The sequence below is a fragment of the Megalopta genalis genome, unplaced genomic scaffold, assembly GCF_051020955.1.
Source record: "Megalopta genalis isolate 19385.01 unplaced genomic scaffold, iyMegGena1_principal scaffold0985, whole genome shotgun sequence".
NCBI classification, from domain to species: domain Eukaryota; kingdom Metazoa; phylum Arthropoda; class Insecta; order Hymenoptera; family Halictidae; genus Megalopta; species Megalopta genalis.
In genome coordinates, this window is record NW_027477054.1 from 29,125 (window position 1) to 101,213 (window position 72,089).

A 72,089-nucleotide genomic window follows, 5' to 3' on the forward strand; every position below is an offset into this window, starting at 1 on the left:
AACGAGATAGCTTCATATCCATGCGAAACACATGATGTAGCTACAAATCAACGCGATGTTGAAGGTTTAGCTTCAAATCCATGTGTAGCAAGTGATTTAACTTCAAATACTTGCGATATAAGTGGTCTAGCATCAAATGCTGGCGAAATAATCGAGATAGCTTCAAATCCGTGCGTAACACATGATGTAGCTTCAAGTCAATGCGATGTGGAAGGTATAGCTTCAGATCCATGCGAAACAAATGATTTAGCTTAAAATACTTGCGATATAAGTGATATAGCTTCAAATGCTGGCGAAATAAAAGAGTTAGCTACAAATCCATGCGAAACACATGATGTAGCTTCAAATCAATGCGATGTAGAAGGTTTAGCTTCAAATCCATGTGTAGCAAGTGATTTAACTTCAAATACTTGCGAAACAAATGATTTAGTTTCAAATACTTGCGATATAAGTGATATTGCTTCAAATGCAGGCGAACTAATCGAGATAGCTTCAAATCCATGCGAAACACATGATGTAGCTTCAAATCAATGCGATGTAGATTGTTTAGCTTCAAAACCATGCGGAACAAACGATTTAGCTTCAAATACTTGCGATATATGTGATATAGTTTCAAATGCTGGCGAAATAAACCAGTTAGCTTCAAATCCATGCGAAACACATGATGTAGCTTCAAATCAATGCGATGTAGAAGGTTTAGCTTCAAATCCATGCGATACAAATGATTTAGCTTCAAATACTTGCGATGTAAGTGATATAGTTTCACATTATGGCGAAATAATCGTGTTAGCTTCAAATCCATGCGAAACAAATGATTTAGCTTCAAACAGTTGTCAAACAAACGAGTTAGCTTCAAATCCATGCGAAACACATGATGTAGCTTCAAATCAATGCGAAACACATGATGCAGCTGCAAATCAATACGATGTATAAGGTTTAGGTTCAAATCCAAGCGAAACAAATGATTTAGATTCAAATACTTGCGATGTAAGTTGTCTAGCATCAAATGCTGGCGAAGTAATCGAGTTAGCTTCAAATTCATGCGAAACACATGATGTAGATTCAAGTCAATGCGATGTAGAAGGTTTAGCTTCAAATCCATGCGAATCAATTGATTTAGCTTCAAATACTTGCGATATAAGTGATATTGCTTCAAATGCAGACGAAACGAACGAGTTAGCTTCAAATCCATGCGAAACATATGATATAGCTTCAAATCAATGCGATTTGGAGGTTTAGCTTCAAATCCATGCGAATCAAATGATTTAGCTACAAATACTTGCGATATAAGTGATATTGCTTCAAATGCAGGCGAAACGAACGAGTTAGCTTCAAATCCATGCGAAACATATGATATAGCTTCAAATCAATGCGATGTTGAAGGTTTAGCTTCAAATCCATGCGAATCAAATGATTTAGTTTCAAATACTTGCGATATAACTGATAATGCTTCAAATGCAGCCGAAACGAACGCTTTAGCTTCAAATCCATGCGAATCATATAATTTAGCTTCAAATTCATGCGAAACACATGGCTCTGCTTCAAATTCATGCGAAACAAATGATTTAGTTCCAAATACGCGCGATATAAGTGATATAGCTTCAAATGCTGGCGAAATAATCGAGTTAGCTTCAAATCCATGCGAAACATATGATGTAGCTTCAAATCAATGCGATGTAGATTGTTTAGCTCCAAATCCATGCGAAACAAATGATTTAGCTTCAAATACTTGCGATATAAGTAATATAGCTTCAAATGCTGGCGAAATAATCGAGTTAGCTTCAAATCCATGCGAACCATATGATGTAGCTTCAAATCAATGCGATGTAGAAGGTATTGTTTCAAATCCATGCGAAACAATTGATTTAGCTTCAAATACTTGTGATATACATGATTTAGATTCAACTGCATGCGAAACTAACGAGTTAGCTTCAAATCCAAGAGAAACAAATGATTTAGCTTCAAATACTTGCGATATATGTGATATAGTTTCAAATGCTGGCGAAATAAACCAGTTAGCTTCAAATCCATGCGAAACACATGATGTAGCTTCAAATCAATGCGATGTAGAAGGTTTAGCTTCAAATCCATGCGAAACGAATGATTTAGCTTCAAATACTTGCGATGTAAGTGATATAGTTTCACATTATGGCGAAATAATCGTGTTAGCTTCAAATCCATGCGAAACAAATGATTTAGCTTCAAATTCGTGCGGAACACATGGTTTAGCTTTGAATTCATGCGAAACAAATGATTTAGTTTCAAATACTTGCGATATAAGTGATATAGCTTCAAATGCTGGCGAAGTAAACGAGTTGGCTTCAAATCCATGCGAAACACATATTGTATCATCATATCAATGCGATGTAGAAGGTTTAGCTTGAAATCCAGGCGAAACAAATGATTTAGCTTCTAACAGTTGTCAAACAAACGAGTTAGCTTCAAATCCATGCGAAACACATGATGTAGCTTCAAATCAATGCGAAACACATGATGCAGCTACAAATCAATACGATCTATAAGGTTTAGGTTCAAATCCAAGCGAAACAAATGATTTAGATTCAAATACTTGCGATGTAAGTTGTCTAGCATCAAATGCTGGCGAAGTAATCGAGTTAGCTTCAAATTCATGCGAAACACATGATGTAGATTCAAGTCAATGCGATGTAGAAGGTTTAGCTTCAAATCCATGCGAATCAATTGATTTAGCTTCAAATACTTGCGATATAAGTGATATTGCTTCAAATGCAGACGAAACGAACGAGTTAGCTTCAAATCCATGCGAAACATATGATATAGCTTCAAATCAATGCGATTTGGAGGTTTAGCTTCAAATCCATGCGAATCAAATGATTTAGCTACAAATACTTGCGATATAAGTGATATTGCTTCAAATGCAGGCGAAACGAACGAGTTAGATTCAAATCCATGCGAAACATATGATATAGCTTCAAATCAATGCGATGTTGAAGGTTTAGCTTCAAATCCATGCGAATCAAATGATTTAGTTTCAAATACTTGCGATATAACTGATAATGCTTCAAATGCAGCCGAAACGAACGCTTTAGCTTCAAATCCATGCCAATCATATAATTTAGCTTCAAATTCATGCGAAACACATGGTTCAGCTTCAAATTCATGCGAAACAAATGATTTAGTTTCAAATACTTGCGATATAAGTGGTCTAGCATCAAATGCTGGCGAAATAATCGAGATGGCTTCAAATCCATGCGAAACACATGATGTAGCTTCAAATCAATGCGATGTGGAAGGTTTAGCTTCAGATCCATGCGAAACAAATGATTTAGCTTCAAATATTTGCGATATAAGTGATATAGCTTCAAATTCTGGCGAAATAAACGAGTTAGCTTCAAATGCTGGCGAAATAATCGAGTTAGCTTCAAATCCATGCGAAACATATGATGTAGCTTCAAATCAATGCGATGTAGATTGTTTAGCTCCAAATCCATGCGAAACAAATGATTTAGCTTCAAATACTTGCGATATAAGTAATATAGCTTCAAATGCTGGCGAAATAATCGAGTTAGCTTCAAATCCATGCGAACCATATGATGTAGCTTCAAATCAATGCGATGTAGAAGGTATTGTTTCAAATCCATGCGAAACAATTGATTTAGCTTCCAATACTTGTGATATACATGATTTAGATTCAACTGCATGCGAAACTAACGAGTTAGCTTCAAATCCAAGAGAAACAAATGATTTAGCTTCAAATACTTGCGATATAAGTGATATAGCTTCAAATGCTGGCGCAATTAACGGGATAGCTTCATATCCATTCGAAACACATGATGTAGCTTCAAATCAACGCGATGTTGAAGGTTTAGCTTCAAATCCATGTGTAGCAAGTGATTTAACTTCAAATACTTGCGATATAAGTGGTCTAGCATCAAATGCTGGCGAAATAATCGAGATGGCTTCAAATCCATGCGAAACACATGATGTAGCTTCAAATCAATGCGATGTGGAAGGTTTGGCTTCAGATCCATGCGAAACAAATGATTTAGCTTCAAATATTTGCGATATAAGTGATATAGCTTCAAATTCTGGCGAAATAAACGAGTTAGCTTCAAATGCATGCGAAACACATGATGTAGCTTCAAATCAATGCGATGTAGAAGGTTTAGCTTCAAATACATGCGAATCAAATGATTTAGATTGAAATACTTGCGATATCAGTGATATTGCTTCAAATGCAGGCGAAACGAACGAGTTAGCTTCAAATCCATGCGAAACACATGATGTAGATTCAAGTCAATGCGATGTAGAAGGTTTAGCTTCAAATCCATGCGAAACAAATGATTTAGCTTCAAATATTTGCGATGTAAGTGATATAGTTTCAAATTATGACGAAATAATCGAGTTAGCTTCAAATCCATGCGAAACAAATAATTTAGCTTTAAATTCATGCGAAACAAATGATTTAGTTTCAAATACTTGCGATATAAGTGATATAGCTTCAAATGCTGGCGGAGTAAACGAGTTGGCTTCAAATCCATGCGAAACACATGATGTAGCTTCAAGTCAATGCGATGTAGAAGGTTTAGCTTCAAATCCAGGTGAATCAAATGATTTAGCTTCAAATACTTGCGATATAAGTGATATTGCTTCAAATGCAGCCGAAGCGAACGCTTTAGCTTCAGATCCATGCGAAACAAATGATTTAGCTTCAAATACTTGCGATATAAGTGATATAGCTTCAAATTCTGGCGAAATAATCGAGTTAGCTTCAACTCCATGCGAAACCAATGATGTAGCTTCAAATCAATGCGATGTAGAAGGTTAGCTTCAAATCCATGCGAAACACATGATGTAGCTTCAAATCAAAGCGATGTATAAGGTTTAGCATCAAATCCATGTGTAGCAAGCGATTTAACTTCAAATACTTGCGATATAAGTTGTCTATCATCAAATGCTGGCGAAATATTCGTGTTAGCTTCAAATCCAAGCGAAACACATGATGTAACTTCAAATCAATGCGATGTAGAAGGAATAGCTTCAAATCCAGGCGAAACAGATGATTTAGCTTCAAATACTTGTCAAACAAACTCGTTAGCTTCAAATCCATGCGAAACACATGATGTATCTTAAAATCAATGCGATGTAGATGGTTTAGAAACAAATCTATGCGAAAAAAATGATTTAGTTTCAAATACTTGCGATATAAGTGATATAGCTTCAAATGCTGTCGAAATAATCGAGTTAGCTTCAAATCCAAGCGAAACACATGATGTAGCTTCAAATCAATGCGATGTAGAAGGATTAGCTTCAAATCCAGGCGAAACAAGTGATTTAGCTTCAAATACTTGCGATATAAGTGATATAGCTTCAAATGCTGGCGAAATAAACGAGTTAGCTTCAAATCCATGCGAAACACATGATGTAGCTTCAAAACAATGCGATGTAGATTGTTTAGCTTCAAATCCATGCGAAACAAATGATTTAGCTTCAAATACTTGCGGTATAAGTAATATAGCTTCAAATGCTGGGGAAATAATCGAGGTAGCTTCAAATCCATGCGAACCATATGATGTAGCTTCAAATCAATGCGATGTAGAAGGTTTTGTTTCAAATCCATGCGAAACAATTGATTTAGCTTCAAATACTTGTGATATACATGATTTAGATTCAACTGCATGCGAAACTAACGAGTTAGCTTCAAATCCAAGAGAAACAAGTGATTTAGCTTCAAATACTTGCGATATAAGTGATATAGCTTCAAATGCTGGCGCAATTAACGAGATAGCTTCATATCCATGCGAAACACATGATGTAGCTACAAATCAACGCGATGTTGAAGGTTTAGCTTCAAATCCATGTGTAGCAAGTGATTTAACTTCAAATACTTGCGATATAAGTGGTCTAGCATCAAATGCTGGCGAAATAATCGAGATAGCTTCAAATCCGTGCGTAACACATGATGTAGCTTCAAGTCAATGCGATGTGGAAGGTATAGCTTCAGATCCATGCGAAACAAATGATTTAGCTTAAAATACTTGCGATATAAGTGATATAGCTTCAAATGCAGGCGAACTAATCGAGATAGCTTCAAATCCATGCGAAACACATGATGTAGCTTCAAATCAATGCGATGTAGATTGTTTAGCTTCAAATCCATGCGGAACAAACGATTTAGCTTCAAATACTTGCGATATATGTGATATAGTTTCAAATGCTGGCGAAATAAACCAGTTAGCTTCAAATCCATGCGAAACACATGATGTAGCTTCAAATCAATGCGATGTAGAAGGTTTAGCTTCAAATCCATGCGATACAAATGATTTAGCTTCAAATACTTGCGATGTAAGTGATATAGTTTCACATTATGGCGAAATAATCGTGTTAGCTTCAAATCCATGCGAAACAAATGATTTAGCTTCAAACAGTTGTCAAACAAACGAGTTAGCTTCAAATCCATGCGAAACACATGATGTAGCTTCAAATCAATGCGAAACACATGATGCAGCTGCAAATCAATACGATGTATAAGGTTTAGGTTCAAATCCAAGCGAAACAAATGATTTAGATTCAAATACTTGCGATGTAAGTTGTCTAGCATCAAATGCTGGCGAAGTAATCGAGTTAGCTTCAAATTCATGCGAAACACATGATGTAGATTCAAGTCAATGCGATGTAGAAGGTTTAGCTTCAAATCCATGCGAATCAATTGATTTAGCTTCAAATACTTGCGATATAAGTGATATTGCTTCAAATGCAGACGAAACGAACGAGTTAGCTTCAAATCCATGCGAAACATATGATATAGCTTCAAATCAATGCGATTTGGAGGTTTAGCTTCAAATCCATGCGAATCAAATGATTTAGCTACAAATACTTGCGATATAAGTGATATTGCTTCAAATGCAGGCGAAACGAACGAGTTAGCTTCAAATCCATGCGAAACATATGATATAGCTTCAAATCAATGCGATGTTGAAGGTTTAGCTTCAAATCCATGCGAATCAAATGATTTAGTTTCAAATACTTGCGATATAACTGATAATGCTTCAAATGCAGCCGAAACGAACGCTTTAGCTTCAAATCCATGCGAATCATATAATTTAGCTTCAAATTCATGCGAAACACATGGCTCTGCTTCAAATTCATGCGAAACAAATGATTTAGTTCCAAATACGCGCGATATAAGTGATATAGCTTCAAATGCTGGCGAAATAATCGAGTTAGCTTCAAATCCATGCGAAACATATGATGTAGCTTCAAATCAATGCGATGTAGATTGTTTAGCTCCAAATCCATGCGAAACAAATGATTTAGCTTCAAATACTTGCGATATAAGTAATATAGCTTCAAATGCTGGCGAAATAATCGAGTTAGCTTCAAATCCATGCGAACCATATGATGTAGCTTCAAATCAATGCGATGTAGAAGGTATTGTTTCAAATCCATGCGAAACAATTGATTTAGCTTCAAATACTTGTGATATACATGATTTAGATTCAACTGCATGCGAAACTAACGAGTTAGCTTCAAATCCAAGAGAAACAAATGATTTAGCTTCAAATACTTGCGATATATGTGATATAGTTTCAAATGCTGGCGAAATAAACCAGTTAGCTTCAAATCCATGCGAAACACATGATGTAGCTTCAAATCAATGCGATGTAGAAGGTTTAGCTTCAAATCCATGCGAAACAAATGATTTAGCTTCAAATACTTGCGATGTAAGTGATATAGTTTCACATTATGGCGAAATAATCGTGTTAGCTTCAAATCCATGCGAAACAAATGATTTAGCTTCAAATTCGTGCGGAACACATGGTTTAGCTTTGAATTCATGCGAAACAAATGATTTAGTTTCAAATACTTGCGATATAAGTGATATAGCTTCAAATGCTGGCGAAGTAAACGAGTTGGCTTCAAATCCATGCGAAACACATATTGTATCATCATATCAATGCGATGTAGAAGGTTTAGCTTGAAATCCAGGCGAAACAAATGATTTAGCTTCTAACAGTTGTCAAACAAACGAGTTAGCTTCAAATCCATGCGAAACACATGATGTAGCTTCAAATCAATGCGAAACACATGATGCAGCTACAAATCAATACGATCTATAAGGTTTAGGTTCAAATCCAAGCGAAACAAATGATTTAGATTCAAATACTTGCGATGTAAGTTGTCTAGCATCAAATGCTGGCGAAGTAATCGAGTTAGCTTCAAATTCATGCGAAACACATGATGTAGATTCAAGTCAATGCGATGTAGAAGGTTTAGCTTCAAATCCATGCGAATCAATTGATTTAGCTTCAAATACTTGCGATATAAGTGATATTGCTTCAAATGCAGACGAAACGAACGAGTTAGCTTCAAATCCATGCGAAACATATGATATAGCTTCAAATCAATGCGATTTGGAGGTTTAGCTTCAAATCCATGCGAATCAAATGATTTAGCTACAAATACTTGCGATATAAGTGATATTGCTTCAAATGCAGGCGAAACGAACGAGTTAGATTCAAATCCATGCGAAACATATGATATAGCTTCAAATCAATGCGATGTTGAAGGTTTAGCTTCAAATCCATGCGAATCAAATGATTTAGTTTCAAATACTTGCGATATAACTGATAATGCTTGAAATGCAGCCGAAACGAACGCTTTAGCTTCAAATCCATGCCAATCATATAATTTAGCTTCAAATTCATGCGAAACACATGGTTCAGCTTCAAATTCATGCGAAACAAATGATTTAGTTTCAAATACTTGCGATATAAGTGGTCTAGCATCAAATGCTGGCGAAATAATCGAGATGGCTTCAAATCCATGCGAAACACATGATGTAGCTTCAAATCAATGCGATGTGGAAGGTTTAGCTTCAGATCCATGCGAAACAAATGATTTAGCTTCAAATATTTGCGATATAAGTGATATAGCTTCAAATTCTGGCGAAATAAACGAGTTAGCTTCAAATGCATGCGAAACACATGATGTAGCTTCAAATCAATGCGATGTAGAAGGTTTAGCTTCAAATACATGCGAATCAAATGATTTAGCTTCAAATACTTGCGATATCAGTGATATTGCTTCAAATGCAGTGCGAAACGAACGAGTTAGCTTCAAATCCATGCGAAACACATGATGTAGCTTCAAGTCAATGCGATGTAGAAGGTTTAGCTTCAAATCCAGGCGAATCAAATGATTTAGCTTCAAATACTTGCGATATAAGTGATATTGCTTCAAATGCAGCCGAAGCGAACGCTTTAGCTTCAGATCCATGCGAAACAAATGATTTAGCTTCAAATACTTGCGATATAAGTGATATAGCTTCAAATGCTGGCGAAATAAACGAGTTAGCTCCAAATCCATGCAAAACACATGATGTAGCTTCAAATCAATGCGAAACACATGATGCAGCTACAAATCAATGCGATGTATAAGGTTTAGCTTCAAATCCAAGCGAAACAAATGCTTTAGATTCAAATACTTGCGATATAAGTTGTCTAGCAACAAATGCTGGCGAAGTAATCGAGTTAGCTTCAAATTCATGCGAAACACATGATGTAGATTCAAGTCAATGCGATGTAGAAGGTTTAGCTTCAAATCCATGCGAAACAAATGATTTCGCTTCAAATATTTGCGATGTAAGTGATATAGTTTCAAATTATGACGAAATAATCGAGTTAGCTTCAAATCCATGCGAAACAAATAATTTAGCTTTAAATTCATGCGAAACAAATGATTTAGTTTCAAATACTTGCGATATAAGTGATATAGCTTCAAATGCTGGCGGAGTAAACGAGTTGGCTTCAAATCCATGCGAAACACATGATGTAGCTTCAAGTCAATGCGATGTAGAAGGTTTAGCTTCAAATCCAGGTGAATCAAATGATTTAGCTTCAAATACTTGCGATATAAGTGATATTGCTTCAAATGCAGCCGAAGCGAACGCTTTAGCTTCAGATCCATGCGAAACAAATGATTTAGCTTCAAATACTTGCGATATAAGTGATATAGCTTCAAATGCTGGCGAAATAAACGAGTTAGCTTTAAATCCATGCGAAACACATGATGTAGCTTCAAATCAATGCGATGTAGATTGTTTAGCTTCAAATCCATGCGGAACAAACGATTTAGCTTCAAATACTTGCGATATATGTGATATAGCTTCAAATGCTGGCGAAATAGACGAGTTGGCTTCAAGTCCATGCGGAACACATGATGTAGCTTCAAATCAATGCAATGTGTAAGGTTTAGCTTCAAATCAATGCGATGTATAAGGTTTAGCTTCAAATCCATGCGATGCAAATGATTTAGCTTCAAATACTTGCGATATAAGTGTTATAGCTTCAAATGCAGGCGAAACAAACGCGTTAGTTTGAAATCCATGCGAAACACATGATGTAGCTTCAAATCGATGCGATGCAGAAGGTTTAGCTTCAAATCCATGCGAATCAAATGATTTAGTTTCAAATACTTGCGATATCAGTGATATTGCTTCAAATGCAGGCGAAACGAACGAGTTAGCTTCAAATCCATGCGAAACACATGATGTAGATTCAAGTCAATGCGATGTAGAAGGTATAGCTTAAAATCCGTGCGAATCAAATGATTTAGCTTCAAATACTTGCGATATAAGTGATATTGCTTCAAATGCAGCCGAAACGAACGCTTTAGCTTCAAATCCATGCGAATCACATAATTTAGCTTCAAATTCATGCGAAACACATGGATTAGCTTCAAATTCATGCGAAACAAATGATTTAGTTTCAAATACTTGCGATATAAGTGATATTGCTTCAAATGCAGGCGAAATAATCGATATAGCTTCAAATCCATGCGAAACACATGATGTGGCTTCAAATCAATGCGATGTAGATTGTTTAGCTTCAAATCCATGCGGAACAAACGATTTAGCTTCAAATACTTGCGATATATGTGATATAGCTTCAAATGCTGGTGAAATAAACGAGTTAGCTTTAAATCCATGCGAAACACATGATGTAGCTTCAAATCAATGCGATGTAGATTGTTTAGCTTCAAATCCATGCGGAACAAACGATTTAGCTTCAAATACTTGCGATATATGTGATATAGCTTCAAATGCTGGCGAAATAGACGAGTTGGCTTCAAGTCCATGCGGAACACATGATGTAGCTTCAAATCAATGCAATGTGTAAGGTTTAGCTTCAAATCAATGCGATGTATAAGGTTTAGCTTCAAATCCATGCGATGCAAACGATTTAGCTTCAAATACTTGCGATATATGTGATATAGCTTCAAATGCTGGCGAAATAGACGAGTTGGCTTCAAGTCCATGCGGAACACATGATGTAGCTTCAAATCAATGCAATGTGTAAGGTTTAGCTTCAAATCAATGCGATGTATAAGGTTTAGCTTCAAATCCATGCGATGCAAATGATTTAGCTTCAAATTCATGCGAAACACATGGCTCTGCTTCAAATTCATGCGAAACAAATGATTTAGTTCCAAATACGCGCGATATAAGTGATATAGCTTCAAATGCTGGCGAAATAATCGAGTTAGCTTCAAATCCATGCGAAACATATGATGTAGCTTCAAATCAATGCGATGTAGATTGTTTAGCTCCAAATCCATGCGAAACAAATGATTTAGCTTCAAATACTTGCGATATAAGTAATATAGCTTCAAATGCTGGCGAAATAATCGAGTTAGCTTCAAATCCATGCGAACCATATGATGTAGCTTCAAATCAATGCGATGTAGAAGGTATTGTTTCAAATCCATGCGAAACAATTGATTTAGCTTCAAATACTTGTGATATACATGATTTAGATTCAACTGCATGCGAAACTAACGAGTTAGCTTCAAATCCAAGAGAAACAAATGATTTAGCTTCAAATACTTGCGATATATGTGATATAGTTTCAAATGCTGGCGAAATAAACCAGTTAGCTTCAAATCCATGCGAAACACATGATGTAGCTTCAAATCAATGCGATGTAGAAGGTTTAGCTTCAAATCCATGCGAAACAAATGATTTAGCTTCAAATACTTGCGATGTAAGTGATATAGATTCACATTATGGCGAAATAATCGTGTTAGCTTCAAATCCATGCGAAACAAATGATTTAGCTTCAAATTCGTGCGGAACACATGGTTTAGCTTTGAATTCATGCGAAACAAATGATTTAGTTTCAAATACTTGCGATATAAGTGATATAGCTTCAAATGCTGGCGAAGTAAACGAGTTGGCTTCAAATCCATGCGAAACACATATTGTATCATCATATCAATGCGATGTAGAAGGTTTAGCTTGAAATCCAGGCGAAACAAATGATTTAGCTTCTAACAGTTGTCAAACAAACGAGTTAGCTTCAAATCCATGCGAAACACATGATGTAGCTTCAAATCAATGCGAAACACATGATGCAGCTACAAATCAATACGATCTATAAGGTTTAGGTTCAAATCCAAGCGAAACAAATGATTTAGATTCAAATACTTGCGATGTAAGTTGTCTAGCATCAAATGCTGGCGAAGTAATCGAGTTAGCTTCAAATTCATGCGAAACACATGATGTAGATTCAAGTCAATGCGATGTAGAAGGTTTAGCTTCAAATCCATGCGAATCAATTGATTTAGCTTCAAATACTTGCGATATAAGTGATATTGCTTCAAATGCAGACGAAACGAACGAGTTAGCTTCAAATCCATGCGAAACATATGATATAGCTTCAAATCAATGCGATTTGGAGGTTTAGCTTCAAATCCATGCGAATCAAATGATTTAGCTACAAATACTTGCGATATAAGTGATATTGCTTCAAATGCAGGCGAAACGAACGAGTTAGATTCAAATCCATGCGAAACATATGATATAGCTTCAAATCAATGCGATGTTGAAGGTTTAGCTTCAAATCCATGCGAATCAAATGATTTAGTTTCAAATACTTGCGATATAACTGATAATGCTTGAAATGCAGCCGAAACGAACGCTTTAGCTTCAAATCCATGCCAATCATATAATTTAGCTTCAAATTCATGCGAAACACATGGTTCAGCTTCAAATTCATGCGAAACAAATGATTTAGTTTCAAATACTTGCGATATAAGTGGTCTAGCATCAAATGCTGGCGAAATAATCGAGATGGCTTCAAATCCATGCGAAACACATGATGTAGCTTCAAATCAATGCGATGTGGAAGGTTTAGCTTCAGATCCATGCGAACAAATGATTTAGCTTCAAATATTTGCGATATAAGTGATATAGCTTCAAATTCTGGCGAAATAAACGAGTTAGCTTCAAATGCATGCGAAACACATGATGTAGCTTCAAATCAATGCGATGTAGAAGGTTTAGCTTCAAATACATGCGAATCAAATGATTTAGCTTCAAATACTTGCGATATCAGTGATATTGCTTCAAATGCAGTGCGAAACGAACGAGTTAGCTTCAAATCCATGCGAAACACATGATGTAGCTTCAAGTCAATGCGATGTAGAAGGTTTAGCTTCAAATCCAGGCGAATCAAATGATTTAGCTTCAAATACTTGCGATATAAGTGATATTGCTTCAAATGCAGCCGAAGCGAACGCTTTAGCTTCAGATCCATGCGAAACAAATGATTTAGCTTCAAATACTTGCGATATAAGTGATATAGCTTCAAATGCTGGCGAAATAAACGAGTTAGCTCCAAATCCATGCAAAACACATGATGTAGCTTCAAATCAATGCGAAACACATGATGCAGCTACAAATCAATGCGATGTATAAGGTTTAGCTTCAAATCCAAGCGAAACAAATGCTTTAGATTCAAATACTTGCGATATAAGTTGTCTAGCAACAAATGCTGGCGAAGTAATCGAGTTAGCTTCAAATTCATGCGAAACACATGATGTAGATTCAAGTCAATGCGATGTAGAAGGTTTAGCTTCAAATCCATGCGAAACAAATGATTTCGCTTCAAATATTTGCGATGTAAGTGATATAGTTTCAAATTATGACGAAATAATCGAGTTAGCTTCAAATCCATGCGAAACAAATAATTTAGCTTTAAATTCATGCGAAACAAATGATTTAGTTTCAAATACTTGCGATATAAGTGATATAGCTTCAAATGCTGGCGGAGTAAACGAGTTGGCTTCAAATCCATGCGAAACACATGATGTAGCTTCAAGTCAATGCGATGTAGAAGGTTAGCTTCAAATCCAGGTGAATCAAATGATTTAGCTTCAAATACTTGCGATATAAGTGATATTGCTTCAAATGCAGCCGAAGCGAACGCTTTAGCTTCAGATCCATGCGAAACAAATGATTTAGCTTCAAATACTTGCGATATAAGTGATATAGCTTCAAATGCTGGCGAAATAAACGAGTTAGCTTTAAATCCATGCGAAACACATGATGTAGCTTCAAATCAATGCGATGTAGATTGTTTAGCTTCAAATCCATGCGGAACAAACGATTTAGCTTCAAATACTTGCGATATATGTGATATAGCTTCAAATGCTGGCGAAATAGACGAGTTGGCTTCAAGTCCATGCGGAACACATGATGTAGCTTCAAATCAATGCAATGTGTAAGGTTTAGCTTCAAATCAATGCGATGTATAAGGTTTAGCTTCAAATCCATGCGATGCAAATGATTTAGCTTCAAATACTTGCGATATAAGTGTTATAGCTTCAAATGCAGGCGAAACAAACGCGTTAGTTTGAAATCCATGCGAAACACATGATGTAGCTTCAAATCGATGCGATGCAGAAGGTTTAGCTTCAAATCCATGCGAATCAAATGATTTAGTTTCAAATACTTGCGATATCAGTGATATTGCTTCAAATGCAGGCGAAACGAACGAGTTAGCTTCAAATCCATGCGAAACACATGATGTAGATTCAAGTCAATGCGATGTAGAAGGTATAGCTTAAAATCCGTGCGAATCAAATGATTTAGCTTCAAATACTTGCGATATAAGTGATATTGCTTCAAATGCAGCCGAAACGAACGCTTTAGCTTCAAATCCATGCGAATCACATAATTTAGCTTCAAATTCATGCGAAACACATGGATTAGCTTCAAATTCATGCGAAACAAATGATTTAGTTTCAAATACTTGCGATATAAGTGATATTGCTTCAAATGCAGGCGAAATAATCGATATAGCTTCAAATCCATGCGAAACACATGATGTGGCTTCAAATCAATGCGATGTAGATTGTTTAGCTTCAAATCCATGCGGAACAAACGATTTAGCTTCAAATACTTGCGATATATGTGATATAGCTTCAAATGCTGGTGAAATAAACGAGTTAGCTTTAAATCCATGCGAAACACATGATGTAGCTTCAAATCAATGCGATGTAGATTGTTTAGCTTCAAATCCATGCGGAACAAACGATTTAGCTTCAAATACTTGCGATATATGTGATATAGCTTCAAATGCTGGCGAAATAGACGAGTTGGCTTCAAGTCCATGCGGAACACATGATGTAGCTTCAAATCAATGCAATGTGTAAGGTTTAGCTTCAAATCAATGCGATGTATAAGGTTTAGCTTCAAATCCATGCGATGCAAACGATTTAGCTTCAAATACTTGCGATATATGTGATATAGCTTCAAATGCTGGCGAAATAGACGAGTTGGCTTCAAGTCCATGCGGAACACATGATGTAGCTTCAAATCAATGCAATGTGTAAGGTTTAGCTTCAAATCAATGCGATGTATAAGGTTTAGCTTCAAATCCATGCGATGCAAATGATTTAGCTTCAAATACTTGCGATATAAGTGTTATAGCTTCAAATGCAGGCGAAACAAACGCGTTAGTTTGAAATCCATGCGAAACACATGATGTAGCTTCAAATCAATGCGATGTAGATTGTTTAGCTTCAAATCCATGCGGAACAAACGATTTAGCTTCAAATACTTGCGATATATGTGATATAGCTTCAAATGCTGGCCAAATAGACGAGTTGGCTTCAAGTCCATGCGGACCATATGATGTAGCTTCAAATCAATGCGATGTAGAAGGTTTTGTTTCAAATCCTTGCGAAACAATTGATTTAGCTTCAGATACTTGCGATATAAGTGATATAGCTTCAAATGCTGGCGCAATTAACGATATAGCTTCATATCCATGCGAAACACATGATGTAACTTCAAATCAACGCGATGTTGAAGGTTTAGCTTCAAATCCATGTGTAGCAAGTGATTTGACTTTAAATACTTGCGATATAAGTGGTCTAGCATCAAATGCTGGCGAAATAATCGAGATAGCTTCAAATCCATGCGAAACACATGATGTAGCTTCAAATCAATGCGATGTGGAAGGTTTAGCTTCAAATCCATGCGAATCAAATGATTTAGCTTCAAGTACTTGCGATATAAGTGATATTGCTTCAAATGCAGCCGAAACGAACGCTTTAGCTTCAAATCCATGCGAATCACATAATTTAGCTTCAAATTCATGCGAAACACATGGTTTAGCTTCAAATTCATGCGAAACACATGATGTAGCTTCAAGTCAATGCGATGTAGAAGGTTTAGCTTAAAATCCATGCGAATCAAATGATTTAGCTTCAAATACTTGCGATATAAGTGATATTGCTTCAAATGCAGCCGAAACGAACGCTTTAGCTACAAATCCATGCGAATCACATAATTTAGCTTCAAATTCATGCGAAACACATGGTTTAGCTTCAAATTCATGCGAAATACATGATGTAGCTTCAAGTCAATGCGATGTAGAAGGTTTAGCTTAAAATCCATGCGAATCAAATGATTTAGCTTCAAATACATGCGATATAAGTGTTATAGCTTCAAATGCAGGCGAAACAAACGCATTAGGTTGAAATCCATGCGAAACACATGATGTAGCTTCAAATCAATGCGATGTAGATTGTTTAGCTTCAAATCCATGCGGAACAAACGATTTAGCTTCAAATACTTGCGATATATGTGATATAGCTTCAAATGCTGGCAACATAAACGAGTTAGCTTTAAATCCATGCGAAACACATGATGTAGCTTCAAATCAATGCGATGTAGATTGTTTAGCTTCAAATCCATGCGGAACAAACGATATAGCTTCAAATACTTGCGATATATGTGATATAGCTTCAAATGCTGGCGAAATAGACGAGTTGGCTTCAAGTCCATGCGGAACACATGATGTAGCTTCAAATCAATGCAATGTGTAAGGTTTAGCTTCAAATCAATGCGATGTATAAGGTTTAGCTTCAAATCCATGCGATGCAAATGATTTAGCTTCAAATACTTGCGATATAAGTGTTATAGCTTCAAATGCAGGCGAAACAAACGCGTTAGTTTGAAATCCATGCGAAACACATGATGTTGCTTCAAATCAATGCGATGTAGATTGATTAGCTTCAAATCCATGCGGAACAAACGATTTAGCTTCAAATACTTGCGATATATGTGATATAGCTTCAAATGCTGGCGAAATAAACGAGTTAGTTCCAAATCCATGCGAAACACATGATGTAGCTTCAAATCAATGCGATGCAGAAGGTTTAGCTTCAAATCCATGCGAATCAAATGATTTAGTTTCAAATACTTGCGATATCAGTGATATTGCTTCAAATGCAGGCGAAACGAACGAGTTAGCTTCAAATCCATGCGAAACACATGATGTAGCTTCAAGTCAATGCGATGTAGAAGGTTTAGCTTAAAATCCGTGCGAATCAAATGATTTAGCTTCAAATACTTGCGATATAAGTGATATTGCTTCAAATGCAGCCGAAACGAACGCTTTAGCTTCAAATCCATGCGAATCACATAATTTAGCTTCAAATTCATGCGAAACACATGGTTTAGCTTCAAATTCATGCGAAACAAATGATTTAGTTTCAAATACTTGCGATATAAGTGATATTGCTTCAAATGCAGGCGAAATAATCGATATAGCTTCAAATCCATGCGAAGCACATGATGTGGCTTCAAATCAATGCGATGTAGATTGTTTAGCTTCAAATCCATGCGGAACAAACGATTTAGCTTCAAATACTTGCGATATATGTGATATAGCTTCAAATGCTGGTGAAATAAACGAGTTAGCTTTAAATCCATGCGAAACACATGATGTAGCTTCAAATCAATGCGATGTAGATTGTTTAGCTTCAAATCCACGCGGAACAAACGATTTAGCTTCAAATACTTGCGATATATGTGATATAGCTTCAAATGCTGGCGAAATAGACGAGTTGGCTTCAAGTCCATGCGGAACACATGATGTAGCTTCAAATCAATGCAATGTGTAAGGTTTAGCTTCAAATCAATGCGATGTATAAGGTTTAGCTTCAAATCCATGCGATGCAAACGATTTAGCTTCAAATACTTGCGATATATGTGATATAGCTTCAAATGCTGGCGAAATAGACGAGTTGGCTTCAAGTCCATGCGGAACACATGATGTAGCTTCAAATCAATGCAATGTGTAAGGTTTAGCTTCAAATCAATGCGATGTATAAGGTTTAGCTTCAAATCCATGCGATGCAAATGATTTAGCTTCAAATACTTGCGATATAAGTGTTATAGCTTCAAATGCAGGCGAAACAAACGCGTTAGTTTGAAATCCATGCGAAACACATGATGTAGCTTCAAATCAATGCGATGTAGATTGTTTAGCTTCAAATCCACGCGGAACAAACGATTTAGCTTCAAATACTTGCGATATATGTGATATAGCTTCAAATGCTGGCGAAATAGACGAGTTGGCTTCAAGTCCATGCGGAACACATGATGTAGCTTCAAATCAATGCAATGTGTAAGGTTTAGCTTCAAATCAATGCGATGAATAAGGTTTAGCTTCAAATCCATGCGATGCAAATGATTTAGCTTCAAATACTTGCGATATAAGTGTTATAGCTTCAAATGCTGGCGAAATAAACGAGTTAGCTCCAAATCCATGCGAAACACATGATGTAGCTTCAAATCAATGCGATGTAGAAGGTTTAGCTTCAAATCCATGCGAAACAAATGATTTAGCTTCAAATACTTGCGATATAAGTGATATAGCTTCAAATGCTGGCGAAATAAACGAGTTAGCTTCAAATCCATGCGAAACACATGATGTCGCTTCAAATCAATGCGATGTAGATTGTTTAGCTTCAAATCCATGCGAAACAAATGATTTAGCTTCAAATTCTTGCGATATAAGTAATATAGCTTCAAATGCTGGCGAAATAATCGAGTTAGCTTCAAATCCATGCGAACCATATGATGTAGCTTCAAATCAATGCGATGTAGAAGGTTTTGTTTCAAATCCATGCGAAACAATTGATTTAGCTTCAGATACTTGCGATAGAAGTGATATAGCTTCAAATGCTGGCGCAATTAACGATATAGCTTCATATCCATGCGAAACACATGATGTAACTTCAAATCAACGCGATGTTGAAGGTTTAGCTTCAAATCCATGTGTAGCAAGTGATTTGACTTCAAATACTTGCGATATAAGTGGTCTAGCATCAAATGCTGGCGAAATAATCGAGATAGCTTCAAATCCATGCGAAACACATGATGTAGCTTCAAATCAATGCGATGTGGAAGGTTTAGCTTCAAATCCATGCGAATCAAATGATTTAGCTTCAAATACTTGCGATATAAGTGATATTGCTTCAAATGCAGCCGAAACGAACGCTTTAGCTTCAAATCCATGCGAATCACATAATTTAGCTTCAAATTCATGCGAAACACATGGTTTAGCTTCAAATTCATGCGAAACACATGATGTAGCTTCAAGTCAATGCGATGTAGAAGGTTTAGCTTAAAATCCATGCGAATCAAATGATTTAGCTTCAAATACTTGCGATATAAGTGATATTGCTTCAAATGCAGCCGAAACGAACGCTTTAGCTTCAAATCCATGCGAATCACATAATTTAGCTTCAAATTCATGCGAAACACATGGTTTAGCTTCAAATTCATGCGAAATACATGATGTAGCTTCAAGTCAATGCGATGTAGAAGGTTTAGCTTAAAATCCATGCGAATCAAATGATTTAGCTTCAAATACTTGCGATATATGTGATATAGCTTCAAATGCTGGCGAAATAGACGAGTTGGCTTCAAGTCCATGCGGAACACATGATGTAGCTTCAAATCAATGCAATGTGTAAGGTTTAGCTTCAAATCAATGCGATGTATAAGGTTTAGCTTCAAATCCATGCGATGCAAATGATTTAGCTTCAAATACTTGCGATATAAGTGTTATAGCTTCAAATGCAGGCGAAACAAACGCGTTAGTTTGAAATCCATGCGAAACACATGATGTAGCTTCAAATCAATGCGATGTAGATTGTTTAGCTTCAAATCCACGCGGAACAAACGATTTAGCTTCAAATACTTGCGATATATGTGATATAGCTTCAAATGCTGGCGAAATAGACGAGTTGGCTTCAAGTCCATGCGGAACACATGATGTAGCTTCAAATCAATGCAATGTGTAAGGTTTAGCTTCAAATCAATGCGATGTATAAGGTTTAGCTTCAAATCCATGCGATGCAAACGATTTAGCTTCAAATACTTGCGATATATGTGATATAGCTTCAAATGCTGGCGAAATAGACGAGTTGGCTTCAAGTCCATGCGGAACACATGATGTAGCTTCAAATCAATGCAATGTGTAAGGTTTAGCTTCAAATCAATGCGATGTATAAGGTTTAGCTTCAAATCCATGCGATGCAAATGATTTAGCTTCAAATACTTGCGATATAAGTGTTATAGCTTCAAATGCAGGCGAAACAAACGCGTTAGTTTGAAATCCATGCGAAACACATGATGTAGCTTCAAATCAATGCGATGTAGATTGTTTAGCTTCAAATCCATGCGGAACAAACGATTTAGCTTCAAATACTTGCGATATATGTGATATAGCTTCAAATGCTGGCGAAATAAACGAGTTAGCTCCAAATCCATGCGAAACACATGATGTAGCTTCAAATCAATGCGATGTAGAAGGTTTAGCTTTAAATCCATGCGAAACAAATGATTTAACTTCAAATTCATGCGAAACACATGATGTAGATTCAAGTCAATGCGATGTAGAAGGTTTAGCTTCAAATCCATGCGAATCAATAGATTTAGCTTCAAATACTTGCGATATAAGTGATATTGCTTCAAATGCAGACGAAACGAACGAGTTGGCTTCAAATCCATGCGAAACATATGATATAGCTTCAAATCAATGCGATTTGGAGGTTTAGCTTCAAATCCATGCGAATCAAATGATTTAGCTACATATACTTGCGATATAAGTGATATTGCTTCAAATGCAGGCGAAACGAACGAGTTAGCTTCAAATCCATGCGAAACATATGATATAGCTTCAAATCAATGCGATGTTGAAGGTTTAGTTTCAAATCCATGCAAATCAAGTGATTTAGTTTCAAATACTTGCGATATAACTGATAATGCTTCAAATGCAGCCGAAACGAACGCTTTAGCTTCAAATCCATGCGAATCATATAATTTAGCTTCAAATTCATGCGAAACACATGGTTTAGCATCAAATTCATGCGAAACAAATGATTTAGTTTCAAATACTTGCGATATAAGTGATATAGCTTCAAATGCTGGCGAAATAATCGAGTTAGCTTCAAATCCATGCGAAACATATGATGTAGCTTCAAATCAATGCGATGTAGATTGTTTAGCTTCAAATCCATGCGAAACAAATGATTTAGCTTCAAATACTTGCGATATAAGTAATATAGCTTCAAATGCTGCCGAAATAATCGAGTTAGCTTCAAATCCGTGCGAACCATATGATGTAGCTTCAAATCAATGCGATGTAGAAGGTATTGTTTCAAATCCATGCGAAACAATTGATTTAGCTTCAAATACTTGTGATATACATGATTTAGATTCAACTGCATGCGAAACTAACGAGTTAGCTTCAAATCCATGCGAAACACATGATGTAGCTTCAAATCAATGCTAAACACATGATGCAGCTTCAAATTAATGCGATGTAGAAGGTTTAGCTTCAAATCCAAGCGAATCAAATGATTTAGCTTCAAATACTTGCGATATAAGTGATATTGCGTAAAATGCAGGCGAAACGAACGAGTCAGCTTCAAATAAAAGCGAATCACAAATCATTTAGCTTCAAACAAATGCGATGTAGAAGGTTTAGCTTCAAATCCAAGCGAATCAAATGATTTAGCTTCAAATACTTGCGATATAAGTGATATTGCGTTAAATGCAGGCGAAACGAACGAGTCAGCTTCAAATAAAAGCGAATCACAAATCATTTAGCTTCAAACAAATGCGATGTAGAAGGTTTAGCTTCAAATCCATGCGAAACAAATGATTTAGCATCAAATACTTGCGATATAAGTGATATAGCTTCAAATCCTGGCGAAACAAACGCGTTAGTTTCAAATCCATGCGAAACACATGATGTAGCTTCAAATCAATGCGATGTAGATTGTTTAGCTTCAAATCCATTCGGAACAAACGATTTAGCTTCAAATACTTGCGATATATGTGATATAGCTTCAAATGCTGGCGAAATAAACGAGATAGCTTCATATCCACGCGAAACACATGATGTAGCTTCAAGTCAATGCGATGTAGAAGGTTTAGCTTCAAATCCATGCGAATCAAATGATTTAGATTCAAATACTTGCGATATAAGTGATATAGCTTCACATGCTGGCGAAATAAACGAGTTAGCTTCAAATCCATGCGAAACACATGATGTAGCTTCAAATCAATGCGATGTAGATTGTTTAGCTTCAAATCCATGCGAAACAAATGATTTAGCTTCAAATACTTGCGATGTAAGTAATATAGCTTCAAATGCTGGCGAAATAATCGAGTTAGCTTCAAATCCAAGCGAAACACATGATGTAGCTTCAAATCAATGCGATGTAGAAGGTTTAGCTTCAAATCCATGCGAAACAAATGATTTAGCTTCAAATACTTGCGATATAAGTGATATAGCTTCAAATTCTGGCGAAATAACCGAGTTAGCTTCAAATGCATGTGAAACACATGATGTACCTTCAAATCAATGCGATGTAGAAGGTTTAGCTTCAAATCCATGCGGAACAAACGATTTAGCTTCAAATACTTGCGATATATGTGATATAGCTTCAAATGCTGGCGAAATAAACGAGTTAGCTCCAAATCCATGCGAAACACATGATGTAGCTTCAAATCAATGCGATGTAGAAGGTTTAGCTTCAAATCCATGCGAAACAAATGATTTAGCTTCAAATACTTGCGATATAAGTGATATAGCTTCAAATTCTGGCGAAATAACCGAGTTAGCTTCAAATGCATGTGAAACACATGATGTACCTTCAAATCAATGCGATGTAGAAGGTTTAGCTTCAAATCCATGCGGAACAAACGATTTAGCTTCAAATACTTGCGATATATGTGATATAGCTTCAAATGCTGGCGAAATAAACGAGTTAGCTCCAAATCCATGCGAAACACATGATGTAGCTTCAAATCAATGCGATGTAGAAGGTTTAGCTTTAAATCCATGCGAAACAAATGATTTAGCTTCAAATACTTGCGATGTAAGTGATATAGTTTCAAATTATGGCGAAATAATCGTGTTAGCTTCAAATCCATGCGAAACAAATGATTTAACTTCAAATTCATGCGAAACACATGGTTTAGCTTCAAATCCAAGTGAAACACATGATATAGCTTCAAATCAATGCGATGTAGAAGGTTTAACTTCAAATCCATGCGAAACAAATGATTTAGTTCAAATACTTGCGATATTAGTGATGTAGATTCAAATGCGGGCGAAATAAACGAGTTAGATTCAAATCCATGCAAAACACTTGATTTAGCTTCAAATACTTGCGATATAAGTGATATAGCTTCAAATGCTGGCGAAATAAACGAGTTAGCTTCAAATCCGTGCGAAACACATGATGTAGCTTCAAATCAATGCGATGTAGATTGTTTAGTTTCAAATCCATGCGAAACAAATGATTTAGCTTCAAATACTTGCGATATAAGTAATATAGCTTCAAATGCTGGCGAAATAATCGAGTTAGCTTCAAATCCATGCGAACCATATGATGTAGCTTCAAATCAATGCGATGTAGAAGGTTTTGTTTCAAATCCAAGAGAAACAAATGATTTAGCTTCAAATACTTGCGATATAAGTGATATAGCTTCAAATGCTGGAGCAATTAACGAGATAGCTTCATATCCACGCGAAACACATGATGTAGCTTCAAATCATCGCGATGTTGAAGGTTTAGCTTCAAATCCATGTGTAGCAAGTGATTTAACTTCAAATGCTTGCGATATAAGTGGTCTAGCATAAAATGCTGGCGAAATAATCGAGATAGCTTCAAATCCATGCGAAACACATGATGTAGCTTCAAGTCAATGCGATGTAGAAGGTTTAGCTTCAAATCCATGCGAATCAAATGATTTAGATTCAAATACTTGCGATATAAGTGATATAGCTTCACATGCTGGCGAAATAAACGAGTTAGCTTCAAATCCATGCGAAACACATGATGTAGCTTCAAATCAATGCGATGTAGATTGTTTAGCTTCAAATCCATGCGAAACAAATGATTTAGCTTCAAATACTTGCGATGTAAGTAATATAGCTTCAAATGCTGGCGAAATAATCGAGTTAGCTTCAAATCCAAGCGAAACACATGATGTAGCTTCAAATCAATGCGATGTAGAAGGATTAGCTTCAAATCCAGGCGAAACAAATGATTTAGCTTCAAATACTTGTCAAAGAAACGAGTTAGCTTCAAATCCATGCGAAACACATGATGTAGCTTCAAATCAATGCGATGTAGATTGTTTAGCTTCAAATCCATGCGAATCAAATGATTTAGCTTCAAATATTTGCGATATAAGTGATATAGCTTCAAATGCTGGCGAAATAACCGAGTTAGCTTCAAATGCATGTGAAACACATGATGTACCTTCAAATCAATGCGATGTAGAAGGTTTAGCTTCAAATCCAAGCGAATCAAATGATTTAGCTTCAAATACTTGCGATATAAGTGATATTGCGTAAAATGCAGGCGAAACGAACGAGTCAGCTTCAAATAAAAGCGAATCACAAATCATTTAGCTTCAAACAAATGCGATGTAGAAGGTTTAGCTTCAAATCCAAGCGAATCAAATGATTTAGCTTCAAATACTTGCGATATAAGTGATATTGCGTTAAATGCAGGCGAAACGAACGAGTCAGCTTCAAATAAAAGCGAATCACAAATCATTTAGCTTCAAACAAATGCGATGTAGAAGGTTTAGCTTCAAATCCATGCGAAACAAATGATTTAGCATCAAATACTTGCGATATAAGTGATATAGCTTCAAATCCTGGCGAAACAAACGCGTTAGTTTCAAATCCATGCGAAACACATGATGTAGCTTCAAATCAATGCGATGTAGATTGTTTAGCTTCAAATCCATTCGGAACAAACGATTTAGCTTCAAATACTTGCGATATATGTGATATAGCTTCAAATGCTGGCGAAATAAACGAGATAGCTTCATATCCACGCGAAACACATGATGTAGCTTCAAGTCAATGCGATGTAGAAGGTTTAGCTTCAAATCCATGCGAATCAAATGATTTAGATTCAAATACTTGCGATATAAGTGATATAGCTTCACATGCTGGCGAAATAAACGAGTTAGCTTCAAATCCATGCGAAACACATGATGTAGCTTCAAATCAATGCGATGTAGATTGTTTAGCTTCAAATCCATGCGAAACAAATGATTTAGCTTCAAATACTTGCGATGTAAGTAATATAGCTTCAAATGCTGGCGAAATAATCGAGTTAGCTTCAAATCCAAGCGAAACACATGATGTAGCTTCAAATCAATGCGATGTAGAAGGTTTAGCTTCAAATCCATGCGAAACAAATGATTTAGCTTCAAATACTTGCGATATAAGTGATATAGCTTCAAATTCTGGCGAAATAACCGAGTTAGCTTCAAATGCATGTGAAACACATGATGTTCCTTCAAATCAATGCGATGTAGAAGGTTTAGCTTCAAATCCATGCGGAACAAACGATTTAGCTTCAAATACTTGCGATATATGTGATATAGCTTCAAATGCTGGCGAAATAAACGAGTTAGCTCCAAATCCATGCGAAACACATGATGTAGCTTCAAATCAATGCGATGTAGAAGGTTTAGCTTCAAATCCATGCGAAACAAATGATTTAGCTTCAAATACTTGCGATATAAGTGATATAGCTTCAAATTCTGGCGAAATAACCGAGTTAGCTTCAAATGCATGTGAAACACATGATGTACCTTCAAATCAATGCGATGTAGAAGGTTTAGCTTCAAATCCATGCGGAACAAACGATTTAGCTTCAAATACTTGCGATATATGTGATATAGCTTCAAATGCTGGCGAAATAAACGAGTTAGCTCCAAATCCATGCGAAACACATGATGTAGCTTCAAATCAATGCGATGTAGAAGGTTTAGCTTTAAATCCATGCGAAACAAATGATTTAGCTTCAAATACTTGCGATGTAAGTGATATAGTTTCAAATTATGGCGAAATAATCGTGTTAGCTTCAAATCCATGCGAAACAAATGATTTAACTTCAAATTCATGCGAAACACATGGTTTAGCTTCAAATCCAAGTGAAACACATGATATAGCTTCAAATCAATGCGATGTAGAAGGTTTAACTTCAAATCCATGCGAAACAAATGATTTAGTTCAAATACTTGCGATATTAGTGATGTAGATTCAAATGCGGGCGAAATAAACGAGTTAGATTCAAATCCATGCAAAACACTTGATTTAGCTTCAAATACTTGCGATATAAGTGATATAGCTTCAAATGCTGGCGAAATAAACGAGTTAGCTTCAAATCCGTGCGAAACACATGATGTAGCTTCAAATCAATGCGATGTAGATTGTTTAGTTTCAAATCCATGCGAAACAAATGATTTAGCTTCAAATACTTGCGATATAAGTAATATAGCTTCAAATGCTGGCGAAATAATCGAGTTAGCTTCAAATCCATGCGAACCATATGATGTAGCTTCAAATCAATGCGATGTAGAAGGTTTTGTTTCAAATCCAAGAGAAACAAATGATTTAGCTTCAAATACTTGCGATATAAGTGATATAGCTTCAAATGCTGGAGCAATTAACGAGATAGCTTCATATCCACGCGAAACACATGATGTAGCTTCAAATCATCGCGATGTTGAAGGTTTAGCTTCAAATCCATGTGTAGCAAGTGATTTAACTTCAAATGCTTGCGATATAAGTGGTCTAGCATAAAATGCTGGCGAAATAATCGAGATAGCTTCAAATCCATGCGAAACACATGATGTAGCTTCAAGTCAATGCGATGTAGATTGTTTAGCTTCAAATCCATGCGAATCAAATGATTTAGCTTCAAATATTTGCGATATAAGTGATATAGCTTCAAATGCTGGCGAAATCAAAGAGTTAGCTACAAATCCATGCGAAACACATGATGTAGCTTCAAATCAACGAGATGTAGAAGGTGTAGCTTCAAATCCATGTCTAGCAAGTGATTTGACTTCAAGTATTTGCGATCTAAGCGGTCTAGCATCAAATGCTTGCGAAATAATCGAGTTAGCTTGAAATCCATGCGAAACACATGATGTAGCTTCAAATCAATGCGATGTATAAGGTTTAGCTTCAAATCCATGCGAAACAAATGATTTAGCTTCAAATACTTTAGATATAAGTTGTCTAGCATCAAATGCTGGCGAAGTAATCGAGTTAGCTTCAAATCTATGCGAAACACATGATGTAGCTTCAAATCAATGCGATGTAGATTGTTTAGCTTCAAATCCATGCGAAACAAATGATTTAGCTTCAAATACTTGCGATATAAGTAATATAGCTTCAAATGCTGGCGAAATAATCGAGTTAGCTTCAAATCCATGCGAACCATATGATGTAGCTTCAAATCAATGCGATGTAGAAGGTTTTGTTTCAAATCCATGCGAAACAATTGATTTAGCTTCAAATACTTGTGATACACATGATTTAGATTCAACTGCATGCGAAACTGACGAGTTAGCTTCAAATCCAAGAGAAACAAATGATTTAGCTTCAAATACTTGCGATATAAGTGATATAGCTTCAAATGCTGGCGCAATTAACGATATAGCTTCATATCCATGCGAAACACATGATGTAGCTTCAAATCAACGCGATGTTGAAGGTTTAGCTTCAAATCCATGTGTAGCAAGTGATTTGACTTCAAATACTTGCGATATAAGTGGTCTAGCATCAAATGCTTGCGAAATAATCGAGTTAGCTTGAAATCCATGCGAAACACATGATGTAGCTTCAAATCAATGCGATGTAGAAGGTTTAGCTTCAAATCCATGCGAAACAAATGATTTAGCTTCAAATACTTGCGATATAAGTGATATAGCTTCAAATTCTGGCGAAATAACCGAGTTAGCTTCAAATGCATGTGAAACACATGATGTACCTTCAAATCAATGCGATGTAGAAGGTTTAGCTTCAAATCCATGCGGAACAAACGATTTAGCTTCAAATACTTGCGATATATGTGATATAGCTTCAAATGCTGGCGAAATAAACGAGTTAGCTCCAAATCCATGCGAAACACATGATGTAGCTTCAAATCAATGCGATGTAGAAGGTTTAGGTTTAAATCCATGCGAAACAAATGATTTAGCTTCAAATACTTGCGATGTAAGTGATATAGTTTCAAATTATGGCGAAATAATCGTGTTAGCTTCAAATCCATGCGAAACAAATGATTTAACTTCAAATTCATGCGAAACACATGGTTTAGCTTCAAATCCAAGTGAAACACATGATATAGCTTCAAATCAATGCGATGTAGAAGGTTTAACTTCAAATCCATGCGAAACAAATGATTTAGTTCAAATACTTGCGATATTAGTGATGTAGATTCAAATGCGGGCGAAATAAACGAGTTAGATTCAAATCCATGCAAAACACTTGATTTAGCTTCAAATACTTGCGATATAAGTGATATAGCTTCAAATGCTGGCGAAATAAACGAGTTAGCTTCAAATCCGTGCGAAACACATGATGTAGCTTCAAATCAATGCGATGTATATTGTTTAGCTTCAAATCCATGCGAAACAAATGATTTAGCTTCAAATACTTGCGATATAAGTAATATAGCTTCAAATGCTGGCGAAATAATCGAGTTAGCTTCAAATCCATGCGAACCATATGATGTAGCTTCAAATCAATGCGATGTAGAAGGTTTTGTTTCAAATCCATGCGAAACAATTGATTTAGCTTCAAATACTTGTGATATACATGATTTAGATTCAATTGCATGCGAAACTGACGAGTTAGCTTCAAATCCAAGAGAAACAAATGATTTAGCTTCAAATACTTGCGATATAAGTGATATAGCTTCAAATGCTGGCGCAATTAACGGTATAGCTTCATATCCATGCGAAACACATGATGTAGCTTCAAATCAACGCGATGTTGAAGGTTTAGCTTCAAATCCATGTGTAGCAAGTGATTTGACTTCAAATACTTGCGATATAAGTGGTCTAGCATCAAATGCTGGCGAAATAATCGAGATAGCTTCAAATCCATGCGAAACACATGATGTAGCTTCAAATCAATGCGATGTGGAAGGTATAGCTTCAGATCCATGCGAAACAAATGATTTAGCTTCAAATACTTGTGATATAAGTGATATAGCTTCAAATGCTGGCGAAATAAAAGAGTTAGCTACAAATCCATGCGAAACACATGATGTAGCTTCAAATCAATGAGATGTAGAAGGTGTAGCTTCAAATCCATGTGTTGCAAGTGATTTAACTTCAAATACTTGCGATCTAAGTGGTCTAGCATCAAATGCTTGCGAAATAATCAAGTTAGCTTGAAATCCATGCGAAACACATGATGTAGCTTCAAATCAATGCGATGTAGAAGGTTTAGCTTCAAATCCATGCGAAACAAATGATTTAGCTTCAAATACTTGCGATATAAGTGATATAGCTTCAAATTCTGGCGAAATAACCGAGTTAGCTTCAAATGCATGTGAAACACATGGTTTAGCTTCAAATTCATGCGAAACAAATGATTTAGTTTCAAATACTTGCGATATAAGTGATATTGCTTCAAATGCAGGCGAAATAATCGAGATAGCTTCAAATCCATGCGAAACACGTGATATACCTCCATATCAATGCGATGTAGATTGTTTAGCTTCAAATCCATGCCGAACAAACGATTTAGCTTCAAATACTTGCGATATATGTGATATAGCTTCAAATGCAGGCGAAACAAACGCGTTAGCTTCAAATCCATGCGAAACACATGATGTGGCTTCAAATCAATGCGATGTAGATTGTTTAGCTTCAAATCCATGCGGAAGAACGATTTAGCTTCAAATTCATGCGATATATGTGATATAGCTTCAAATGCTGGCGAAATAAACGAGTAAGCTTCAAATCCAAACGAAACACATGAATTAGCTTCAAATCAATGCGATGTAGATGGTTTAGATTCAAATCCATGCGAAACAAATAATTTAGCTTCAAGTTCATGCGAAAAACATGGGTTAGCTTCAAATCCATGCGAAACTCACGGTTTAGCATCAATTCTATGCTAAACAAATGATTTCGCTTTAAATACTTCCGATATAAATGATATAGTTTTAAATGCTGCCGAAATAAACGAGATAGCTTCAACTCCATGCGAAACAGACGATGTAGCTTCAAATGAATGCGATGTAGAAGGTTTAGCTTCAAATCCATGCGAATCAATTGATTTAGCTTCAAATACTTGCGATATAAGTGATATTGCTTCAAATGCAGACGAAACGAACGAGTTAGCTTCAAATCCATGCGAAACATATGATATAGCTTCAAATCAATGCGAATCAAATGATTTAGCTACAAATACTTGCGATATAAGTGATATTGCTTCAAATGCAGGCGAAACGAACGAGTTAGCTTCAAATCCATGCGAAACATATGATATAGCTTCAAATCAATGCGATGTTGAAGGTTTAGCTTCAAATCCATGCGAATCAAATGATTTAGTTTCAAATACTTGCGATATAACTGATAATGCTTCAAATGCAGCCGAAACGAACGCTTTAGCTTCAAATCCATGCGAATCATATAATTTAGCTTCAAATTCATGCGAAACACATGGTTCAGCTTCAAATTCATGCGAAACAAATGATTTAGTTTCAAATACTTGCGATATAAGTGATATAGCTTCAAATGCTGGCGAAATAATCGAGTTAGCTTCAAATCCATGCGAAACATATGATGTAGCTTCAAATCAACGCGATGTTGAAGGTTTAGCTTCAAATCCATGTGTAGCAAGTGATTTAACTTCAAATACTTGCGATATAAGTGGTCTAGCATCAAATGCTGGCGAAATAATCGAGATGGCTTCAAATCCATGCGAAACACATGATGTAGCTTCAAATCAATGCGATGTGGAAGGTTTAGCTTCAGATCCATGCGAAACAAATGATTTAGCTTCAAATATTTGCGATATAAGTGATATAGCTTCAAATTCTGGCGAAATAAACGAGTTAGCTTCAAATTCATGCGAAACACATGGTTTAGCTTTAAATTCATGCGAAACAAATGATTTAGTTTCAAATACTTGCGATATAAGTGATATTGCTTCAAATGCTGGCGAAGTAATCGAGTTAGCTTCAAATCCATGCGAAACACATGATATGGCTTCAAATCAATGCGATGTTGAAGGTTTAGGTTCAAATCCATGCGAATCAAATGATTTAGTTTCAAATACTTGCGATATAAGTGATATTGCTTCAAACGCAGCCGAAACGAACGCTTTAGCTTCAAATCCACGAGAATCACATAATTTAGCTTCAAATTCATGCGAAACAAATGATTTAGTTTCAAATACTTGCGATATAAGTGATATAGCTTCAAATGCTGTCGAAATAATCGAGTTAGCTTCAAGTCCATGCGAAACATATGATGTAGCTTCAAATCAATGCGATGTAAAAGGTTTGGCTTCAGATACATGCGAAACAAATGATTTAGCTTCAAATACTTGCGATATAAGTGATATAGTTTCAAATGCTTGCGAAATAATCAAGTTAGCATCAAATCCAAGCGAAACACATGATGTAGCTTCAAATCAATGCGATGTAGAAGGATTAGCTACAAATCCAGACGAAACAAATGATTTAGCTTCAAATACTTGCGATATAAGTGATATAGCTTCAAATGCTGGCGAAATAAACGAGTTAGCTTCAAATCCATGCGAAACACACGATGTAGCTTCAAATCAATGCGATGTAGATTGTTTAGCTTCAAATCCATGCGAAACAAATGATTTAGCTTCAAATTCTTGCGATATAAGTAATATAGTTTCAAATGCTGGCGAAATAATCGAGTTAGCTTCAAATCCATGCGAACCATATGATGTAGCTTCAAATCAATGCGATGTAGAAGGTTTTGTTTCAAATCCATGCGAATCAAATGATTTAGCTTCAAATACTTGCGATATAAGTGATATTGCTTCAAATGCAGCCGAAACGAACGCCTTAGCTTCAAATCCATGCGAGTCACATAATTTAGCTTCAAATTCATGCGAAACACATGGTTTAGCTTCAAATTCATGCGAAACACATGATGTAGCTTCAAGTCAATGCGATGTAGAAGGTTTAGCTTAAAATCCATGCGAATCAAATGATTTAGCTTCAAATACTTGCGATATAAGTGATATTGCTTCAAATGCAGCCGAAACGAACGCTTTAGCTTCAAATCCATGCGAATCACATAATTTAGCTTCAAATTCATGCGAAACACATGGTTTAGCTTCAAATTCATGCGAAATACATGATGTAGCTTCAAGTCAATGCGATGTAGAAGGTTTAGCTTAAAATCCATGCGAATCAAATGATTTAGCTTCAAATACATGCGATATAAGTGTTATAGCTTCAAATGCAGGCGAAACAAACGCATTAGGTTGAAATCCATGCGAAACACATCATGTAGCTTCAAATCAATGTGATGAAGATTGTTTAGCTTCAAATCCATGCGGAACAAACGATTTAGCTTCAAATACTTGCGATATATGTGATATAGCTTCAAATGCTGGCGAAATAAACGAGTTAGCTTTAAATCCATGCGAAACACATGATGTAGCTTCAAATCAATGCGATGTAGATTGTTTAGCTTCAAATCCATGCGGAACAAACGATTTAGCTTCAAATACTTGCGATATATGTGATATAGCTTCAAATGCTGGCGAAATAGACGAGTTGGCTTCAAGTCCATGCGGAACACATGATGTAGCTTCAAATCAATGCAATGTGTAAGGTTTAGCTTCAAATCAATGCGATGTATAAGGTTTAGCTTCAAATCCATGCGATGCAAATGATTTAGCTTCAAATACTTGCGATATAAGTGTTATAGCTTCAAATGCAGGCGAAACAAACGCGTTAGTTTGAAATCCATGCGAAACACATGATGTTGCTTCAAATCAATGCGATGTAGATTGTTTAGCTTCAAATCCATGCGGAACAAACGATTTAGCTTCAAATACTTGCGATATATGTGATATAGCTTCAAATGCTGGCGAAATAAACGAGTTAGTTCCAAATCCATGCGAAACACATGATGTAGCTTCAAGTCAATGCGATGTAGAAGGTTTAGCTTAAAATCCATGCGAATCAAATGATTTAGCTTCAAATACTTGCGATATCAGTGATATTGCTTCAAATGCAGGCGAAACGAACGCTTTAGCTTCAAATCCATGCGAATCACATAATTTAGCTTCAAATTCATGCGAAACACATGGTTTAGCTTCAAATTCATGCGAAACAAATGATTTAGTTTCAAATACTTGCGATATAAGTGACATTGCTTCAAATGCAGGCGAAATAATCGAGATAGCTTCAAATCCATGCGAAACACATGATGTGGCTTCAAATCTATGCGATGTAGATTGTTTAGCTTCAAATCCATGCGGAACAAACGATTTAGCTTCAAATACTTGCGATATATGTGATATAGCTTCAAATGCTGGTGAAATAAACGAGTTAGCTTTAAATCCATGCGAAACACATGATGTAGCTTCAAATCAATGCGATGTAGATTGTTTAGCTTCAAATCCATGCGGAACAAACGATTTAGCTTCAAATACTTGCGATATATGTGATATAGCTTCAAATGCTGGCGAAATAGACGAGTTGGCTTCAAGTCCATGCGGAACACATGATGTAGCTTCAAATCAATGCAATGTGTAAGGTTTAGCTTCAAATCAATGCGATGTATAAGGTTTAGCTTCAAATCCATGCGTTGCAAACGATTTAGCTTCAAATACTTGCGATATATGTGATATAGCTTCAAATGCTGGCGAAATAGACGAGTTGGCTTCAAGTCCATGCGGAACACATGATGTAGCTTCAGATCAATGCAATGTGTAAGGTTTAGCTTCAAATCAATGCGATGTATATGGTTTAGCTTCAAATCCATGCGTTGCAAATGATTTAGCTTCAAATACTTGCGATATAAGTGTTATATCTTCAAATGCAGGCGAAACAAACGCGTTAGTTTGAAATCCATGCGAAACACATGATGTAGCTTCAAATCAATGCGATGTAGATTGTTTAGCTTCAAATCCATGCGGAACAAACGATTTAGCTTCAAATACTTGCGATATATGTGATATAGCTTCAAATGCTGGCGAAATAAACGAGTTAGCTCCAAATCCATGCGAAACACATGATGTAGCTTCAAATCAATGCGATGTAGAAGGTTTAGCTTTAAATCCATGCGAAACAAATGATTTAACTTCAAATTCATGCGAAACACGTGATGTAGATTCAAGTCAATGCGATGTAGAAGGTTTAGCTTCAATTCCATGCGAATCAATAGATTTAGCTTCAAATACTTGCGATATAAGTGATATAGCTTCAAATGCTGGCGAAATAATCGAGTTAGCTTCAAATCCATGCGAAACATATGATGTAGCTTCAAATCAATGCGATGTAGATTGTTTAGCTTCAAATCCATGCGAAACAAATGGTTTACCTTCAAATACTTGCGTTATAAATGATATAGCTTCAAGTGCAGGCGTAACAAACGAGTAATCTTGAAATCCATGCGAAACACACAATTCAGCTTCAATTTCATGCGAAACACATGCATTAGCTTCAGATGCATGTGAAACAAATGGTTTTGCTTGAAACACTTGTGATATACATGATTTAGCCTCAACTGCATGCGAAACAAACGAGTTAGTTTCAAATCCATGCGAAACACGTAATTTAGCTTCAAATCAATGCGATTCAAATGGTTTAGCTACAAATCAATGCGAAGTAGAAGGCATAGTTCCAAATCCATAATATTCAAATGATTTAACTTCAAATGCTTCCGATAAATATGCTATAGCTTCAAATGCAGGCAAAACGGACGAGTTATCTTCAAATCGATGCGAAACACATGATCTAGCTTCAAATCAATGCGAAGTATAAGGTTTAGCTTCAAATTCATGCGAAACAAATGATTTAGCTTCAAATACTTGCGATATAAGTGATAAAGCTTCAGATGCATGCGAAACAAACGAGTTAACTTCAAATCCAAGCGAAACACATGATCTTGCTTCAAATCAATGCGATGTAGAAGGTTTAGTTTCAAATTCATGCGAAACGAATGATTTAGCTCCAAATTCATGCGAAACGAATGATTTAGCTACAAATACTTGCGATATAAGTGATAAAGCTCCAAATGCATGCGAAACAAACGCGTTAGCTTCAAATCCATTCGAAACACATGATTAAGCTTCAAATGCATGCGAGACATATGATTTAGGTTCAAATTCATGACAAACACATGGTTTAGCTTCAAATTCATGCGAAGCACCTGATTTAGCTTCAAATTCATGCGAAACAATTAATTTAGCATCAAATACTTGCGGTATAGATGACTTAACTTCAGATGCATGCGAAACAAACGAGTTAACTTCAAATCCAAGCGAAACACATGATTTAGCTTCAAATCAATGCGATGTAGAAGGATTAGCTTCAAATCTCATGTGAATCAAATGATTGAGCTTCATATACTTCCGATAAAAATGATATTGCTACAAATGCGGACGAAACAAACGAGTAAGCTTCAAATCCAAACGAAACACATGAATTAGCTTCAAATCAATGCGATGTAGATGGTTTAGATTCAAATCCATGCGAAACAAATAATTTAGCTTCAAGTTCATGCGAAAAACATGGGTTAGCTTCAAATCCATGCGAAACACACGGTTTAGCATCAATTCTATGCTAAACAAATGATTTCGCTTTAAATACTTCCGATATAAATGATATAGTTTTAAATGCTGCCGAAATAAACGAGACAGCTTCAACTCCATGCGAAACAGACGATGTAGCTTCAAATGAATGCGATGTAGAAGGTTTAGCTTCAAATCCATGCGAAACAAATGATTTAGCTACAAATACTTGCGTTATAAGTGATATAGCTTCAAATGCTGGCGAAACAAACGAGTTAGCTTCAAATCCATTTGAAACACATGATTAAGCTTCCAATCCATGCGAAACACATGATTTAGCTTCAAATTCATGCGAAAACATGGTTTAGCTACAGACTCATGCGAAAGAAATGATTTAGTTTCAAATGCTTGCGTTACAAATGATATAGCTTCAAATGCAGGCGAAACAAACGAATTAGCTTCAAATCGATGCGAAACACATAATGCAGATTCAATTTCATGCGAAACACATGCATTAGCTTCAGATTCATGCGAAACAAATGGTTTTGTTTCAAACACTTGTGATATACATGATTTATCCCCAACTGTATGTGAAACAAACGAGTTAGCTTCAAATCCAAGCGAATCAAATGATTTAGCTTCAAATATATGCGATGTTAATGATATAGTTTTAAATGCAGGCGAAACAAACGAGTTATCTTCAGTAGGTATATATGTTGCGTTCTGCAATCAAGTGCGAGGGGAAGGCTGAGCCGGGGCGTTAAAGGGAGGGAAGCGTCATTCTGAGCGGCACGCGTCGTGTGGAGGGGGGAAGTCCCCGATAAGGAGTTTTGCGGTTTTGCATCCGGAGAGGTTCTCGGACGCCTTACCCGGAAGTTGCTTATCTTGCGAAGCGATATCGGGGATTTTGGTTTCGTTTATTAGATTTCTTAAAGTATGGTTTTTTATCTCGGTATAATATTGTAGCGAGCGAGCGAGAGAGAGAGAGAGAGAGGGGAGGATGCAGCGGTTGTTCTCTCTTTTGCAAAAGCGATGCATGATTTTTCTCGCGCGTGCGTTAGGCGCGACGCATTTATAGAAGTTTGTGGTTTTGTATCCGGAGAGACTCGCGGATGCTTTACCTGTGATTTTGGTCTCGTTGAGATTTCTTAAAGTAAGTTTTTTTTTATCTAGGTATAATATTGTAGAGAGCGAGAGAGAAGGTTGTACTGCAGCGGTTGTTCTCTCTTGCAAATGATGTGGACAGAGAGAGAGAGAGAGAGGGGAGGATGCAGCGGTTGTTCTCTCTTTTGCAAAAGCGATGCATGATTTTTCTCGCGCGTGCGTTAGGCGCGACGCATTTATAGAAGTTTGTGGTTTTGTATCCGGAGAGACTCGCGGATGCTTTACCTGTGATTTTGGTCTCGTTGAGATTTCTTAAAGTAAGTTTTTTTTTATCTAGGTATAATATTGTAGAGAGCGAGAGAGAGGGCTGTACTGCAGCGGTTGTTCTCTCTTGCAAATGATGTGGACAGAGAGAGAGAGATATTTTTTCCACCTTGCAACGGTTTGTTGTCACATCCTTTCCATGATTAGTGATTTTGGAAGTCTCCTTATCCCCGGGTTTTTCTTTGCAGTAACGATGTGGACAGAGAGAGAGATATTTTTTTTCTCTCTCGTTTACTGTTTTTACATATTTGCTTTTCCCTCTGCAGCGAACATTTTATTCGCTACTGAATTGGGAATTGATATGGAATTTGAACGTGTCATTGTTGCAATCGTTCGCAACGTCGAAGAAGTTTGTGGTTTTGTATCCGGAGAAGCTCTCGGACGCCTTACCCGGAAGTTGCTTATCTTGCGAAGCAATATCGGGGATTTTGGTTTCGTTTATTAGATTTCTTAAAGTATGGTTTTTTATCTCGGTATAATATTGTAGCGAGCGAGCGAGATGGATGCATTGCAGCGGTTGTTCTCTTTTGCATCAGTTTTTCTCTTATGGGCGATATGGACGGAGAGAGAGAGAGATGTATTTTTTGCCTTGCAACGGTTTGTTGCCACATCCTTTCCATGATTAGTGATTTTGGAAGTCTCCTTATCCGGTTTTTCTTTGCAGTAACGATGTGGATAGAGAGAGAGAGATGTATTTTTTCTGCTTTATCGTTTTTGGAGAGAGAGATGTATTATAACGATGTGAGAGAAGTGTATGTATGCATGCTAATAAATAGGTTGTCGAAACACGACGTGCGTTAAACGGCTACCATACTGTGTGCACATTGTGACGACCAAGTTTTTAAAGAGAAGTGTGTATATATCTTGAAAGATGTTCGGGATCGATTTCATTATAGACATGGATGGGTTTAGTTCTGAAAAAAAATTTATCTGCAAAGAACTTGCCATAATTAATGTTCATTCCGGGGAAAGTAATTTGTTTGAGTTTAAGTTAGATTACAATTATAATGATTTAACAACGGCAGATCGAAAAAGTGCATGGTATGTAACAAACTTCCTGCACGGAATACCATTTAAAAATTTTAGTGGCAAGATTAATTATCGGAACGAGGATATTGGAAACATCATAAAAAATTTCATACGGCCATATAAAGAACCCATAATTGGATACAAAGGGGGGAACATCGAACGGGACATTTTATTAAAAACTGGTATAAAATCTAGAAACCTGGAGGATTTCGGTTGCCCAAAGTACGATATTTTAATTACTGACCCGTCATATGGAAAATTCAATAGCCCGTGCAGGCTACATTGCTGGATACCAAAAAAAGGATTCAATAAAAAATATCATTGCTGTTTGAGTGAGGTTCGCGTTTTTAGAGAATGGCTGCTTAAATTAAAAGGTAATTTTTTCTTTTTATTTATTTACAAATGATTTTCATTGTCTTTCTACTACATCTTCTTTTAGGGAGGGAAGATGTATTATCGGCGTCGAGGGTGGTGACGCCAAACGACGAATAAAAAATGTAATACAAAGTTTAAGGAAGAGGCAGTTTGCGATCACCATGTGAAGAGGTATGTGGAATAATTGTTATTTAAAAAATTAAAAATTAATTTTTAATAATGATTATTTTTTAATTAACAGCGTCTTCTTGAAGAGGAGGAGGAGGAGGAGGAGGAGGAGGAGGCTTACGTTTGTCATCAACGGCTCAGTATTACTGTGCCCTCAGCGAGGAGCGCGTCTTTTGGAAGTAGTTCATGGAAGGTAACGTATTTATTCCTTTTTTAGTTACTATTATTTTTTCATTTCCATGGTACTTTTTGTAGAAAGAGATAATGATGGACTATCGACGCGAGGAGGATAGACTTCGAAGTTTCGAATTCTGGCCAATTGAATATATTCAACCGGAGGAACTTGCAGCCGCAGGATTTTACTATCTGGGACAGGACGATTTTGTCGCATGTTTTGCATTCGACATCGAATTGCATCGGTGGCAACACAACGACAAGGCTATGTCGGAGCATCATTTCTGGTCCAGAAACTGTCCATACGTACTGGGGGAAAATTGCGGCAACGTGCCGATCGATGCTCATCCCGCAATCATTTCAATGTCACCATCAAGAAACGGTGTGGACGAGTGCGGAATCTACGATTATACCATGGATGAGAAGAGGTATGTATAACAAATGTTATTTTAAAAGAAATTAAAATTTATTTTTTAATAATGATTTTTTTTTTAATTAAGAGCGTCATCCTGAAGAGGAGGAGGAGGTGGAGGAGGAGAGGGGAGGAGGCTTGCGATTGTCATCAACGACGCGTTGGTGAAAGAAGATGAAGATTATATATTGATGTCGATCATATTTCAAAATTTTAATAAAAAGGATTTTAATAAAAAGGATTTTAATAAAAAGGATTTATTTAACATACATTAATATACTTTTTTTTTTAAATACCCACAATCCTATCCAAAATTTCCCTAAAAATTATAGTTATTTCTTATTGTAGCTATTCGGTTAGCGGTTTGTTCAGGGGAAAGAGAGAACATCTTTTATGATAGGGCATGTACATTTTTCAAAAATCATATTAGTTTACAATATTATTTTTCGCATTTATATAATTTTTCTAACAATGCTCGTCAACGGGTTGTATTCCACGATGCAGTCGTGTATCATCAAGCAGTATGCAGCCGTCGAAGGTAGGACATCCTTTCGACATTCGAATTCGATTCGCACGTCGATGGTCGCATTTTTCAGCGCTTCGTTTTGTCGCGAGCAATCGATGACTACGAACGGTCCATACAGTAGAAAATCGATTGTATTCAATAACACCTCACCGTCGTTTTCATAATAGGACTCTTGAAATTTCGCGTACATGTCATAGAGCAACGCGTATTTATCCTTTTCGAAATCGATGTTCAAATCGTCGTAGGGATACATTTCCGAGTTCAAGTAAAGTCGAATATTAGATAAGAAGCAGGAATCGAATTGGGTAGCGTTTTTCTTTAAATCATATTTCCTTTCGGTTTGTAACGCGAATATCACGTATCGCGGTTTTTCCATTTGCGGAGCCGTTTTTATCGCCCACGTGTGCTTCGTGGTTGTTTGCAGCATCGGATATTCGTACAGTTCCCACGAACGGAAACTCATGCTGATCGATCTTTCGCTCTCAAGAATACGCAGCATCGACAACTTGTGTATTTCATCCAAAGCGACGTGTGGCATTCTCCATTGAATTTTATACAAATCCAGGACAGATTTCACATTGTCGGACCAGCTTCGTAGCGCGTTAGCGTCGTTGCGCGCGCGAATCAAAATCAATTCATGCCGAGCATTTATTACAACGCGTTTGTAATCTTCGCAGAAGCCTAGCAATGTGTTCATAGGCACGCAAAAGTTGAAATTTCGAAAATTCGTAGGCGTTGCGATGAGATTTTCCCTCCGTTGATCATCGTTCCTGTACATCCAGCCTGCGTTGGACAGCGCGTTGTTCTTCGTAATGTTCAGACTCGCATAATTCTTCAAGGTCGTCGTTGTACCGGGATTTCTGGACCGATCGATTTCCACTCCGTTCAGTTCGTAACGTATTTCGTCGAACATAAACGCCACCGCATTGTTGTCTAGAGCTACCGTGTCGTTTGCCAATCCTCCCGGTAGGCTGAGTCTTCCCTCCACGTATAGGAAGCTTTTACACGGAAGAGTGTACAAGTCTTGATGTTGAATGGGTATTCTTATCTCATCGCTATTTCCAAACGTAGTGTTGGCGTACGGATTGTAGGTGTGCAGTTCGATCTTAGTTATTCGATTGTCGATGATCGGTGCTTCGGAGATGTTCAAAATGTCGTACGACATGATGCGAGGGCGTGCGATTACTTGTTGACGACAAATCCCAAAGATTGTAGATATTTAACGTTTCGTGCAGTTAATTTCCTCGTCTTCTTCTCCTTATTATTATTGTTATTATTATTATTTTGGAACGATACACCGTCTTTAAAGCTTGGCGTATTATTGTGAATTAGCATGACGTTTCTTTACCGAGGTTATGAGATGGTTCGACGAACGTGCAATCGTATCGTGATTTCTTCGTTTCGAAAATCAATTAAACGTCCCGACTGGTCCACAATGCGAATCGTTAAATCATCCATTGACCGTGTGACGATCGGAAGGTAAATGACTCGTGCCGGCGTTTCCGATATTTTATACCCTGGCGACACGTTGGGCGCGAATTCGTGTATCGTGTGAACCAGTTTCCCGTTATCGTACGAACCGGTGGTTACGTTGCATTCTATTTGAATAATATTCGTATTAATGATATTCACGGGGGTGTCCGATATATGCCATGTGTTTGGCGATAAAACACGATTCATAGAGAATCCTAGAATAGGACCCACGTTATTAGGCTTTGTAAAATTTATCCTATATGCGCTTTTAATTTCGCTTTTCATAGTATTGTTGTTCGCTCGCAAGATCAGCGGGTATTCCGGATCATTCTTATCTTTGGCTGCAGGATACCGCATGCTTATCTCGCGCCTCAAGTAAGCGTTGATCGCCTCCAGTTCATACGAACCATCTGGGATGCTTATCTCTTCATCTTTGTCGTCGAAATAAAATTTATTGTTTCCAATATTCAAACTGATGTTTGGTATTGTGTAATAAGTTTGCAAATCGAGCAGACCCAGTTCGTAGTTGGCATTGCTCAGATCTATAGGCGGGAAGTACTTGGACGATAAGACGCTACTTCTTCCCGATAACGTGAATGTGTAGAACATTCTTGCAGCGGCGGTAGAATGATTAAAAATGCTATGTCAGAGATTCTCGCAAAAATTTTACACACACAATTGTCCACATACGCTTTCGTTGTAATTTTGATAATTCTTGCGATTGTATGAGATTACCACGTTCGGTCCGAAGTATCGAATTAATTCGATTGGTGGTTGAAGATTTCCAAAACTATCGAAGTAGCTGATTCGCGACTTCTGCTTTATATATGCGACCCAATGTGTTCCTGGACCATGACTGCTATCCAGATTGACTATTCCTCGTTCATTTATCCATATTTTATTGGGCAATGAATCGAGCATGAAAACTCCGCGAAAATGTGGTAATTTTCTACAGACAATTTTCAATTCAAGATCCGTCGTTGAGTTATCTACTTTTTTCCTTTCGTCTTCCTTTTTTTTTTCTTTATTCCTTTCCCACGCTTGTATGGTGCAAGATACACTCCACGGCCCTCCATGGCACGATTGTGTCGTTCCAATTCTTCCAATTGTTTCTTCGCAGCTTTCGCCTCGTTTATCGTTTTAGTCACTGCAGCAGCACCGCCTGACAATGCCCCGAAAGCTCCCAAAGCAGGAAACAGCAGCGGTAGAAAACCACCTCGTTTGGCAATTGGTAGAATTCTTCCAATATTGTAGCTACTGTAGTTCTTCTTCTTCTTCTTTCCTTTGACCGCTCGTTGACGCTTCTTCCTTATCTGACCCATACCTAATCTTGTCAGGGAATGTCTTTTACCAGTCCGTAACGGTATACAGAGCTGTTTATACCAGTCTGTAGCAGTATACAGAGCTGTTTATACCAGTCTGTAGCGGTATACAGAGCTGTTTATACCAGTCTGTAGTGGTATACAGAGCTGTTTATACCAGTCTGTAGCGGTATACAGAGCTGTTTCTTACCAGTCTGTAGCGGTATATGAAGCTGTTTATACCAGTCTGTAGCGGTATACAGAGCTGTTTCTTACCAGTTTGTAGCGGTATATGAAGCTGTTATGTCAAAAATTCTTTGATTCATAATGAACAAAAAAAAATGTACGTGCGTTAGTTACATGGAGATGTGCTCTATCATTTGAATACGAGAAGACTGATATCTATGATGCTTGAGTTCTCGTATAAATACCTTATCGTTCGAGAAGAAAATTTAGCATAACAAAAGACAGTCGAGAGAGAGCATGCGTTTCGTACGACAGTCCTTGAATATCCGGGTTCCGACCTACCGCACGTTCGACGACCATGACGAGATAATTCGGAAGCATGGGCCATTGCTACCGAGTACTATACGATGCGTGATAAGCGGCCCGTCAGGATGTGGTAAAGCGAACGTCATGATTAGCCTGTTGGAAAGTTCGAATGGACTGCGATTCGCACGTGGGCAAGGACGTAGGTTACTTTGCCTATTCGGACAACGCGGACGTGATTCCCCCGGCGGATGCTCGACCGAATTCGATATTTATCTTCGACGACGTTGCTTGTGATGAACAGGACGTTATGAGAGAATATTTCGCGATGGGCAGACATTCGCACGTCGATTGTTTCTATCTGTCGCAATCATACGCGAGAATACCCAAACATTTGATTCGCGACAATGCCAATCTATTGATTCTATTCAATCAAGATGCCATGAATCTGCGACACGTTCATCAGGATCATGTGAATACTGATATGTCGTTCGAAAGTTTCAACGCAGTTTGGTCAAGGTGTTGGCGAAACAAGTATGAATTCCTTGTAATCGACAAAGACAGCCCTGTGAACCGAGGACGTTACAGACGCGGATTTAACGAATTCGTCGTGCTGTGATCCAGCTCATTTGGACGGTAAGAGGTGTCGGTGTCACATCGTGCTCCCACTCGATATGCGTCCGTCAAAGAAAAACCTGCGAGCTGCCATCGTTAAGGAAATAGCTAAGACCAGTGACGTCATACGTAAAAAGAGTTTAGCCTTGAAAGTTGGGAAAATGGATGTACAGTCTAACATTGAGACGAATTTACGTCCGATCGTGGGACCGTTGAAACAGCTGGTTCAAAATACAGCTACGGAAGCGAAAGATAATACATCAAATGCTGACCGATCGTTGGATTTGCAAACACAGCAGTCGCTGTTCTCTGTGAAGAAGAAGAAGAAGAAAGTGGAGAGAGAATTTATTAAGAAAAAGAGGACACACGATGAAGCGGCATTAACTCCAAGGATGCATTTGAAAAAGAAGAAGAAGAAGAATAAAGTATATTCCCCCATCGGTGTCAGCGATGACGCCGACTATGTTGACGATGACGACGACGACGACGACGACGACGATGATGCGAACACCAATATGGTGCTCGAACCAACACCTTCAATGCATCGGGAGGTAGCTTTCGAATCATCTCCAACGGCTGCAACATCGTTGGAATCATCGGTGCGAAATATTTTGAGAAGTCCTGAAAAGCATCGCGACGAATACGAGCATTTGTTCAGTAATCTTGGACCTTTAGCGAGCGAATACTTGAGAAATTTCTTTAGCGGGCCGCCGAAAAGTCAGGACAATGTGTACGGAGTGTATTTTCATAATAACAAACTGATGCTTGGAAACGTTGCGTTCGACGTGGAAAGCAACGATGATATTGTTATTAATAAAATTAGGTACAGAGGAACTCCAGGTCTCTACGAATTGATATTCAAAAGAATACCCAACGAGAACCTGTACACCGAGAATGATAAGGAAATTTATAGAAACATTCTCATCGCTACGCATGCGCACCGACGTGGTAATCAGATAATGGGAAACAAGGGCTACAAGTACAAAACTATTATAGGACCAATGTTCTCAGCGTTACGTGGAAAAGGTATAAATATTCCAACCACGATGATGCGTGTAACCAACAATCCGGTCGATTATGTGCATTGGGATGACCCAAATGAGCTGGTAGATCGTTTGAAATTGTTGATTGCATCGAAAAATGCTGGTCATACCAACCACGACAATGAAATAACATCCATAATCGAAGAACTTCGCGAAGCTGGATTGATTATAAATTAAATTGCTCGAATATTTATTACGTTAGTGACGAATGAAATGTCTGTTGGTAAATTTATCAAATGGTTCGATAAAATGAGTATCCGTTGGAATTGCTGCGAAACCAATCAAACGTTATCCGTAGATGAAAATTGGGAGGACAGATTTAAAAATATTGAGTTCAGACTCGACGATATTTGTCGACAAATACAACAGATCGAGCAACAGCAAGATCTACTCGAGTTGTTGGTGTTAAAGAAGAAGAGGAAGAGGAAGAACAAAGGAGAAGAAAACAACTGAACCGAGAAACGAAAAAAATGTCTATTAATAAATTTGGTACGTTGTATAAACATAGTACGCCTGAGTCGAAAATATTGGCAGATATTTCAACTTTTTATTCGATATGTAAAAATTATGTACACGACAATGCCATATGCTCGATCGGCAATTTGTACGATGCGCGAGGCGCTAAGATCGCTCATGTCGCAAATCCTACGACGAACGATGACGCGGCCACCAAACTGTACGTCGATCGCGTTTCAAAGATAGGCGACGATACAGTCACGTCATCGCTTCACGAGTACATGCAGAATAATGCGATGTGCTTCTCAACGGAATCGTACACAGCTCGAAACAAGAGGATCAAACATTTGGCGGAACCGCTTCAAAACGATGACGCGGCCACTAGATCGTACGTTGACGATGTATCGAAAAAAGGCGACGACGAGCTTCGTAGAAAAATAACAGCTAACGAAAAAATGACGAAGGGTGTCGAACAGGCCGGTGTAAAATACAAGTTCGAACTCATGGATAAAATAACAGCTAACGAAAAAATGACGAAGGGTGTCGAACAGGCCGGTGTAAAATACAAGTCCGAACTCATGGATAAAATAACGGCTAACGAAAAGTTGGCGAAGGATGCCAAACAGACTAGCCTAAAATGCAAGTCCGAACTAGTGGGAAAAATAACGGCTAACGAAAAGTTGGCGAAGGATGCCAAACAGACTAGCCTAAAATGCAAGTCCGAACTCGTGGGTAAAATAACGGCTAATGAAAAGTTGGCGAAGGATGCCAAACAGACTAGCCTAAAATGCAAGTCCGAACTCGTGGGTAAAATAACGGCTAACGAGAAACTAACGAAAGATATAGAGCAGACTAATGAGAAATGGAGGAATAAAGTGCTGGCTAAAATATATAATTTTCAATACGACAGTGATCAGAAAATTAAATCAATTGATTCAGATAACGATGAAATTAATGTGAAAATTGATAACGTATTTTCGGTATTGGAGCAAAAGGTTGAAGCGTTAAAACAGAATATGAAAGATGAAACGGACAGCTCAATCGGTAACCAACTAAAAATCTTTGAGGAAAGTTTTCGTGGTAAAATGGAGACATTAGTTGCCGAGGAATTCTTCAAGGTTATGCCACGCTCATATAAATAAAATGCTTTTGCGACGATTGCATCATTGTTGCTAGTGATTACGGCGGTAAAACATCGATTGTCGAAAGAAATTGGAGCAGCAGCAGCAGCAACGATGCGTAACAGCAGCAGCAAGAAATCATCGTCTCGTGATTCGCTAAAGCAGGCTATTCAAGACATCGTGGCGAATATAGACACGAAACATGAACATCACAAGGACAATTCAATGAACACGAAGTATTTCAATAGATTTATGTTCGATCTGATAAATCCGATAAGAAAATACGTTCTACACGTATCGGACGAGAATGACGAGTTCGATGCATTGGGTCTACCTATAGAAAGTATAAAAGTTCCTATTAACACCAACGACGTTGCAACGAAGAAGTATGTCGACAACGTTATCAACGAGAGGGCGGTAATTTTGAACAGTGACAACGAATTTTTCGATGCAAAATCTCGAATTATTCGATATTTGGCAACTCCGGTTTTCGCCAGCGACTCGGCAACAAAAAGTTACGTTGACGACGCGATAGATTCGTTGAAAAAAACATTTACGTACGACCTGTATGAAACTATCGACGATGTTCACTCGATGAAACGCGCGATCGAAATTCTCCAAAAATTCGTGACAAACGACGAATCCAATCACGAGAATCTGATGAAACACGTTGAGACGTGCATCGAGCAGAATAATAAAAGTATCAATGAAAAGCTACGTCAAAGATTTGTCGAGCTCGAGGATAAGTTGTTCGAAATAATGAAAGCTGAGGGTATCGTGGATCGAGAGAAATTGAATGCCGTTGTGAAATTTGCTGGCAACATCGAGCACAAACTTGCAAGTGTGGAACACAAAGTTAACAGCAACTGGCCGAAAAAGATTGATAACCTTGAAAATCACATATCAAATAAAATCCGCAACTTGGAGGAAATTACGAGCACTGGCAAAGCGAATCAGGGAAAGTTGGCGCAACTTGAATTACTCGTAGACGAACTGGAAAATAAATTTACAGTAGGCGGTTTTGAAACTGGCAAGGAATTGGATGAGAGGTTCGAAAGGTTTAATACTGCTATGTACAAGAGATTACTCGAGCTGACTGGAGAGGGGAACATAGTCGCGAAATTCGAACAGTTACATAAATCTTTATTAGAGAAATTTACCGAAATATACGGACAAATGCGACGTATCGAAGAACAGCAGCAATACAGTGTGCGCGTCGCTTTCGAGGAATTGGATTCTCGTATGAGACTTCGTTTCAGAGACTTGTTGACTGTAGCGGTAGCAGCAACCACAGAAGAGATTCCGATAATGCAAAAAGCGTCAACAGCTGAAAAGCCCATCGATAACGCAAAAGAGGACGCGACAGCGATCGAAAAACTCCGAGAACGCAAGAATAATTAAATTAGCGTATCTTAATTTCAAGCGACCGCAGATTCATCGATAATGCAAAAGAGAGCGCGGCAGCGGTCAACGCAAGGATAATTAAATTAGCGTATCTTAATTTCGAGCGACCGCAGACTGACAAGGCGAAATCATGAGCGGCGATAAAGTGAACTTGGTGAATGAACTGCATGCTCCGGCGAGACGTTACTTCCGGCGGAGGCGAGTGGCTACGCGAGGACTCGAAGATCTCTGGCAAGCTGATATCGTTGAAGTTCAACCGTACGCAAGAGAGAATCGAGCACATCGATATATTCTTACGATAATCGATACATTCAGCAAGTATGCCTGGGCCGTTCCTTTAAAAAGCAAAAATGCTGACGATGTGTGCAAAGCTTTCGCGTCAGTGTTGAAAAAAGATGGCCGAATACCGAACAATTTGCAAACCGATATGGGGAAAGAATTCTACAATAAAGATTTTCAAGAATATCTGAAAAAACGTAACATCAACCACTATTCCACATTCAGCACTATGAAAGCGTCTATAGTCGAACGATTCAATCGTACATTGAAGAACAACATGTGGAAATTTTTCTCGTTGAGCGGAAAATATCGTTGGATCGACGAGCTTCCCACGTTGATCAAGGACTACAATAATCAAAAACATCGCACCATTCGTATGCGACCTGCAAACGTGAATCATAAAAATGAGAAGCATCTTTTATCTACCGTATACAGCAACGTCAAGATCGCCGGTCCTGCGAAATTCAAAGTTGGCGACTATGTGCGTATCAGCAAGTTCAAAACCGCATTCGACAAAGGATACACGCCGAACTGGTCAACGGAAGATCGCGACGGTGAAACGAACGAACCCCGTCACGTACCTTTTGGTTGATTTGCAGAACAAACCTATCGCTGGAGGATTTTACGAATACGAGATACGCGCTACCAAATATGCCGACGTGTATTTAGTAGAAAAAGTATTGCGTCGAAAAGGAAATTAAATATATGTAAAATGGTTGGGGCTGGATTCGTCACATAACTCTTGGATAAAGAAATCATCTGTACTTTAATTATATAATGTAATGTTTATTTTTGTTTCTCTAATAAACATGAAAAAATACATAAAATGCTTCTTACATTAATACTAATTAATTTCCCGCCCACCCGTACACAATTTCAACGACTCGCTTTCGATACGATTAGATCTAAACATAAAGCTAACAATTCGCAATCGATCAGACAATTTCTGGAATATTTTCTAATAACCATGAATACATATGATCCATACATAACTCTATTTTGTACAAATTATCCATCGTCTCTTTCGTAACATAAATCGATGCTTGAGAATCGAACAACTTGATTAGGCTCATTCCATTAAAATTAACAATTTGTAACGATAAAGTCTCATCAATTTGTTTTTCCTTCTTGTCCGCGTCGAAGTAATTGCGAATATAATCTCTAGTTTTCACCAGCAGTTTCCACGTAGCCATTGAAAAAGAAATCTCTGTTCCACGATTGTCCCCCAAGACGAACTCGACGCGCAAATTTTCATCCACGCGTACACAAATTTCAAGGAACTTGAAATAATTGCCGGCTATGGAGTATCTTCTACCCAAGATTCGTGCGTTGCGCGGTATCTGCAACTGCTACTGCTGCGACTGGGGTTGCGACTGTTGAAACGACCGTTTCATCGAAATGGAGTATCTATAAAAGAAATAACATACAATTTTTTTTTTCTTCTTTCATAAAAGGAACATTTTATTCCCTTCAAACTTTCTTCTACTTACCCATAATTTTTATAATCGTTGTGAGATCCATTTTTATGTAAAAAATTATTGGTTTGATTTGACATTGTGAATATTATAATACTGAAGAACAACTGCGCTATAAGAAAGTAATCTGTAGAACGCACTACTCGCTGTACGCAATGTCAAAAGCTTATATATACAATTCCCCTACCATTTTTCCCCCTTCTTACACGCAAGATAACAATACAAGGAGCGTATACGCCCCTTTTCCGCTTACAAATAAAAGTGAACACGCGCGCGCGCAACATGGGATTCGAAACATCGATGAAATTATATAACCGCTTTTATTTTTTCTAACTCTCCCCCACTCCCTCTCCCTCCCCCTCTCCCCCTTTCGCGATTTTATAATGTCCCCAAGGAAGGGTTTCGATCGAATTGTTTAAAATGTATCGTTTATCATCGTATGGACTCAATGCTAATTTACTCTGTGATACTGAATACACTTGATGTTGTATAGACATTATCAATTTAACGCAAACTGATTTTTCTAAATGATCGTGAAGGCATGCTAAATAGTCGTCGAAAGTTATATTTTTAATCGTCACGTTAGTCTTAATTCCTTTAATCTTTTTTACATCGTCTTTGTCTTGTACCTGAATAGCATACATTTTCGAGCGAAGACCCACAAACTCTGTCATGATTTTACCTCCGTTCTCGTCCTTCATTAATCCTAATACTTTATTATTCGCGATCGGAACGCCGTACACGTTATTTCTGTCATAATTGGAAGTATCGTATCGGTGAATGTCACGTTTTATCATCTCGTACGCATCGTCGCAAATAATCTGATAAATTAAACTGTCCGTGTCCGTGTACAAAATCCTGCATCTTTCTTGAAAATTTGGAAGCATGTAGCCATAATGAAAATCATACAAATGTAATTTAGATATGTCCAACACTGACATGCCTATGTAAATAGGTTTATAAAATTTAATAGAAAGCTGCTTCATTTGAACTGCGACAAAATCCTCGGAGAATACAGTACAGCTATGGAAATTTGGTCGAGCTATTAAACGCCCAGCACCGTATCGACCGCTCCATCGCGAGAGCAACTTTACGTTTACATGATTTCGAACGTTTTCCATCGTTTTTCCAAACACTGCATTGTTCATCAGTTTGAACAGATTCTTCGAGAAGTCATTGTTTGCGTTGGCGCGCAACCTCGTAATTAAATCTATGTAACGGCGTAACCAACATGATTGTTCAAACTTCAGTATACGATGAATTTTCTTTAATTTTAAATTATACCTCAAACATCGCTGGAGGTATCGATAATGGAGAACGTAACGATTCTTATCGCTAAGCGTTGTCAACAGTTTCTTTTGCAACGTCCCAACCTCGTGAATCGGGCAAAATGGAAGATCCGCGTGAGCATCATGAATTTCCTGAGGATACTCTAAGTCGACCTCTAAAATGTACCCGACGGGACTGTCGATCGGCACGGAATCGATGTTGAAATTACTCGTATCGTCAACCCATTGGAAACCCCTGTGCGGCAAAGGCTGCGACATGGCCCAGCCATACAAATTATTAACATCGAAATACATCAGATAGCTAGACGGTTCGGCCGAATCGTACGTCGACATATAATTGTTATTCGCGCGCGCGTAACGATGCGAACATTGACTCAACCCACCTCGTATTCCCCGCTCCACGAACAAAAGCATGTCAACGTCGGTGAACAATTCCAACTCGATCTTCGTCAATTTTAGCATCGCGTCCCACGCGAAACCGGGCAACGTATAATAGTGTGCTCGATCGAGTTTATAATTCTCGAGCGACTTTTCGCGAAAATTTTCAAACACGTCGGCCAACAACAACACATCCAATTTCAAGTACAAGTCGCTGTACTGTCCTAACGTTTGTATACCGAAACGTGACCAAACTTCGTTCGCGTGACAATAGTCGACGTCGGATATCTCGCTGTCGCATAACTGATTATAAAATGCTTCGCGCGGTGGTAAACAAGTGTCGCTTAATTTGTCATAGGTCGATACATAGTCGTATGGGAAAACGCCTTTCCTGGTTAGAAGATGAAAATCATCGTTCGAAAGACGATTTAATTGGTTCCTTACGATATGCAAGTCGCTCTTGTCCAAGTACGACGACAACTTGTCCAGACTCGAATTCAAGAACTTGAACGAATCGATGAATCGAAACTTTATGCACTTCTTCCACGATTTTTTGATCGCATCATTATTCCTCTTACTGTGTTTTGGTGAAAGAAATGTACTTCTCTTTCGTCAGCGGTAACGCCTCTATTTTACCTTCAAACGCGTTTGCCAATTCTTTGATGAAAAAGTGTGCGTCGTAGCCGGACAAATTGTGAAAAACCACCGGTATCACGTACGAGGATTGATAGCTCAGATTGCAACGGCTGTGCGCCGGACCCCGATACGCACCTGTAAAATGACAATGATCATGCACTCGCCCGTCGTCATTACCGAGTGGTTCTTCGCACACGTGACAATACGTGGCGGTACGAAAAGTTGAGATTTGTGCGGCGGTTAACGGAGCGATTGGAACCGTTCGATCAAACACCGGCTGCAATTTACAGCTCAACTCGTGCAACTTCGATGCAAACCATGTGATACAACCTTTCTCATCACGATAAGCCTGATACTCGCTCAACGAACTGTCGTATCGGCAATGGAGGTAGTAGCCTACGCTGAAGGCATGGTAATGTTGATATCTACAGTAAGCTCCATGACCTTGATTTTCCTGTTTCTCCAGCAGGCATTCCAAGTCTGCGTAGATAACGAACGGTGTCGGTTCCTTGTACGCATAATTCTTGAACTTCAGCCATTTATCGTCTTCCGTCGGAAGTTTCAAAGCACATTCGTTCATTCGACTGAAGTCGATCTCGTGAATGCTCAATTTTTCCTGCGATTTGAAATACTGTAGACACCTGACAAAGAAAAACATAATTTTTTATTTTAATTTTTCTCGCCCACCACCACCACCACCATCATCCAGAAGAAAGAAAAAAATTTACATGTGTGGATCTTACCGATCGCAAATATGCTTATTGTGCTGCGTGCTGATCTGAGATGAAACCAGACGAGATAAATTCCTAATACACAGATAATGATTGCGCAAGTTTTCGGAGTCGTGTATGAGCAGCAAATTTACATGTTTCTCCCGCTTCCTTGAGGTCAAATGCAACGTCCGACATCTTTCTTGTTCCCCTCCCCACTCGAACACGTTCACGGAAACGTCGTTCGCTTTTTCGAACTTTGGTATGTCCTTGAACAACATCCGCAATTGGAATCCCTCGGTGTGGAGCACATCGCTGTAATGCGGATAGGATGATGTGCGATTCAAATTATTTTTAGCTGGATATAGGCTTGCCACCACTGCCCAATAGAAACATGCATTATCGTCGTCACTGTACACATTGAGGACAGCTTTCTTTAATTGCACTGTTCGAGGCACGGATACCTGACAACCTGCTTGTAACGGTTGATATTTGTTGGAATTCACCATCAAATGCAGGATCTTCGATAACGCCCATCCACTGTCTCGTTCTTGAAACTCTTCTATCGATGTCAAAAGCGTTGGCACAACATCTTTCGCATACCAGCGACGTAGATTCGACGAATGAAAGAGCGCGACGTTTCGCGTGCTAAAACTTTTCACCGAAACCTCGTCGCGCAGTACAAATTCCGCCTCCAATACTACGTTCACTTTTAACGACAAATGAACGTTCAAAAGTTCTGTAATACGATTCGTAACTATTCGCTTCGCGTGTTGCAAGAAATGACGTGGATCGACATGTTCGACGTTGATCACAACGCCGGTCGATATACGATTCTTAAACGCCGACTCGATGTTCTCCCAACGAAGAGTCGATGCTCTCGCGCCAACGTTTCCATACAAACCGCTACCAACGCGTGATGAAAACCGATGATCTAACGAGACCTTCAAAGTTTTCATACGACACATGATCGACAGCAAACTCGATTTTACACCTATGGGTGCTTCGTTTTTCTTCACAATGATCATATATTTCCTACACCATTGTAAACATTCAATACATGATTTCGTCCATTCGCGATACTCGTCCACAGTTCGAATCATCCTTGACATATGTGTTAACGATTTCAACATGTCCTTGCAAACTTGCGTCATCTTGTGAAAATATTAATTCACATCAATTATTAAAAAGAAGTTTTTTCAATTTTGATTTCACGTCGTCGGTTAAGTTTCCAGTTCTCACGAACGTAACTACACTATACAACCAACCACGCGATGCTCTCCCATCTCGATGATATGTAGTATCGCGGACGGTGAATCGATCGCGGGTCATTTCACTATAATTTGGCTAAATCGTTTCGTGTAGATGAAACTCACGCGACTCGTCAAATCTTTTCGCATTAGACGTTCCGTCGCTGTTTTCCACTCGAGCGGAAATTGATCGTTCAGGTATAAGTTTATGACGTATCCCCAAACCAAATTCTGTAATGTAGGAATCATCTCACGACGTATCTTCGTCACTCGATGAAAAATACTTCGATATGAATTTCACGCGTGAAGCATTGAGTTTCTCGGTCGGTAAATTAATGTCCCATTTGATTTTACGAATATCCCAATCATCGTCGTCGTCGTGCAATGAATATTCCAATCTTCTCTTCACTTTGTTCAATGGAGGGAGGAAATCACCTCTGGTCATACTCCGTTCAAATTTTGATAATGGTATCAACACTGGTTCGACGCAAACATAATCAGTTTCTTTAAGGTATTTAAAAATAATCCTCTTCAACGATCTCTTCGAACAACATTGCGTGCTCAAAGGAACAATTACTTTTAAAACATCAATACTATTGTATATCACGTAATCGAGCAAGTCTCGCGATTTGAACACGCATGCACCCACGTATGAAAACCTAGCGTGCGGATATCTCCGACGAAAAACACAGTACACGTCGCACAAAATAACATCACAATATCGGATAAAAATCCGTCGAGCAATGCTCGAAAAATTATGAACACCGTGTTCAAATATCTTAGACGTTGCGAACGATTGCAACGATGGCACGTTCAACGAACCAACTTCCATACCAATACTCAACTCAGTAGCGAATAAAATGTTCGCTGCAAAGGGAAAAAGCAAAAAACAGTAAAAGAGAGAGAAAAAATATCTCTCTCTCTGTCCGCATCATTTGCAAGAGAGAGAACAACCGCTGCAATACAGCCCTCTTTCTCGCTCGCTACAATATTATACCGAGATAAAAAAAAAACTTACTTTAAGAAATCTTAATGAGACCAAAATCACGGGTAAAGCATCCGCGAGTCTCTCCGGATACAAAACCACAAACTTCTATAAATGCGTCGCGAGAGAAAAATCATGCATCGCTTTTGCAAGAGAGAGAACAACCGCTGCATCCTCCCCCCCTCTCTCAAGCTCGCTCTCTACAATATTATACCGAGATAAAAAAACTTACTTTAAGAAATCTCAACGAGACCAAAATCACGGGTAAAGCATCCGCGAGTCTCTCCGGATACAAAACCACAAACTTCTATAAATGCGTCGCGCCTAACGCACGCGCGAGAAAAATCATGCATCGCTTTTGCAAAAGAGAGAACAACCGCTGCATCCTCCCCCCTCTCTCTCTCTCTCGCTCGCTCGCTACAATATTAAACCAAGATAAAAAACCATACTTTAAGAAATCTAATAAACGAAACCAAAATCCCCGATATCGCTTCGCAAGATAAGCAACTTCCGGGTAAGGCGTCCGAGAACCTCTCCGGATGCAAAACCGCAAAACTCCTTATCGGTGACTTCCCCCCTCCACACGACGCGTGCCGCTCACGATGATGCTTCCTTCCCTTTACCCCACCGCCCCGGCGCAGCCTTCCCCTCGCAATTGATTGCAGAACGCAACATATATACCTACTATCTTCAAATAAATGCGAAATACATGATTTAGAGTCAGCTGCATGCGAAACAAACGAGTTAGATTCAAACCCAAGTGAAACACATGATTTAGCTTCAAATCTATGCGAAGAAGAAGGCTTAGCTTCAAATCCATGCGAATCAAATGATATAGCTTCAAATACTTCCGATATAAATGATATAGTTTTATATGCAGGCGAAACAAACTAGTTAGTTTCAAATCCATGCGGATCGCATAATTTAGCTTCAAATTCACGCGAAGCACATGGTCTACGTTCAAATTCAAGCAAAACAAATGATTTAACTTCAAATACTTGCGATTTAAATGATATAGCTTCAAATGCAGGCGAAAACATGGTTTAGCTTCAGATTCATGCGAAAGAAATGGTTTAGTTTCAAATACTTGCGTTACAAATGATATAGCTTCAAATGCAGGCGAAACAAACGAATTAGATTCGAATCGATGCGAAACACATAATGTATCTTCAATTTCATGCGAAACACATGCATTAGCTTCAGATTCATGCGAAACAAATGGTTTTGCTTCAAACACTTGTGATATACATGATTTATCCTCAACTGTATGTGAAACAAACGAGTTAGCTTCAAATCCAAGCGAAACACGTAATTTAGCTTTAAATCAATGCGATGTAGAAGGTTTAGCTTCAAATCCATGCGAAACAAATGATTTAGCTTCAAATACTTGCGATATACGTGATATAGCTTCAAATGCAGGCGAAACAATCGAGTTATCTTCAAATCCATTCGAAATACATGATTAAGCTTCAAATGCATACGAAACACATGATCTAGGTTCAAATTCATGTCAAACAGTTGGTTCAGCTTCGAATCTATGCGAATCACATAATTTAGATTCAAATTCATGCGAAACATATGGTTTAGCTTCAAATTCTTGCGACACAAATGGCTGAGCTTCAAATACTTGAGATATACGTGATTTATCTTCAACTGCATGCGAACCAAACGAGTTAACTTCACATCCATGCGAAACACATGATCTAGCTTCAAATCAATGCGAAGTAGAAGGTTTAGCTTCAAATTCATGCGAAACGAATGATTTAGCTTCAAATACTTGCGATATAAGTGATATAGCTTCAACTGCATGCGAATCAAACCAGTTAGCTTGAAATCCATGCGAATCTCAAAATTTAGCTTCAAATCCATGCGAATCACATAACTTAGCTTCAAATTCATGCGAAACACACGGTTTAGCTTCAAATACTTGCGGTATACATGATTTAGATTCAACTGGATGCGAAACAAACGAGTTAGCTTCAAATCCATGCGAAACACATGATTTAGCTTCAAATTCTTGCGAAAAACATGGTTTAGCTTCAGATTCATGCGAAAAAAATGGTTTAGCCTCAAATTTTTGTGATATACATGATTTACAATCAACAGCATGCGAAACAAACGAGTTACCTTCAAATCCAAGCGAAACACATGACGAAGCTTCAAATCAATGCCATGTAAAAGGTTTAGGTTCAAATCCACGCGACACAATTGATATAGCTTCAAATACTTCCGATATAAGTGATGTAGCTTCAAATGCAGGCGAAGCACATGATATAGGTTCAAATTCATGGCAAACACATGGTTTTGCTTCAAATTCATGCGAATCAAATGATTTAGCTTCCAATACTTGTGATTTAAGTGATATATATTCAAATGCAGACGAAACAAACGCATTAGCTTCAAATCCATGCGGAACACATGATGTAGCTTCAAATCAATGCAATGTGTAAGGTTTAGCTTCAAATCAATGCGATGTATAAGGTTTAGCTTCAAATCCATGCGAAAGAAATGATTTAGCTTCAAATACCTGCCACATAAGTGATATAGCTACAAATGCAGGCGAAACAAACGAGTTAGCTACAAATCCTTGTGATATAAGTAATATACCTTCAAATGCAAGCGAAACAAACGCGTTAGCATCAGATCCATGCGAATCACATAATTTAGGTTCAAATTCATGCGAAACAAATGATTTAGCTTCCAGTACTTGCGATATAAGTGATATAGCTTCAAATGCTGGCGAAATAAACGAGTTGGCTACAAATTCATGCGAAACACATGATGCAGCTACATATCAATGCGATGTAGAAGGTTTAGCTTCAAATCCATGCGACACAAATGATTTAGCTTCAAATACTTGCGATATAAGTGATATAGCTTCAAATGATGGCGAAATAATGAAGTTAGCTTCAAATCCATGCGAAACACATCATTAAGCTTCAAATCAATGCGATGTAGGAGGTTTAGATTCAAATCCATGCGATCCAAATGATTTAGCTTCAAATCAATGCGATGTGGAAGGTTTAGTTTCGAATCCATGCGAACCACGTGATTTAGCTTCAAATCAATGCGATGTAGAAGACTTAGCTCCAAATCCATGTGAAACAAATGATTTAGCTTGAAATCAACGCGATATAGAAGGCTTAGCTTCAACGCCATGCGAAACAAATGATTTAGCGTGACATACTTGCGATATAAATGATATAGCTTAAATGCAGGCGAAATAAACGAGTTAGCTTCCCATCTATGCGAAACACATGATTTAGCTTCAAACTCATGCGAAAAACATGGTTTAGCTTCAGATTCATGCGAAACAAATGGTTTAGCTTCAAATACTTCCGTCATAAATGATATAGCTTCAAATGCAGGCGAAACAAATGAGTTAGCTTCAAATCCATTCGAAACACATAATTGAGCTTCAATTTCATGCGCAACACATGCATCAGCTTCAGATTCATGCCAAACAAATGGTTTAGCTTCAAATTCATGCGAAACAAATGATTTAGCTTCAATTACTTGCGATATAAGTGATATAGCTTCAAATACTGGCGAAATAAACAAGATAGCTTCAAATCCATGCGAAACCCACGATGTAGCTTCAAATCAATGCGATGTAGACGGTTTAGCTTCAAATTCATGCGAAACAAATGAGTTAGAGTCAAATCCATGCGAGTCACATAATTTAACTTCAAATTCATGCGAATCAAATTATTTAGCTTCAAATACTTCCGATATAAGTGATATAGCATCAAATCCGGGCGAAACAAACGTGTTAGCTTCAGATCCATGCGAAACACATAATTTAGCTTCAAATGCATGCGAAACAAATGAGTTAGCTTCAAATCCACGCGAATCACATAATTTAGCTTCGAATTCATGCGAAGCACATGGTTTAGCTTCAAATTCATGCGAAACGAATGGTTTAGCTTCAAATACTTGCGATATAAGTGATATGGCTTCAAATGCAGACGAAACAAACGAGTTAGCTTCAAATCCATGCGAATCACATAATTTAGCTTCAAATTCATGCGAGACACATGGTTCGCTTCAGATTCATGCGAAACAAATTATTTAGCTTCAAATACTTCCGATATAAGTGATATAGCTTCAAATGCGGGCGAAACAAACGTGTTAGCTTCAGAACCATGCGAAACACATAATTTAGCTCCAAGTTCATGCGAAACACATGGTTTAGCTTCAATTTCATGCGATACAGATGATGTAGCTTCAAATAATTGCGGTATAGATGATTTAGCTTCAATTGCATACGAAACAAATGAGTTAGAGTCATATGCATGCGAACGCATGATTATGCTTCAAATGCATTCGAAGCACATGATTTAGGTTCAAATTCGTGGCAAACACATGGTTTTGCTTCAAATTCATGCGAATCAAATGATTTAGCTTCCAATACTTGTGATTTAAGTGATATATATTCAAATGCAGACGAAACAAACGCATTAGCTACAAATCCATGCGAAAGACATGATTTAGCTTCAAATCAATTCGATGTAGAAGGCTTAGTTTCAAATCCATGCTAAACAAATGATTTAGCTACAAATACTTGCGATATAAGTGACATAGCTTCAAATGCTGGCGAAATAAACGAGTTGGCTTCAAATCCATGCGAAACACATGTTGTAGCATCAAATCAATGCGATGTAGAAGGCTTGGCTTCAAACCCACGTGAAAGAAATGCTTTAGCTTCAAATACTTGCGATATAAGTGATGTAGCTTCAAATGCAGGCGAAATAAACGAGTTAGCTTCAAATCCATGCGGAACACATGATGTAGATTCAAATCAATGCGATGTATAAGGTTTAGCTTCAAATCCATGCGAAACGAATGATTTAGATTCAAATACTTAATATATAAGTGATATAGCTTCAAATTCTGGCGAAATATTCAAGTTAGCTTTAACTCCATGCGAAACCAATGATGTTGCTTCAAATCAATGCGATGTTGAAGGTTTAACTTCAAATCCATGTGTAGCAAGCGATTTCGCTTCAAATACTTGCGATATAAGTGTTATAGCTTCAAATGCTGGCGAACTAATCGAGTTAGCTTCAAATCCATGCGAAACATATGATGTAGCTTCAAATCAATCCGATGTAGAAGGTTTGGCTTGAAATCCATGCGAAACAAATGATTTAGCTATAAATACTTGCGATATAAGTGATGTAGTTTCAAATTCTGGCGAAATAATCGAGTTAGCTTCAAATCCATGCGAAACACATGATGTAGATTCAAATCAATGCGATGTAGAAGGTTTGGCTTGAAATCCATGCGAAACAAATGATTTAGCTTCAAATTCATGCGAATCTCATGGTTTAGCTTCAAATTCATGCGAAACAAATGATTTAGATTCAAAGACTTGCGATATAAGTGATATAGCTTCATATGCAGGCGAAATAAACGAGTTAGCTTCAAATCCATGCGGAACACATGATATAGCTTCAAATCAATGCGATGTATAAGGTTTAGCTTCAAATCCATGCGAAACAAATGATTTATCTTCAAATACTTGCGATATAAGTGATATAGCTTCAAATTCTGGCGAAATAATCGAGTTAGCTTCAACTCCATGCGAAATACATGATTAAGCTTCAAAAGCATACGAAACACATGATCTAGGTTCAAATTCATGTCAAACAGTTGGTTCAGCTTCGAATCTATGCGAATCACATAATTTAGATTCAAATTCATGCGAAACATATGGTTTAGCTTCAAATTCTTGCGACACAAATGGCTGAGCTTCAAATACTTGAGATATACGTGATTTATCTTCAACTGCATGCGAACCAAACGAGTTAACTTCACATCCATGCGAAACACATGATCTAGCTTCAAATCAATGCGAAGTAGAAGGTTTAGCTTCAAATTCATGCGAAACGAATGATTTAGCTTCAAATACTTGCGATATAAGTGATATAGCTTCAACTGCATGCGAATCAAACCAGTTAGCTTGAAATCCATGCGAATCTCAAAATTTAGCTTCAAATCCATGCGAATCACATAACTTAGCTTCAAATTCATGCGAAACACACGGTTTAGCTTCAAATACTTGCGGTATACATGATTTAGATTCAACTGGATGCGAAACAAACGAGTTAGCTTCAAATCCATGCGAAACACATGATTTAGCTTCAAATTCTTGCGAAAAACATGGTTTAGCTTCAGATTCATGCGAAAAAAATGGTTTAGCCTCAAATTTTTGTGATATACATGATTTACAATCAACAGCATGCGAAACAAACGAGTTACCTTCAAATCCAAGCGAAACACATGACGAAGCTTCAAATCAATGCCATGTAAAAGGTTTAGGTTCAAATCCACGCGACACAATTGATATAGCTTCAAATACTTCCGATATAAGTGATGTAGCTTCAAATGCAGGCGAAGCACATGATATAGGTTCAAATTCATGGCAAACACATGGTTTTGCTTCAAATTCATGCGAATCAAATGATTTAGCTTCCAATACTTGTGATTTAAGTGATATATATTCAAATGCAGACGAAACAAACGCATTAGCTTCAAATCCATGCGGAACACATGATGTAGCTTCAAATCAATGCAATGTGTAAGGTTTAGCTTCAAATCAATGCGATGTATAAGGTTTAGCTTCAAATCCATGCGAAAGAAATGATTTAGCTTCAAATACCTGCCACATAAGTGATATAGCTACAAATGCAGGCGAAACAAACGAGTTAGCTACAAATCCTTGTGATATAAGTAATATACCTTCAAATGCAAGCGAAACAAACGCGTTAGCATCAGATCCATGCGAATCACATAATTTAGGTTCAAATTCATGCGAAACAAATGATTTAGCTTCCAGTACTTGCGATATAAGTGATATAGCTTCAAATGCTGGCGAAATAAACGAGTTGGCTACAAATTCATGCGAAACACATGATGCAGCTACATATCAATGCGATGTAGAAGGTTTAGCTTCAAATCCATGCGACACAAATGATTTAGCTTCAAATACTTGCGATATAAGTGATATAGCTTCAAATGATGGCGAAATAATGAAGTTAGCTTCAAATCCATGCGAAACACATCATTAAGCTTCAAATCAATGCGATGTAGGAGGTTTAGATTCAAATCCATGCGATCCAAATGATTTAGCTTCAAATCAATGCGATGTGGAAGGTTTAGTTTCGAATCCATGCGAACCACGTAATTTAGCTTCAAATCAATGCGATGTAGAAGACTTAGCTCCAAATCCATGTGAAACAAATGATTTAGCTTGAAATCAACGCGATATAGAAGGCTTAGCTTCAACGCCATGCGAAACAAATGATTTAGCGTGACATACTTGCGATATAAATGATATAGCTTAAATGCAGGCGAAATAAACGAGTTAGCTTCCCATCTATGCGAAACACATGATTTAGCTTCAAACTCATGCGAAAAACATGGTTTAGCTTCAGATTCATGCGAAACAAATGGTTTAGCTTCAAATACTTCCGTCATAAATGATATAGCTTCAAATGCAGGCGAAACAAATGAGTTAGCTTCAAATCCATTCGAAACACATAATTGAGCTTCAATTTCATGCGCAACACATGCATCAGCTTCAGATTCATGCCAAACAAATGGTTTAGCTTCAAATTCATGCGAAACAAATGATTTAGCTTCAATTACTTGCGATATAAGTGATATAGCTTCAAATACTGGCGAAATAAACAAGATAGCTTCAAATCCATGCGAAACCCACGATGTAGCTTCAAATCAATGCGATGTAGACGGTTTAGCTTCAAATTCATGCGAAACAAATGAGTTAGAGTCAAATCCATGCGAGTCACATAATTTAACTTCAAATTCATGCGAATCAAATTATTTAGCTTCAAATACTTCCGATATAAGTGATATAGCATCAAATCCGGGCGAAACAAACGTGTTAGCTTCAGATCCATGCGAAACACATAATTTAGCTTCAAATGCATGCGAAACAAATGAGTTAGCTTCAAATCCACGCGAATCACATAATTTAGCTTCGAATTCATGCGAAGCACATGGTTTAGCTTCAAATTCATGCGAAACGAATGGTTTAGCTTCAAATACTTGCGATATAAGTGATATGGCTTCAAATGCAGACGAAACAAACGAGTTAGCTTCAAATCCATGCGAATCACATAATTTAGCTTCAAATTCATGCGAGACACATGGTTCGCTTCAGATTCATGCGAAACAAATTATTTAGCTTCAAATACTTCCGATATAAGTGATATAGCTTCAAATGCGGGCGAAACAAACGTGTTAGCTTCAGAACCATGCGAAACACATAATTTAGCTCCAAGTTCATGCGAAACACATGGTTTAGCTTCAATTTCATGCGATACAGATGATGTAGCTTCAAATAATTGCGGTATAGATGATTTAGCTTCAATTGCATACGAAACAAATGAGTTAGAGTCATATGCATGCGAACGCATGATTATGCTTCAAATGCATTCGAAGCACATGATTTAGGTTCAAATTCGTGGCAAACACATGGTTTTGCTTCAAATTCATGCGAATCAAATGATTTAGCTTCCAATACTTGTGATTTAAGTGATATATATTCAAATGCAGACGAAACAAACGCATTAGCTACAAATCCATGCGAAAGACATGATTTAGCTTCAAATCAATTCGATGTAGAAGGCTTAGTTTCAAATCCATGCTAAACAAATGATTTAGCTACAAATACTTGCGATATAAGTGACATAGCTTCAAATGCTGGCGAAATAAACGAGTTGGCTTCAAATCCATGCGAAACACATGTTGTAGCATCAAATCAATGCGATGTAGAAGGCTTGGCTTCAAACCCACGTGAAAGAAATGCTTTAGCTTCAAATACTTGCGATATAAGTGATGTAGCTTCAAATGCAGGCGAAATAAACGAGTTAGCTTCAAATCCATGCGGAACACATGATGTAGATTCAAATCAATGCGATGTATAAGGTTTAGCTTCAAATCCATGCGAAACGAATGATTTAGATTCAAATACTTAATATATAAGTGATATAGCTTCAAATTCTGGCGAAATATTCAAGTTAGCTTTAACTCCATGCGAAACCAATGATGTTGCTTCAAATCAATGCGATGTTGAAGGTTTAACTTCAAATCCATGTGTAGCAAGCGATTTCGCTTCAAATACTTGCGATATAAGTGTTATAGCTTCAAATGCTGGCGAACTAATCGAGTTAGCTTCAAATCCATGCGAAACATATGATGTAGCTTCAAATCAATCCGATGTAGAAGGTTTGGCTTGAAATCCATGCGAAACAAATGATTTAGCTATAAATACTTGCGATATAAGTGATGTAGTTTCAAATTCTGGCGAAATAATCGAGTTAGCTTCAAATCCATGCGAAACACATGATGTAGATTCAAATCAATGCGATGTAGAAGGTTTGGCTTGAAATCCATGCGAAACAAATGATTTAGCTTCAAATTCATGCGAATCTCATGGTTTAGCTTCAAATTCATGCGAAACAAATGATTTAGATTCAAAGACTTGCGATATAAGTGATATAGCTTCATATGCAGGCGAAATAAACGAGTTAGCTTCAAATCCATGCGGAACACATGATATAGCTTCAAATCAATGCGATGTATAAGGTTTAGCTTCAAATCCATGCGAAACAAATGATTTATCTTCAAATACTTGCGATATAAGTGATATAGCTTCAAATTCTGGCGAAATAATCGAGTTAGCTTCAACTCCATGCGAAACCAATGATGTTGCTTCAAATCAATGCGATGTTGGAGGATTAGCTTCAAATCCATGTTATACAAATGATCTTGATTCAAATACTTGTGATTTAAGTGATATAGCTTCAAATGCAGGCGAAATAAACGATTTAGCTTCAAATACATGCGAAACACGTGATGTAGCTTCAAATCAATGCGATGCAGAAGGTTTAGCTTCAAATCCATGCGAAACAAATGATTTAGTTTCAAATACTTGCGATATAAGTGATATAGCTTCAAATGCTGGCGAAATAAACGAGTTAGCTTCAAATCAATGCGAAACACATGATATAGCTTCAAATCAATGCGATGTAGAAGGTTTATCTTCAAATCCATGCGAAACAAATGATTTAGCTTCAAATACTTGCGATATAAGTGATAAAGCTTCAAATTCTGACGAAATAATCGAGTTAGCTTCAAGTCCATGCGAAACACATGATATAGCTTCAAATCAATGCGATGTAGAAGGTTTAGCTTCAACTCCATGCGAAACAAATGATTTAGCTTCAAATACTTGCGATATAAGTGATAAAGCTTCAAATTCTGGCGAAATAATCGAGTTAGCTTCAACTCCATGCGAAACACATGATATAGCTTCAAATCAATGCGATGTAGAAGGTTTAGCTTCAACTCCATGCGAAACAAATGGTTTCGCTTCAAATACTTGCGATATAAGTGTTATAGCTTCAAATGCTGGCGAACTAATCGAGTTAGCCTCAAATCCATGCGAAACACATGATGTAGCTTCAAATCAATGCGATGTAGAAGGTTTAGCTTCAAATCCATGCGAAACAAATGATTTAGCTTCAAATACTTGCGATATAAGTGTTATAGCTTCAAATGCTGGCGAACTAATCGAGTTAGCTTCAAATCCATGCGAAACACATGATGTAGCTTCAAATCAATGCGGTGTTGAAGGTTTAACTTCAAATCCATGTGTAGCAAGCGATTTAACTTCAAATACTTGCGATATAAGTTGTCTAGCGTCAAATGCTGGCGAAATAATCGAGTCAGCTACAAATCCATGCTAATCACACGATGTAGCTTCAAATCAATGCTATGTAGAAGGTTTAGCTACAAATCCATTCGAATCAAATGATTTAGCTTCAAATACTTGCGATATAAGTGATATAGTTTCAAATTCTGGCGACCTAATCGAGTTAGCTTCAAATCCATGCGAAACATATGATGTAGCTTCAAATCAAAGCGATGTAGAAGGTTTGGCTTGAAATCCATGCGAAACAAATGATTTAGCTACAAATACTTGCGACATAAGTGACATAGCTTCATATGCTGGCGAAATAAACGAGTTGGCTTCAAATCCATGCGAAACACATGTTGTAGCATGAAATCAATGCGATGTAGAAAGCATAGCTTCAACTCCATGCGAAAGAAATGCTTTAGCTTCAAATACTTGCGATATAAGTGATGTAGCTTCAAATGCAGGCGAAATAAACGAGTTAGCTTCAAATCCATGCGGAACACATGATGAAGATTCAAATCAATGCGATGTATAAGGTTTAGCTTCAAATCCATGCGAAACGAATGATTTAGCTTCAAATACTTGCGATATAAGTGATATAGCTTCAAATACTGGCGAAATAAACGATTTAGATTCAAATGCATGCGAAACACATGATGTAGGTTCAAATCAATGCGATGTATAAGGTTTATCTTCAAATCTATGCGAAACAAATGATTTAGCTTCAAATACTTGCGATATAAGTGATATAGCTTCAAATACTGGCGAAATAAACGATTTAGATTCAAATGCATGCGAAACACATGATGTAGCTTCAAATCAATGCGATGTAGAAGGTTTAGCTTCAAATCCATGCGAAACAAATGATTTAGCTTCAAATACTTGCGATATAAGTGATAAAGCTTCAAATTCTGGCGAAATAATCGAGTTAGCTTCAAGTCCATGCGAAACACATGATATAGCTTCAAATCAATGCGATGTAGAAGGTTTATCTTCAACTCCATGCGAAACAAATGATTTAGCTTCAAATACTTGCGATATAAGTGATAAAGCTTCAAATTCTGGCGAAATAATCGAGTTAGCTTCAACTCCATGCGAAACACATGATATAGCTTCAAATCAATGCGATGTAGAAGGTTTAGCTTCAACTCCATGCGAAACAAATGATTTCGCTTCAAATACTTGCGATATAAGTGTTATAGCTTCAAATGCTGGCGAACTAATCGAGTTAGCTTCAAATCCATGCGAAACACATGATGTAGCTTCAAATCAATGCGATGTAGAAGGTTTAGCTTCAAATCCATGCGAAACAAATGATTTAGCTTCAAATACTTGCGATATAAGTGTTATAGCTTCAAATGCTGGCGAACTAATCGAGTTAGCTTCAAATCCATGCGAAACACATGATGTAGCTTCAAATCAATGCGATGTTGAAGGTTTAACTTCAAATCCATGTGTAGCAAGCGATTTAACTTCAAATACTTGCGATATAAGTTGTCTATTGTCAAATGCTGGCGAAATAATCGAGTCAGCTACTAATCCATGCTAATCACATGATGTAGCTTCAAATCAATGCTATGTAGAAGGTTTGGTTTCAAATCCATGCGGAACAAATGATTTAGCTTCAAATACTTGCGATATAAGTGATATAGCTTCAAGTGCTGGCGCAATAGACGAGTTGGCTTCAAATCCATGCGAAACGCATGATGTAGCATCAAATGAATACGATGTAGAAGGTTTATCTTCAAATCCATGCGAATCAAATGATTTAGCTTCAAATACTTGCGATATAAGTGATATAGCTTCAAATGCTGGCGAAATAAACGATTTAGCTTCAAATGCATGCGAAACACATGATGTAGGTTCAAATCAATGCGATGTATAATGTTTATCTTCAAATCTATGCGAAACAAATGATTTAGCTTCAAATACTTGCGATATAAGTGATATAGCTTCAAATTCTGGCGAAATAATCGAGTTAGCTTCAACTCCATGCGAAACCAATGATGTAGCTTCAAATCAATGCGATGTTGGAGGATTAGCTTCAAATCCATGTTATACAAATGATCTTGATTCAAATACTTGTGATTTAAGTGATATAGCTTCAAATGCAGGCGAAATAAACGATTTAGCTTCAAATACATGCGAAACACGTGATGTAGCTTCAAATCAATGCGATGTAGAAGGTTTAGCTTCAAATCAATGCGATGCAGAAGGTTTAGCTTCAAATCCATGCGAAACAAATGATTTAGTTTCAAATACTTGCGATATAAGTGATATAGCTTCAAATGCTGGCGAAATAAACGAGTTAGCTTCAAATCAATGCGAAGCACATGATATAGCTTCAAATCAATGCGATGTAGAAGGTTTATCTTCAAATCCATGCGAATCAAATGATTTAGCTTCAAATACTTGCGATATAAGTGATATAGCTTCAAATGCTGGCGAAATAAACGACTTAGCTTCAAATGCATGCGAAACACATGATGTAGGTTCAAATCAATGCGATCTATAAGGTTTATCTTCAAATCTATGCGAGACAAATCATTTAGCTTCAAATACTTGCGATATAAGTGATAAAGCTTCAAATTCTGGCGAAATAATCGAGTTAGCTTCAACTCCATGCGAAACACATGATATAGCTTCAAATCAATGCGATGTAGAAGGTTTAGCTTCAACTCCATGCGAAACAAATGATTTAGCTTCAAATACTTGCGATATAAGTGATAAAGCTTCAAATTCTGGCGAAATAATCGAGTTAACTTCAACTCCATGCGAAACACATGATACAGCTTCAAATCAATGCGATGTAGAAGGTTTAGCTTCAACTCCATGCGAAAAAAATGATTTCGCTTCAAATACTTGCGATATGAGTGTTATAGCTTCAAATGCTGGAGAACTAATCGAGTTAGCTTCAAATCCATGCGAAACACATGATGAAGCTTCATATCAATGCGATGTAGAAGGTTTAGCTTCAAATCCATGCGAAACAAATGATTTAGCTTCAAATACTTGCGATATAAGTGTTATAGCTTCAAATGCTGGCGAACTAATCGAGTTAGCTTCAAATCCATGCGAAACACATGATGTAGCTTCAAATCAATGCGATGTTGAAGGTTTAACTTCAAATCCATGTGTAGCAAGCGATTTAACTTCAAATACTTGCGATATAAGTTGTCTAGCGTCAAATGCTGGCGAAATAATCGAGTCAGCTACAAATCCATGCTAATCACATGATGTAGCTTCAAATCAATGCTATGTAGAAGGTTTAGCTACAAATCCATTCGAAACAAATGATTTAACTTCAAATACTTGCGATATAAGTGATATAGTTTCAAATTCTGGCGAACTAATCGAGTTAGCTTCAAATCCGTGCAAAACATATGATGTAGCTTCAAATCAATGCGATGTAGAAGGTTTGGCTTGAAATCCATGCGAAACAAATGATTTAGCTACAAATACTTGCGATATAAGTGACACAGCTTCAAATTCTGGCGAAATAATCGAGTTAGCTTCAACTCCATGCGAAACACATGATATAGCTTCAAATCAATGCGATGTAGAAGGTTTAGCTTCAACTCCATGCGAAACAAATGATTTCGCTTCAAATACTTGCGATATAAGTGTTATAGCTTCAAATGCTGGCGAACTAATCGAGTTAGCTTCAAATCCATGCGAAACACATGATGCAGCTTCAAATCAATGCGATGTAGAAGGTTTAGCTTCAAATCCATGCGAAACAAATAATTTAGCTTCAAATACTTGCGATATAAGTGTTATAGCTTCAAATGCTGGCGAACTAATCGAGTTAGCTTCAAATCCATGCGAAACACATGATGTAGCTTCAAATCAATGCGATGTTGAAGGTTTAACTTCAAATCCATGTGTAGCAAGCGATTTAACTTCAAATACTTGCGATATAAGTTGTCTAGCGTCAAATGCTGGCGAAATAATCGAGTCAGCTACTAATCCATGCTAATCACATGATGTAGCTTCATAATCAATGCTATGTAGAAGGTTTGGCTTGAAATCCATGCGAAACAAATGATTTAGCTTCAAATACTTGCGATATAAGTGACATAGCTTCATATGCTGGCGAAATAAACGAGTTGGCTTCAAATCCATGCGAAACACATGTTGTAGTTTCAAATCAATGCGATGTAGATTGTTTAGCTTCAAATCCATGCGGAACAAATGATTTAGCTTCAAATACTTGCGATATAAGTGATATAGCTTCAAGTGCTGGCGCAATAGACGAGTTGGCTTCAAATCCATGCGAAACGCATGATGTAGCATCAAATGAATACGATGTAGAAGGTTTAGCTTCAAATCCGAGCGAATCAAATGATTTATCTTCAAATACTTGCGATATAAGTGATATGGCTTCAAATGCAGGCGAAACGAACGAGTTATCATCAAATCCATGCGAAACACATGCTGTAGCTTCAAATAAATGCGATGTTGAAGGTTTAGCTTCAAATCCATGCGAAACAAATGATTTAACTTCAAATACTTGCGATCTAAGTGGTCTAGCATCAAATGCTTGCGAAATAATCGAGTTAGCTTCAAATCCATGCGAAACACATGATGTAGCTTCAAATCAAAAAGATGTAGAAGGTTTAGCTTCAACTCCATGCGAAAAAAATGATTTCGCTTCAAATACTTGCGATATGAGTGTTATAGCTTCAAATGCTGGAGAACTAATCGAGTTAGCTTCAAATCCATGCGAAACACATGATGAAGCTTCATATCAATGCGATGTAGAAGGTTTAGCTTCAAATCCATGCGAAACAAATGATTTAGCTTCAAATACTTGCGATATAAGTGTTATAGCTTCAAATGCTGGCGAACTAATCGAGTTAGCTTCAAATCCATGCGAAACACATGATGTAGCTTCAAATCAATGCGATGTTGAAGGTTTAACTTCAAATCCATGTGTAGCAAGCGATTTAACTTCAAATACTTGCGATATAAGTTGTCTAGCGTCAAATGCTGGCGAAATAATCGAGTCAGCTACAAATCCATGCTAATCACATGATGTAGCTTCAAATCAATGCTATGTAGAAGGTTTAGCTACAAATCCATTCGAAACAAATGATTTAACTTCAAATACTTGCGATATAAGTGATATAGTTTCAAATTCTGGCGAACTAATCGAGTTAGCTTCAAATCCGTGCAAAACATATGATGTAGCTTCAAATCAATGCGATGTAGAAGGTTTGGCTTGAAATCCATGCGAAACAAATGATTTAGCTACAAATACTTGCGATATAAGTGACACAGCTTCAAATTCTGGCGAAATAATCGAGTTAGCTTCAACTCCATGCGAAACACATGATATAGCTTCAAATCAATGCGATGTAGAAGGTTTAGCTTCAACTCCATGCGAAACAAATGATTTCGCTTCAAATACTTGCGATATAAGTGTTATAGCTTCAAATGCTGGCGAACTAATCGAGTTAGCTTCAAATCCATGCGAAACACATGATGCAGCTTCAAATCAATGCGATGTAGAAGGTTTAGCTTCAAATCCATGCGAAACAAATAATTTAGCTTCAAATACTTGCGATATAAGTGTTATAGCTTCAAATGCTGGCGAACTAATCGAGTTAGCTTCAAATCCATGCGAAACACATGATGTAGCTTCAAATCAATGCGATGTTGAAGGTTTAACTTCAAATCCATGTGTAGCAAGCGATTTAACTTCAAATACTTGCGATATAAGTTGTCTAGCGTCAAATGCTGGCGAAATAATCGAGTCAGCTACTAATCCATGCTAATCACATGATGTAGCTTCAAATCAATGCTATGTAGAAGGTTTGGCTTGAAATCCATGCGAAACAAATGATTTAGCTTCAAATACTTGCGATATAAGTGACATAGCTTCATATGCTGGCGAAATAAACGAGTTGGCTTCAAATCCATGCGAAACACATGTTGTAGTTTCAAATCAATGCGATGTAGATTGTTTAGCTTCAAATCCATGCGGAACAAATGATTTAGCTTCAAATACTTGCGATATAAGTGATATAGCTTCAAGTGCTGGCGCAATAGACGAGTTGGCTTCAAATCCATGCGAAACGCATGATGTAGCATCAAATGAATACGATGTAGAAGGTTTAGCTTCAAATCCGA

The 72,089-nt window shown here is 37.5% G+C and overlaps 1 protein-coding gene across 1 annotated transcript; it reads right to left on the reverse strand.

Moving 5' to 3' along the window:
• Window positions 1–50,306: 50,306 nt before the first annotated feature.
• Window positions 50,307–51,098, reverse strand: LOC143263643 (uncharacterized). The gene has a single exon (XM_076528460.1). The coding sequence runs from the start codon at window positions 51,096–51,098 to the stop codon at window positions 50,307–50,309; it is 792 nt and encodes a 263-aa protein (XP_076384575.1).
• Between the last annotated feature and the right edge of the window lie 20,991 nt (window positions 51,099–72,089).

What these genes read in the sequence shown, in the direction of transcription:
- LOC143263643 (XM_076528460.1), bottom strand. Translation starts at nt 51,098, where the DNA reads ATGGAAAACGTTCGAAATCATGTAAACGTAAAGTTGCTCTCGCGATGG.